This window comes from Prionailurus bengalensis, chromosome A2 (genome assembly GCF_016509475.1).
Source record: "Prionailurus bengalensis isolate Pbe53 chromosome A2, Fcat_Pben_1.1_paternal_pri, whole genome shotgun sequence".
In the NCBI taxonomy this organism is placed as follows: domain Eukaryota; kingdom Metazoa; phylum Chordata; class Mammalia; order Carnivora; family Felidae; genus Prionailurus; species Prionailurus bengalensis.
In genome coordinates this window covers 165,864,670-165,935,665 of record NC_057348.1, presented here as the reverse complement: position 1 = coordinate 165,935,665, position 70,996 = coordinate 165,864,670, and positions in this window count along the sequence as shown.

The window sequence follows — 70,996 nt, the reverse complement described above, 5'->3', positions numbered from 1 at the left end:
AAGTGTATAGCAAGCGTTTGAATTCCTCACACCACCACCGCATTACTTTTGTACCCAGAAAAAAACAGCGTGAAGAAAAGCTTAGGATGACATGCTCGCGCCGTCACGGTGGATGTTTTCCAGCGCGAACTGTCCGAATTCTGCCATCGGCCGGGTCTACCGCCGAGGGCGGGCCGGTCTGACCCAGCGACCTGAAGGAGCCCGAGGAGCCCACTTACGTTGAAACCGATTCAGCAGGTGAAGGGATCACGGGCGCCCTCGTGACGCGTGGCAGCGTGGAGTCGCTGTGCTGCGCCTCTGAAGCCGCTATAACACCGCGTGGGAACTACGCGGAGTTAGAATAATGCAAATACACAGAGTAAGTTTCCACCAGCAGAGCCGTTAGGTGCCCGTGACTCGCCGCGTCGAGGGCCATCTTTTGGATTAAGGCACCGTGTCTGTAAGAGATCCCTACTGTCTACCGGGAAGGATGGCTCCCCAGGAGGCCCACGGCGGGGGTGGGGACTGGACCCCGGTGGGGGTGATGATGATGTCAGAGCAGGGGTGCCTGCCGGTGAAGAGGGGCGCGTGGAGGGCGCGAGGACCGGCCTGGGGACAGCAGAGAAGCGCACGATGGTCACAGTCCTTGGGCAGGGAGAGGACACTTTTCCCACAGCACCCAGAGGAAGGTGGTGAGGGCATCGGCCGGGCTCCCCGCCACCCACACCCAGATGGCCCGGCCCGCGGCCACAGAGGGAGCGCTGGAGCGGGACCCGGTGAGCCCGCCGAGCCCGGCCGTGCCGGGAACGCGTGGGGAAGGCGGCCTTGCTCTCCCGGGACGGCTGGCGTCCCTGTGACCCCGCGGTGGCCCCACACGGTCCTGTGCCAGACGACGGCCTCTTGGCTGGTCCCCTGCTCGCTTCACATCCACCTGCTGTTCGGGTCCTCGTCATGGTCTGCTGAGTCCCCAGGGGACCTGTTGCACAATTCCAGATATTCTTCCTCCTCTGAACTTCCGGCGTGTGTGCTGTGCTCAGATCGGCCGACGCCTGCTTCCTCGGCAGTGTGGCTTAGGGCCTCGCGTCTGGTCGGGGCTTTGAGGGCGAGCCTGGGTGTGCCAGATTTCACTCTGCCGTGGTTCCCTGGGGCGCGGGTTCACACTCTCCGTCCCCCGTGCCAACAAAAACACACGACTCTATACCGGATATCCCGGATCGCGCTCGCCGTAATCCCCGGGTCCTGGGTTTTCACACAAGAACTTTTCCTGGTGCCTTGACCTTGCCAGGCATTTCTAATTATTCTGGTTAATCATCTTCTCATATTTTTATGCATCTAGAAGCACAGGGCTCCCTTGGTGTGAGTCAGCCTGGCCTGTGAGAGCCACCGGTGTGACGGCCGTTGATGATAATTCGGAGCACGTGTTTTCTAAATTCTCCAGGTTTCCTTGTCATACTTTTAAAATCCTGACCTTGAGGAAGTGTGGGACTTTTCTGTCACGTAGGCCAAAACAGCAATTAATTTTCTTGATGGTTCCAGGACCTTTGCATCTTTATTTTTTTTTTCTTTCATTACTTTATGTTTCATTAGTGGGGAAACATAGCATCTGAAGAATTAGTACGTGGCCCGGGGTGCGTGGCCCGAAACAGCGGTACAGGTAGAGACCCATTAGACGCACCCGCAGACGCGGGAATGCGCTCGTGTGCCCGGGACACAAGCCTCGTTTGGGCTGGTAAATCCTCCCAAAGACAACAACCAACCTCCTGGGCTGCCAGCAGCAGGGAAGAGACACGGTGGAGTCCTCCTGCCTCGTCCCTAAATAATTCCGCTTCCGTCTGGACTCCCTGGACCCGTTCCCATCTCTGTCACTCACGCCTCCCTCGCGGATCTCTGGTCACTTCTCACCCAACTGTCGCGGGTCGCACAGTAAACCAGGCCGTGACGGAGAGTTATCAGACTATCTCCCCACTGAACCGTGAGCCTCCAGCATTCAGACCCCGGAAGTGTCATTCTCTGCCCGAGACACCCCCGTGCAGGGGCTCCCCTGGAGCGTCCCGAGGCCCCAGGATGAGCCGCACAGACCTCCAGGGTCTGCAGCCTCCCGCTCCGTGTGCTGGCCGCTCTTGCCCCAGCCCCCCGAGGCAGAGCTCCGTGTCGCCCTCCATCTGGGGACCTTCGTCCTGCAGAACGCGTGCCTCGGTCAGCTGGGGCTGGCCCGACAGGACGGTGCAGCTTCTCTCAGTCGTGGAGGCTGCCAGCGTGCTGGGGTTCTGGCTCCGGCTCTCTCCTGGCTTCCAGAAGGCCCTTCTCGCTGTGTCCTCACACGGCAGGGGGAGAGAGAGAGAGAGAGAGAGGGAGATCGACGCTGAGTGCTCTCCGGGGTCTCGCTGTAAGAGCACTGACACCGTCATGGGGGCCCCACCCTCAGGACCTCACCTAAACGTACCTGCCTCCCAACGCCGACACAACAGGGTTAGGGCTTCCACACAGGAACTTTGGGTGAGGGCACAGAGGACGCAACTTTCAGTCCATTAACAGCCAGTCAGGCGGACTATTGGAGCCTGGGGCCGGGAGACGGCGTCGGGGACCACACGTGTCCCCCGGCAGCCAGTATCAGTGCCCCCAGAATTGGAGCACGCACGGGCTATTCCAGGACCCCTCCCTCCACATGCATCTTGTCTTCTCTCTCCTCCTCCCCCTCCTGCTCCCGTCCCCTCCCCATATCTCTTGCCCCTCCGCCTCTTCCTCCTCTCCCCTCCCCATTCCTCTTGCCCCCTCCCCTGCTCCTCCCCTCCCCCTTCTCCCCTCCCCCTTCTCCCCTTCCCCTCTCTCCCCCTCTGGCCCCTCCCCTCTTCCTCGTCCTCCCCCCCTGCTCCTCGCCATCCTCCCCCTGCTCCTCCCCTCCCCCTTCTCCCCTCCCCCTTCTCCCCTTCCCCTCTTTCCCCCTCTGGCTCCTCCCCTGTTCCTCGTCCTCCCCCCTGCTCCTCTCCATCCTTCCTCTGCTCCTCCCCTCCCCCTTCTCCCTTTCCCTTCTCTCCCCCTCTGGCTCCTCCCCTCTTCCCTGTCCTCCCCCTGCTCCTCCCCTCCCCTTCACCCCTTCCCCTCTCTCCCCCTCTGGTTCCTCCTCTCTTCCCTATCCTCCCCCTGCTCCTCCCCTCCCCCTTCTCTCCTCCCCCTTCTCCCCTTCCCCTCTCTTCCCCTCTGGCTCCTCCCCTTCTCCCCCTCTTCCTCCTCCCCTCCCCTCCCCCTCCTCTCCGTCCTCCCCCTGCTCCTCCCCTCCCCCTTCTCCCCTCCCCCTTCTCCCCTTCCCCTCTCTCCCCCTCTGGCTCCTCCCCTCCTCCCCCTCTTCCTCCTCCCCTCCCCTCCCCCTCCTCCCCCTTCTCTCCGCCCTCCTCCCCTTCCTCCCCCTCCTCCTCCTTGTCCTCTTTCTTCGATGAGAAGGATGACAAAAGCAAAGAGAGGTGATTAGGCACAGATAATCCAGAGAAGAGATAGTGGGGAAAGCATCCTTACAATTTTATTCCGCCACAAGCACGGTTCCAGTTCACTAAATGAGCCCAAGACGAAAACCATCTGCGATACCGCTTCTTGCGGGTTACCCGCCCCCGGAATCGGCAACAGTTTCCCATCATCCGCTGTGAGCTGCTGGAGGGCGGAGGAACGGACGCCGTCTGGGGGTGAAACGGAGGCCCCCACGGGCTGAGGACCTGCTGAGCCCTGGCCCCCGCTGGGCGCTCCCACCCGGCTTGGATTCGGCTCCCATCCAGCCCGAGGGGGGCGCGGGGCATTGCTCGTCTGGACCGGCGGGACCCAGACTTGGAGAAGCCTGGCAGCTTCCCTGGGGCCGTGCCTCTGCCGGGGGGCGGGGGGAGGATGGGGCCCCACACCTCACCTGCCCCTGCTGCCTGGGGTCACGCACGCACAGGAGCTCTAGCGTGTCATTTGCTGCCACCACGATGTGGCAACATCGATGCACGGAAACAGCACCGGCGATCAACAAGCCAGGGCTACGGACGGGCCACCGCCAGCGGCTGAGCGGGGCTCACTCTGGGTCAGAGGAGGCCGCGGGGCTCGGAGTCAAGGCGGGTCTCCCGCCAGGACTGGGTGGGGTGACAACACGAGGGGGCCCCTGGGGAGGAGGGTTTGGGAAGCAGCGGAGACCCCTCGAAGGCTTTGGGTGATGCTAAAATGTGAACAGAGCAGCGTGTTCAGGTATTTGAGGGAGGAAGCAGGCAGACCCCAGGGATCAGCTTGTCCAATCCCTCGCCCGGCAGACGAACAAGTCCGGGGGTTGGGGGCGGAATGTGTCTCTCAGGGCCACAGCCAGGAAAGGGCTGTGGGGCCCCTGCCGCCCTCGTGGCCAGTGCAGGAACAGCCTTCCAGACCCTGCTGGGTACAGAGCAACCAGCCACGTGTGGCTGTTCAGATCTGCGTTAATGGAAATGGAATGTACCGGGCAGCCCAGTCCAGGATTGTCGAGGATCCTGACTCGCCCCGGACACTTCTCGGGTGCTCGGTCCGCATGAGGCTGCCACCCTGGACGTTGTAGATCTAGAACATTCCCATCGTTGCGGGAAGTTCTGTTGCACAGGCTGCCCGCCACTATGGCTGCTCTGCCTTCCAGGATTTCAGGCCATCGTCTGCACACCCAGGACCCACGTGTGAACACCGCCCCACCCCCCCGGCTCCTGGCTCTGTGTCCGGCACTGGGCCGGTGTCCACGAAGGGTCTTGCCAATGCATCTGGGGCCACTTCGGGTCTTGTCAGTTTCCCCTTCCCTTCTGTTCCCTGCAGCCACTCGAGCCCTTGGCAACAGCCCTGTTCCCTAGTTCCGGGCCCAAATCACCGAGGCGTGCGGCTGGTCGGAGACGTGGCACCACTGTGGCCTGGAATGTTCTGCCCTGTGGCCTGGGCCTGGCACAGGAAGCAGGGCGAGGTGAGGAAGGAGCCCAGCGAGCTGGCGCGAGCCAGCCTTGTCCTGTGGAGAACCTGTCAGAGCCGTGAATGCCCTGGAGCTCGTCCTTCCACGGAAACGTCTGGAATGATTGTCTCTGTGTTCCTCAACCAGTTCTCCCAATAATGGTGACACTTCAGGCGTTTCGAACATTGTTTTTTGGGGAAACACAGTGTCTCCTGCTCACTTGGCTGTGTTAAGTCATTTACTTATGCTTTTTGCTCAGCAGGTGGCATTTTTGTTCAGTGATTTCATTCGTCGCTGCCTGTGTTTATCGAGCATGACATATTAATCATGCAAATTAGGACATTATTAATGAAGGAAAAATTAATTCCGCCGCTGCTCCTGGGTTTGCTGTGACAGCTTTGTTAATGCCCGTTCACCGCTAACTCCGGCAGCGACTTCTCCGCGGCTGCCGCGAGTTGACACGTTACGTTCAGGGTGGAGGTTGGGGACCGAAGCACAGAGGCGACTTTCCTCTGCGGGGTTGGTGTTAAAAGCACGGATGTATCTGAGAGCGCACGTTTTGGGGACACTTTTGCGAAATCCCCCTTTGCTCCCGCTGCGGGGATCTGCTCCGTCTCCCGGGGTCTCCTGGTGAGGCCCGCCGCGCACAAATGCGAGCCCGCCGGACCCCTGCGCGCGGGCCTCGGTGATTTCTAAGTCCCAGGCTTCTTGTTTTCCAGATGCTCCTTGCAGAACCGACCCCGTGAATCATTCTTTCTCAAAGGGCCCCTTCGCCTGGCGACGCTCGGGAGCCAGGCGGTGGGTGTAGCGGGCTCCAGGGCTGTGGGTTTGTCCTGCTGCGAGCAGACCCCTGCAGGGAGCTCAGAACGCGCCCGCTGCCCCTTTCCCCGCGCCGCCCCCGCGTTCGCCCCGATTTGCACACAGCGGCCCCTGTGCTCGGAGAGGCCGCCTTGTTCTTATCTGCTCTCGGTTGTGCAACGCTTCCCCACTCTGGCGAGCCAAGTGTGGGAACGGTGTTTTGGGAAATGTGGCGGTCACCCGGTGCAAAGCGGGAACACCCCCCTCCGGAAGGTGGTGCCACTCTGGAAAGCCAGCTTTTGTCATGAGACTTGGCTGACCCTGAGGGAAGGAACCGTCAGCCCGGCCCTCCCCACCCCTGCAATTCAACAGTGAGTGCAGAACTCCGAGTGCGGGGGGCGGGGGGAGGGCAGGGAGGGCGTCAGGCTGCTGCGGGGGACCTTCTCGCAACTGTTGGCTGTGAACTCGAAGGATTCGCCTTGGCTGTGCCTCGGGGCCACGGGAGGGAGGGGAGTGAGACAGGTGCAGCGGTGGTGAGCCACCTGGACCCCCTCACTTTGGCCTCTCTGCTATTTTCCCCACTTCTCCTGTCCTTCCCCTAAGGTGTCCGAAGCCCGGCCCTCGGTTTGTGACATACTCGTGGCCCTTCCTTTCCTGTGAGCATCCCACCTAGTCCTTCCTCAAAACTACCTGTCCTCGCGACTGCCCTCCAGGTGCCCAGTGCGGTGGTGGGGAGAGATTTTCCCCAGCCTCTTAGATGATGCCTTGAGCCAGACCCCGGACCCCGGACGCCGGACCCCAGACCCGGAGGCAGGTGTGGGGGTTGCACGTCTGCTACCTCAACAAACTGCCGCTCACGGAGAGGTGTGGCACCGTGAACTGTTGTCTCCCGGTTCTGGGGGCTAGAGTTCCGCGAGTGCGGGTTGACGCGCCCCCTTCCCCCCCGCACCGGCTCCTGGCGTCCCTCCGCTCCTAGGTGGCATTTTCCTGTGTCGTCCCGGGCCTTCCCTCTGTGTGTCTTCACATGACGTTCTTTTCGTAAGCAGCCAGTCAGAGCGGGTTAGGCAGGACCCCATCGTAACTGACCACGTCTTCCATGGCCCCGTTCCCAAACAAGCTCACACTCTGAGGTTCTGGGAGTTCGGACTCTGATGTATGAATTTCTGGGGGGTGGGGAGGGGACACAATCTAACCATAACAGGAGCGAAGACCATACTCAGGGAGAGAACCTGGTACCGGGAGCCCCAGAGTCTTTAACCGTGACCGCCTGCAACCCAGCCCAGCGGGTAGCCTGCAACGTGGGCTGTGCACCCAGGTCCTGTGTCCCTGAAGGCAACAGTCCCCTTGCTGGGGGGACTATGAGTTTGTGGAAAAGCAACCCCAGGAAAGGTAGGGGACAGGTGCCCTCAGGGACCCTGGGGATAAGGTTTTAGAGCTGCAGGCTGTCTCCCCACCTGGGTCGTTGCCTTTGTTAAGCCTCTCCCTAAGCGTGGCCTGGCTCTCGCAGACGCCTTTCCTACGAGGCCGGAAACGAGGCCGCTGGCTGGCCGCCCCCACTGTCCCTCCCCTCTCCCTGCCTTGCCACGAGGGAGGGGTCTCACCTCTCTCCCCCTGGGGGAGGGCTCTGATTGGTCCAACCGTGGGCTGGTGACCTACTCCCAGGGGACCAGGAGCTACAGCTGGCAGCTGGGACAGACTCCAGCTCTGGCCAGCCAGCTGTGACCAGAGGTGGAGTGCAAGGTCCTTGAGCCAAGCAGTCTTGAATCGCTTCCCCGACGAAGAGGCGTGTGCTTCAGGAGAGAAGCGAGAATGGATGGCATCTCTGTTTTTCCCAGAGTGTGAGACCAGCACCCCAGTGACACGGTGACCGTCCAGAAGGGAAGGGGCAAGGTTCCCGGGTTTCCTTGTCATTTTCCTCTGCACCTTGCGAGGTGCGGAGCACTCGGGACTCACAGAGCATTTTGTGAAGCAGATTTGGGATTCGGCCAGAACGTGGGCCTTGGCTGCTCTGGGGTCGGAGGGAAGAGGTGTCTCTGGGAGTCCTGGCTTGCCCACTACCGGCCGCGGAAATCTGGGCAAGACGCGTCCCCGTAGAGCACCGGGGAGTCAGGCTCTGCAGGGCTTCTGGGCAGCCCAGAAAATGCCCATTAAATTGAAATGCCCATTAAAATGATGTAATACTTGCTATGGGCCAAAATGTGTCCCTCTAAAATGAACATAGTGAAGTCCTAATTGCCAGGACCCCAGGACGTGACTGTGTTTGGGAGGGACCTTTAAAGAGCTGATTCAGGTAACATGAGGTCAGGAGGGCGGCCCTGCTCCAGCGTGACCGGTGTCCTTATGAGGAGAGGTCAGGACACAGACACACAGAGGGACGATCGTGTGAGGACACGGGGAGAAGACGGCATCCACACGCCAAGGAGAGAGGCCCCGGGGGACCCAGCCCTGCCCAGGCCGTGATCTCGGACTCCCGGCCCCCAGGGCTGGGAGAAGATACGTTTCTGTAGTCTAGCCCCCTGGGGTGGCACTTTGTGATGGCGCCCCGGCAAGCCGAAGGGGTCATGGAAGGCGTCAGCCTGGTGTCCACCACCCTACAGGCATTGATGGGTGTTCATTGATGCGTCAGGCACCGTCTCAGAGAGCTTGTGTCCTGCCCTGGTCCCCGTGCATGAACATCTCGCAGCGTCTGGGCCGAACTCTGCGGAGATTCAAAGAAAGACAAAACTTCGTAAGGCCCCTCAGAGTGGGAGCTCAGCTGGCTTAAACGGTCAGGAACTGGGGGTCTACAGAACTGGGGGTTCAGACAGAGTGGGTCCAGGGTTGGTTCGTCCAGCAGCTAAGCCACGTCTTATCACCGAGGACCCAGCCTGTCCGCTCTTCGCTGGCTGCTGGCTGACCTTGTCAGTGTCTCCTGAAGGCTGGGTCCCTCTCGTTGGAGGACAGATGTCAGGGCCGCCCAGTGACCGTCCGTCCTTAGGGACCTTGTCGAGCGTCTCGTGCGCTCAGCCTGGATCTCTGCTGGACGGTGCAGTGCCCCACCAATCAGGAGTGGAAAAGAAGGGACTCAGCCCTAGACATAGGTCAGTCCCCGGAACGTCATTGCTGGTGACAGAGGGGAGGGAAGTCGGATGGGCAGTGAGGTTCCCATCACGGTGTCCCCTTGCGTCATGGCTGGGCCACCGGGACTGCCCCGCTCAGCCTCTCCGAGGGCCTGACGGTACTTGCCATTCAGACCATGAAACCCCAGATACAACATTTGGAGGGGACGCTTTGCAGATGGGGAGACGGGCCGGATGGCAGGAGTGGCCTTTGATGCACAGGGACAGAAGCCAGGCCTTCCTCCTCACCACCTGCCTGGGCTTGTCCCTCCGGTTGCTACACAGGGTGGGGGTGGGCTTTGTTGGGGGGGAGGTGCTCCAAGGGTGGGGGGGGGTGAGGGGAGACCTGCCCAGGGGAGCTGCTCTCAGGCCGCCCACCCCGGGACAGACGCAGAGTCCCTGGAACACATTCGCCATTTTCCGTCTTGAGTGGCAAGAGGGAGAGAGGCCGAGAGAGGCCGGAGCTCGGAAGCCAGTGGGCCGCGCGGGACTCTGTGGAACCTTCTGCTTCCCTTAGCCGTGTCCGGGGCGATTAAATCCCTGGTTGGGGGGGTGGCAGGGGCTGTGTGTGCAAAAGGGTGAGCACCGGACTTCGCGGAGCCCCTGCGGCCCCGGAGACTCCCCACCTGCCTCCCGTTACAACTGCTGATAGAAGTTGAATTGGCACATCACGACGCTTTCACGCCAGCAGTGGCCTGTTCCTTGCACACCCTCCCGGGCCGGGAGCCGCGCTGTCTGGCGGCGGCACCGGAGTGAGTCGGGCGGGTGGGCGATCGAAACACCGCGGACCGAGAGCCAGCCGCCCGCGACTGGGGGGAGTGTTAATTCTCTCTTGAGCCAGCTGCTCTTGTTCTGCCGGGACCAGGGCAGCTCTCGGGGATCCAAGTCCAAGGAGGGGAAGGCAAGGGTTTGCCAGTCTTGGGGGCGTGTGCGTGCGAGGCCCCAGCTGGAAGCTGACGGGACCGGGGCTCTGCTCACGAGGGGGGCCCTGGACTCGCGTGGGGGGCGGGGGGCACGCACGGGGACGCGGCCTGTCTTCCGGAAGGGGGCAGACCCTTGGCTCCACTTTCTTTCAGGATCTTAACGTCACACCCATCAAAGGGGACAAAAGGCAGAATATAGATCACGGGTTAGCAAACGGTGATCCCACAGCTCGTAATAATCGCTAAGACAAGTTCAATGCTGCGTTCCAGGCACCGTGTGGCATACTTTTCGTGGACTCTTTCATTTAATCTTGGGTCTGGGCGTAGGTCTCCGTGACCCTTTCTGCAGAAGGGACTCTGAAGCACAGTGTGGGTGACAAACAGGGCCAATGTCCTGTGGCAGCTCCAGGACCAGAACCGGGGGCCTCGGAGCCCAGAGCCCGGGCGTGGCGGGCACCCCTGTGGGAACAGCAGGAGCGAACCTCTTCAGGGGGCAGGTCATGAGTTTACACGTGCAGGAGCTTGTGGGGTGTGCGTGTCCACGTGTGTGTGTGTGTGTGTGCGCACGCGTGTGCATGTCCCTGAGTGTGCCCGTGTGCACACGTGGCTGTCTCAAATTCTTCAAGAATCAAACACAGGACTAGAGATCTTTTTCTTTTTAATGTTCATGTATTTTTCAGAGACAGAGACAGAGCGCAAACAGGGAAGGGGCAGAGAGAGAGGGAGACACGGAATCCGAAGCGGGCTCCAGGCTCCAAGCTGTCCGCACACAGCCCGACGCGGGCCTCGAACCCATGAACCGTGAGATATGACCTGAGCTGAAGTCGGACGCTTAGCTGACAGGGCCACCCAGGGGCCTCCTACGGCAGCTCTATTTTAACCACACCTCTGGAGGGAGACGGGCAGAATGGGTGTTAGAGACTGTTGCCAACAGGGGAGATGGGAAGCGTCACACCTTGCAGTGAGGAAAGATGACCAAAGTCTGTGGTGGCTTCGAATTCTTCTCGGAAACAGTGATAATGGAGAAAGGACGGTGACAGATCCTGATGCTTCAAAGCATAAGCCCATCAGGGGCGCCTGGGTGGCTCAGTCGGTTGAGTGTCCAACTTCGGCTTGGGTCACGATCTCGCAATCTGTGAGTTCCAGCCCCGCGTCGGGCCCTGTGCTGACGGCTCAGAGCCTGGAGCCCGCTTCGGATTCTGGGTCTCCCTCTCTCTCTGCCCCTCCCCTGCTCATGCTCTGTCTCTCTCTGTCTCAAAAATAAATAAAAGTTAAAAAAAAAATCAAAATAATAAGCCCATCAGAAGAGCCAGCTCATGCCCTGGACGATAATTCCCACGCACGGGAAAGAGGACAGTGCTCTGATGTCTCGTCTTTGAGTTTTAACCCTCTGCCGGCCATAAACCTTCTCGTGACGCTGACGACGGGTGTGAGTCAGAATGCTGGGGGTCAGCCCACGCGGTTCCTCCCATGATGCTCTCGGGTGTTCCTGCTGGTGTGGGGTCTGCTGCTTTCAGCCTGTGCATCTCGGTCCCCGCCGTAAGCTGGTTTCCAGCTTAATCATTAGTCATGTCCCTTTGCTCCCCCAATTGTCCTGGCGTGCGTGGTGACCCCTGCATCAGAGGTGACTGGGAGTCTCGCTGAAAACGTAGGTTTCTGGGCTCCATGTCAGATGGCCATCAGAACCTCGGGCGTCGAGTCCGGGATGTTGCATTTTTTTTTTAAGTTTATTTTATTTATTTTGAGAGAGAGAGAACCCCAAGCAGGCTCCTCATTGTCAGCGCAGAGCCTCACGCGGGGCTCCGACTCACCGACCGTGAGATCATGACCTGAGCCAAAACCAAGAGTCAGACACTTAACTCACTGAGCCCCCCCCCCCCTTCCCGGGCGCCCAGAATTGCATTGCACGGCCACGTCTCTGCGGGCGGACGCATCACAAGAGATCGTACATGTATTTTATGGCAGGAAGTGTGGCTAAAGGACAGAACTGCCGTTTCCTGTCCCTTAGTCCAGTGTTTTCTCCTTACAGCGATGTTGCCAGAAAGATCTAGGCCCGAGTCCAGGTTCATTGCCACCCAGGGCCCTCAGACGGAGCTGAAGCCCCTCCACTGAGACCTCGTGGGGTCGTTGTAGGAATCCCAGGGGGATGCGCTTGATAAATTAGAGTCCAGCCAGGGGAGGCTCGTCTTCCACGATTATCGCGTGTCGGTGTGTGGGCGCCGGCCGCGTGTGCACACAAGCGCAGGTTTCTCTCTGAGGCGTTCTGGTGGGTGGGTCGTGGCTGCTTTTCAGTTTTATATGCAGTGCTCTGATGAGTAAGAGTTTGAGCAGCTGGTGCAGGTGCAGGCCTATGACTCCAGGCTAAATGACAAGCCAAAAGGTCGTGGAGGCTGGGAGACCAGGCCGCGATGGCAGGCCTCCCTGGCCTCGTGACGGGTTGGCCGTTTCCTCTAATTACCCCGACCGCACACGACCCTGATCCTTCTCCGACCGTGAGAGCCCATCTGGACGCACAAGCCCACATCCCAGAGGCCCAGGCAGGGTTTGCGTTCCGTGGACGTGGCCTGGGGCTCTGTCTGCGGGCCAGAAACCTGCCTGCTGGCCCGCCGCCTGGAGCCCCTGCTGACCCCTCCTAGTCCCTTGGTCACGGAAAGAGCACGGAAAGAGTACTATTGGTGAGTCAGTCACCGACTATAAATAGCAGTGACATTCTTGAGACAGTTTGAGCAGCAGAAGCCAAGGAACGTGGGTCTCTCCGGTGTCAAATTAGAGCTACTTAGAGAAAACTTTCTTTTGTCTCCGTTCGGTAACATGTCAGGAAAACATTTGGTGGACTGGCTAAAGAGTTCCAGTAGGGAAGAATGTGTCAGAGAGCAACAAAGCGCTTCTTACCAGAACATCCTAGGGGCGCCTGGGGGGCTCAGTCGGTCGAGCGTCCGACTTCAGCTCAGGTCATGATCTCACAGCTCGTGGGTTCGAGCCCCACGTCGGGCTCTGTGCCGACAGCTCGGAGCCTGGAGCTGCTTCGGATTCTGTGTCTCCCTCTCTCTCTGCCCCTCCCCTGCTCTCTCCCTCTCTCTCTCTCTCTCTCTCAAAAATAAATGGCCATAAAAAAACAAATCCTAGACATGCCTTCTGGGTTACACGTCTGGAATTATTCTTACGAGGCCAGTGATTTCACACTGGGCTAATTTCAGAGCTTGCGATAATCCAGACACCAATGGATCTGACGTTGACTTTATCACTTTTGAAGACGTAAAATTTGCCAAGCAACTCTCTAACTTACCTGGCAGGTGGTGTGTGTTCGCGTCCTTCTGAAGGCGATTTTTAAGTGTCAGAAACGAGATGCTAATTGTTAAAGGTGAGGAAGCCGGGGTTTGCGCCCAGGACCTGCTTCTCACAGCTTCCCTGGGGCTGTTGACTCACCTGACGGTTGGAAGGGCAGTTACTACAAAGGCTTCTCAGGACCAGACTGCATAAAGGCCGCAGTAAATGTTCAGGGACACCGCCTCTGGGCCAGCTCCGCCTCCCAGATTTCTGCTTGTCTGCTCCGGGCAAGCATGGAGGGGACAACATTAATTCCTGCCACCGGCGATATTAATGGTATGATTGCGCTGAGTTGATATAAAACTGGCAAGAAATGAGTCGTCTCTGAGGACGCTTGTCCCTGCTCGAGCTCGCCGGGGTGCCAACCGCGTCGTGAATGCCCTCTTCCCGTGTCGCCTAAGGCAGCCACAGGTTCTGGGATCAGGACCAGGATGCCCTTGGGGGCTCTTACTGTGCTGACCCCGCAGAGCAACCTTTGGGGATGCCGTTTGGGTTTCTGCTGATGGGACAGAAGCATCACGTGGCTTTGCCGAAGCAGCCCCCGTGGCCAGCCAGAAAGGACGCTCGGGGTGTGCGTGCTAGGCCGCTAGCGTCCGAATCCCGGGGGGGCGGGGGGCGTGGTCAGTAGGCAGAATCGTCGCGTCCAGTTGCTGGGGCTGGGGAACTTGGGTTGTTTTTATAACCATCTTCCCGTGTGACTTCTGTGCACAAATGGAGCTTCAGAGCCCCAGCTCACGGGCAGCGGCCTTGTTGCGGGGAGCGGATGAGTCTCGGAAGCCGTGTTGGGCCATCTCCCTCAACGGCCGCTCCGGACACCCACCCCATCGTCTCCTCTCCTCCCGGCACAACACGGTCCCAGGATGAAGGTGGAAGGTGGCGCCTCCCAGGTTTCCTCAAGCCCGGACCGCAGCCCATACGGACCCAATCTGGGAAACGATGCTGTGTCGTTGAACGACGCGCCCTCGCTGCGGTTTTTGCAACGAGCTTGTCGGCTGGAATTAGCTGTTGTTGGAGCCGGTAGGGGGTCGACCACCTTCAGGGAGTCCCTCCTCCCACCCGCGTACCCTTGCCGCGTCCACGTGTCTCCTTTCTGACTCGTAACGCCTGCGCGGCATACCATCGTCGGACCGGGCCACACTGGACCCGAGCACCTCCCTTGTGCGGGGTCTTCAGGCTGAACCGCCCCTTCTTCCCGAGCGAGCCTTTGTGGCGACCGGCCGTGGAGGTGACCGTGCGTAGTGGCCGTGCCGAGTCATCCAACGTGCGCCGTATTTCGTCGCGCCCACGAGGGAACACTCTAGACTGACGTCGTTTCGGATGTGTGTCACGGAGGTTCTGGCGCCGGGACCACCAGAATGTGACTGTTTTTATGAAGATCCATGATGCTGACCTTGACAAAGCCTTCCTCCGCGAGTCGGCGATAAGACGGTGAGTGGGTGGACCGCAATGCCGTGTCCAAGCACCGGGAGACTTACTCAGGGGAGGAGGTGGATGAAAGAGCCCTCTGGACAGACTGACTCCTAGGGAGGCGATGCTGTGGACCGAGAGCCGTGGTTCAGCTGGTTTGGGGTGGGGGATGGGCACACTCTGGCCACGGGCCAGGCGAGGCTTTTCTTCCTTCCTTCCTTCCTCTTTCCTTCTTTCTTCCTCTTCTTTCCTTCTTTCTTTCTTTTATTTTCAAAAATGTTTATTTTTGAGAGAGACAGAGAGAGAGTGAGAGTGGGGAAGGGACAGAGAAAGAGAGCGGGACACAGAATCCGAAGCAGGCTCCAGGCTCCGAGCTGTCAGCACAGAGCCCGATGCGGGGCTCGAACCCACAAACCGCGAGATCATGACCTGAGCCAAAATTGGACGCTTAACCGACTGAGCCCCCCCAGGCCCCCCAAGGCTTTTCTTAATTTCTTGTCCATAGGGGATGAGAGCCTCGGGGCCTCCGGGTGCCTGGTGTGGTTTGGCCCAGCCTCGCCCCCCTCCCCTGGGAGAAATCAGCAGTCCACACCAGGGGGCGAGCCTCACTGCTCTCGCTCAGTAGTAGTCGTAGCGCTTTACGTTTAATTGTTTAAATTGAGATACAGTCGACATCTCGCGCTGTATTGGCTTTACACGTACAGCATAACGATCTGGTACACGTAGATTTTGGAAAATGATCACCAGGATATCAGTTTAGTTGGCATCCATCACCGCACATAGTTACAAATTTTCTTGTACTTTTCTGATGACAACTTTTAGGATCTCTTCTCCGAGCAGCTTTCAGGTGTGCAGGACAGTGTCATCGGCTAGAGTCCCCGTGCTGTGCCGACATACCCGGAACCTATTTATCCCGTAACTGGGGGGTCGCTGCCTTTTGACCCCTGCACTCATCCCCCTCCCGCCACCCTCGGTGTTCCCTCTGTGCTCGGTCGCTGGCTGGGAGCCGCGTGGGACGCTTGGCCGGCTGAGGGGGCGGTGCGTGGCTGCAGAAAGCTCGGGGCCCTGTGATTATGCGGCTGGAGGTGTGTCACGGCCGGTTTTACGGCCACCGCAGTGGATCTTTGGAGCTAACCCCACACCCCTATCCCGAGTGCCCAGACTTCCCAGCACACGGGGGTGCCCCGGTGGCCCCCACCCCGACTCTGCATCACTGCTCAGTCTCCTTGGTTATAACTTCAGGTTTAAGCTAGGTGCCTTTGGTTAAAAAGAACTGTCACTCTCCCAGGAGCCTCAGCAGACAGAATCTAGCAGAAGGAGGGGGTTCCCTAGGAACCCAGGGCAGGAAGCAGGCCCTTGTGCTGGGCTGGGCCCGGGGCCTGGGGCTGGGGGGTGGCAGCCCCTCCTTTCCCCAATCCGCCCCCCCCGACCCTCTCTGACTTTCTCCCTGTGTCACTGTCTCCATCTGTCTGCCTCTCTCTGCCGTTTTCTGTCCGAATCTCTCTGACTCTCTCTGTCTCTCTGGGTCTCTTTCTCCGTCTGCCTCTCTCTGTGTCTGTCTCTGCTCTCCTCCGTGTCTCTGTGACCCCCTTCGAGCTCTGCAGACCGGCTCCCCCTGCTTGGCTGTGACCTGCGCCCATGGTGGCTTCCCAGGCGGGGGCCTCAGAGCCAACACCCCACCCTCTCCCACGATCTCCCCAGCACTGCCCGGCATGTGGTGGGTGTCTCCACTGAGCCGGGCAGGCGGTCTGCCCGGAACAGATGTGACTCCGTCGCCACCCTCAAGGGCAGTCTGAGCCTCTCCCCACAAAACGTTCCATGAGAAAGAACCTGCTTCTGGACCCCCAGCCCCTTCTTCCTCCCGCTCTGCCTTAGCCACACGCAGGGCACTTGTGTGCTAGCAAGCGTGGAGCCTCCGTCCCGGCCACCATCCAGGCAGTGACGCCCCAGGCAGAACGTGCCCTCTCTGCCCTCCTGGAAGTACCCTGCCGCGGGAAGCAGCAGTCACCTCTGGAACCCCATACGCACGACGCCCCGGGTTAAGTTAGTCTGGTTTCTGTTGTAGCCAGGAGTATTAGCTGGTCCTTCTGTTTCAGAAGCTCTTAAAAAAAAAAAAGGAAACACATAACACTTTTTTATTAAAAAAACCAAAAGGGCCACAACAACATGCAAAGTAGGCCCTGGGCGCCCCTCTGCCCGCACCTTCAGCGTGTTGTCACAGAAAAGCAGAATAAGCATCTCGCACGGAATCAAGGCAGGAGCACAAGGTGTTTCACTAGACATTAAGGAACGTGTCTCCCCGTGGTGGTACGTGCACGGGGACGTTATGGGAAGGAGCACAGAGAACGGGGAGAAATGAAGCCCCCTTCCCTCCTCCTAGCCAGCCGGTCCCCTCCCTGCGGCCGCTTCTGTCCCTGATTTCCGGAACATTCTTCCAGAGGTGGAGTGAGGTCTTCCCACCGTTCTCAGGTGATGTTTATTCATGGCCACGCTTGATTCCTTCTAGGCTCATTTCTGTAAACCCTTCCAGGGTTGTTAAAGAGTGTCTGAGAGGCGACGTGGCCCTGGGCTTCCATCTGACTGCCTAACTGCCTTCACTAATCACGCTGAGATCAAGCGGATAAAAAGACCCTCCAAGGTCGGAAGGTGAGTGAGTCCCCCCATGCCAGTTGGAGGGCTGCAGGGCTGAGGTCTCACGGACTCCGGCTGGCAGGCTGAAATCATCGCTCTAATTAAATAAACCAGCCTTGGGGCGCCTGGGTGGCGCAGTCGGTTAAGCGTCCGACTTCAGACAGGTCACGATCTCGCGGTCCGTGAGTTCGAGCCCCGCGGCGGGCTCTGGGCTGATGGCTCAGAGCCTGGAGCCTGTTCCCGATTCTGTGTCTCCCTCTCTCTCTGCCCCTCCCCCGTTCATGCTCTGTCTCTCTCTGTCCCCAAAATAAATAAACGTTGAAAAAAAATTAAAAAAATAAAAAAATAAAAAATAAACCAGCCTTAAATGCTACACAAACATCGTGACAGAGGTCTTGGGCTATTTACTTAGGGAGAAGTGGAAAGAAAGGAAGAAGACATTTCCTGGAAAAAATCCCACATTGTTTCCTGAGTGCTCTGTTCCCAAGCAAAATGAGAAGGCTCTCTCTGTCTCTGTCTCTGTCTCTCTGTCTCTGTCTCCTTCCCTCCCCTTCTCCCTCCTCTCCCCTCTCTCAGTGTTTCCTCTGAAAACTGAATAAAAGTCTTCTGTTTTTCAGTGTTGGCTAGTACTTCTCATTTTGGAATATTCTGGTCAGCAATCCATAAAACCTGGCTTGAGACTCTCCTCCTGCAGGAAGGCCTCCTGGATTCCTGCCCTAACCTTCAGGTGAGTTCATCTTTTCTGTCAGCGCTTATGCAGTCAGCCTGGTTGTCGTTTTGCGCTCATAGAGAACTCCCTTTGTAACTCGTTTTGGAGGCTTCATTGGTGTATATTTCAGCTTTGCAAACAGACTGTGTTGTATCAGGTCTGAACTGATGCCTTTTGTTTCTTTCCCATTTCCCCAAGCTGAGCTCATGTCGCCCGTCAAGTAGGCGCCTTCTCCAGTAACCTCAGGATCCAGGCGAGTGGTGTCACCATCTCCCAGCCTCCCAGGCTAGACGCCCCCCAGTCCTGGAAAGCATCCTAGCCCCTGGGCGTGCTGACATTTACTGCTGTAACAGGATTTCACACTCTCGAAATCTGCACGGCAGCATCTGTGCCTGGAAGTTTCAGAGAAATTAAGGGAGGCTGTGAGCTCAGGGTCTGACCTTTGGGCAGAGGATGGGGCAGGGAGCACTGGTCTTCAAAGCTGGCTTTGATCTCCCGGGACTAGGTGTCCTGGGATGCAAGCCAGCTGTGCCACTGGTGGCCTGGGAACCCCTGGACAGGGCACCTGACTCAGCCACTGTGACCCCTCCATCCCCGCCCCCGCCCAGGTTCCGCTAAAAGCACCAGCCCCCTTACCTTAGGTCATGAGCAGGTAATGGTGGGGGACAGGCTTGGCAAAATACACAAGCCCTATAGACTCTTAGGGTCCCCTCCAGGTTCAAGGTTGGTAGCTCTGAGTGAAATACATGCAAATTAGGAAAGGAAACCAGACTGAATTCAGTCATTCTGCTTCACCCCTGCGGGGGCTGTCCTGAGACCCGTCCAGCCACCCACACCCTCACATGGGAGAATGGGCTCTGGGCCCAGGCGTGTGCTGACAGGCCTGTGAGCCCGGGGTGGGCGGCCCCCGGTTCTCCACGGCCCCTGCAGACGGACAGCAGCCGGCCAACTGGACGCCAAGGAGCAGAGCAGTGGGCGTGAGGGCGGTGAGGGCGGCGGGCATCCTCTGGGCCCTCGGGCCTTTTGCCCCCGAACCGAGGCTCTGAGACTTTCAACCGAGTGGCGGAGCCACGCTGTCCCCCAGGATAAGAACGGGGCATCTGTGCGGGGCCTCTGGACACCGGGTCCCGCCCTCCTGGGAGAGAGCGCGAGCAGCGTGCTTGGTGACGGGGGTCTTTGTCGGGTCAGTGAGGACCTCGCCAGGTTCGTTCCCATTTTCAAGTAAGGTCACATTCGCAGGTAGGGGGGACTCGGACATAGCTTTCGGGCGCCAGGACCCCATCCGCCGGCCTGGTCCTCGGGCTCTCAGTCTTGAACATCAGTCCCTTGGTGGATATAGATGGGGCTGAAGCGACTCTTGGATTCGCGCTGCCTGGGGGGGACTCAGAGATGAAAAGACCCCGTCCCGCCCTCAGGTGGCCTGTGGTCTTCCTGCCCGGTCTCCTCTCGTGAACCCGAGCGTCGCGGGAGGGGATGTCCTGCGTGCACCGAGAGAGGAGGGAAAGCGTCCAGGTGCCCACATCCGTGCCGGGTCCTCACAATCAGAAACAAATGCCAAGCGGACTTTGGGTTGATGGACCCCTGTCGTCACGGACCTACCATGTGCATGGATTTAGGGGCTTGGCGGACCCTGGTGACCCACGTCTGGTCAAGGAAGGTGCGTGTGAACAAAATTCACTTGGAGAAGTGCCACGAGACGCCCGCGTGCCGTGTCCGGTGGGGGCCGGCTTCTGGGAGCGCCTTGCGCCCCGCACGGCTGGACTGAGGTTGCCTCGGGAACGGAATAGCTAGAGCAGGTGGTCGGAGGTTAAAATTTTGCAGATTAAAGCTCATTTTGCCAGTTCAACAACAGGAGGAATCCTCGCACCAGAGAGTTTCTGACTGGCTGCTCAGTTGGGAGAGTCCTCAAGCAAGGAATGGTGTTTTTTTAAAGGTCTAGAAATGTCTGCATGTCACACAGAAACGTGTACGCTTTTCACCTTTATCTTTGTTAGCGCAGGGTCATGACCTTTGCTTGGAGAACCGGTCTGCTGCTGGGAACGGTCTGCCCTTCCCGGCACAAACCACACAGGCGGTTATGGTGTGGGATTTCCCAAAAGCAGGATGTGTGTGTAGCATTGGTAACTAAATCCCGGGGAGGGATGGGACACACTCACGGATAAAGGCACTGGGGAGCTGTCTGGGGTTCCGGAACGTTCTCCCTCCTAAACACATGGTAGTTATACAAGCTGTACGATTAAGATTAGTTTTATCAGGGCACCTGGGTGGCTGAATCAGTTAAGCGTCTGACTCTTGATTTTGGCTCCCGTCACGATCTCAGGGTCGTGGGATAGAGCCCCCACGTCGGGCTGCATCCTGGGCCTGGGGCCTGCTTGAGATTCTCTCTCTCTCTCACTCCCCCTCTCCCTCTTCCTCTGCAGCCCCCTCAGAAGAAAGATTAGCTTTATGGATTTTATATCTCAGTAAGAAAATTTTAAAAATAAGGGGGAGTGAGAACTAAAGACATAATATACTCCTAGTGTGGAGCTCTACATTAAAAAAAAAAATTTACGTTTATTTATTTTTGAGAGAGAGAGAGAGAGAGAGAGCACGTGCAAACAGGGGAGGGGCAGAGAGAGGGGGAGACACAGGATCAGAAGCAGGCTCCAGGCTCCAAGTTGTCAGCACAGAGCCCGACATGGGGCTCGAACCCACGGACCGTGAGATCATGAGCTGAGCCGAGGTCGACGCTCAACTCATCGCTTCTGTAAATCTGCACGTTGTTCCGTCTTGATTTTGTGGAAGACGGAGCGTCCCCGCGCCAACACCCTGTGTGTGGACCGAGAGCACACAGGCTGCCCCCCCAGTCGGCCGTCCCCACGCGGCTGTGATCTGGCCTCTGCCCGGGTGGGTGCTCCATTTTGCCTCAGTTTACCCCCTGGTGAGTGGGAATACGAGCGTGGCCTTACCACAAACACCCGCAGGGACTACTTGGTGAAACCCAGACGTCACCCAGGGCTGCTCTGGGGAAACCATGTGGGCGTCAGGGAGGTGACCCCCCTCCGTGGGCGTGGGCAGAGCCCGGGGTCAATGCGGAAACAGTTCTCACGTCACTCCACCGCTGCCACGCCGGCCTCGGTACTGTGGCCTCTTCCAGGACCGAGCTTCAAGTCCCCGCTGTGGCAGGCAGGGGGGAGAAGAGCGGGAAGGGGGAGGGAAGCAGGGAGCAAACCCAGGGGCGAACTGGGCCCGGGGCGTCCTCCCCACCCGGGCCCTGAGCGGGGCTCGCTCCCCTTCGAAGGCTTGTCCACCAGCAGGAACGACGTTCAGAAGCATGGCTGCGGTGTGAGGTATTGTTAGGGACCGCGCTACGCCCCCCACCCCCGGGACCTCGAAGGTGACCTTCTGTGGAAAGAGGGGCCTCGTGGGCCATTTGTTCGGATGCGGCAGACTGGGGTGGCCGCAAGCAGTATCTGGGCTTGGACGCGGGCGCCAGCGCGGGGAGGTCCCCCATGGGAAGACAAAGACAGACGGACGTCCCCACGACAAGGACGGAGCCTCGGGAGGAAGCTGCGGGCTGGTCTCGGACCTGCGGACTCCGGGCCGTGTATTTGCCCGAGCAAACCAGTGCCCACGCACCACACGCTTGTCAGCCACGGGCAGTGGCACCCCCCGTGACTGCAAACCACAGAGCTGGCCGTCAGAGATGGCTCTTAAAGTGTTAAAAGTGTCGTCTGAGAGGACGCGGGCCAGTGAGCGTCAGTGACGAACACGCCGCCGTCTGACGCAGCACGGCCTGCCCTCCGGGGCCGATCCAGGCTCTGCCCCTTCCCAGCTGTGGGACCCAGGGCTGGTGCCTTCACGTCTCTGTGCTCCATGGATAAACGGGAGGCGAAACACAAAGCTTACCTCGTGGCACAGCCTGGGGATCAAGTTCATTAATATTTGCCAAGGGCTTAGTGCAGCGCCTGGGAAATGGAGGGCACGCGGTGTTTGCTGTTCTCTCCCTCACCCGAGAGGCCCGGTGACAGGTGACAAGGGTCGCTTGTTGTGGGCGGGCAGAGCCGTGGTCCCGAGTATGGGGCTCACCCACTCAGCGCCAGGAACTCTTCACACGGTTGGGACTTAGGGGGACCCAAGGAGGGTCGGTTCGTGTGGCTTATACCTAAGGAGGTCGGCCTCGTTAGAGGTTACCAATGACAAGTTTTCTGGATTAGAAAATAAAGCCAAGGGGCGCCTGGGTGGCGCAGTTGGTTAAGCGTCCGACTTCAGCCAGGTCACGATCTCGCGGTCCGTGAGTTCGAGCCCCGCGTCAGGCTCTGGGCTGATGGCTCAGAGCCTGGAGCCTGTTTCCGATTCTGTGTCTCCCTCTCTCTCTGCCCCTCCCCTGTTCATGCTCTGTCTCTCTCTGTCCCAAAAATAAATAAAACGTTGAAAAAAAAATTAGAAAATAAAGCCAAGAACACTTAACAATGTTTATTAATTCATTTAAAAATCACAGCCATTAACCCTTTGTATGTTTTTTAAAAATTTACTTTTGAGACAGAGAGAACGCGTGCAGGGGAGGGGCAGAGAGAGGGGAGACGCAGAATCCGAAGCGGGCTCCAGGCTCCGAGCTGGACAGAGTCCGACGCGGGGCTCGAACCCACGGACCGCGAGATGGTGACCTGAGCTGAAGCCGGACGCTCGACCGACGGAGCCACCTGGGCGCCCCAAGCCTTTACATTTTAATGTAAATGTTTCATGGCAAACAGCTGTGTTTACCTCCCTGTAAATGTCTTTACTGCCTGGCATGATGGAAGACGCCAGGAGTTCCCGCCTGCCTCTGCGATCCGTCTGTCGTGATGCCCCGTGTTGGTGGAATGTGGAGACGCTCCTGCACACTCGCCTGTGTCTGGGCAGGAGGGGCCTCGCGGGTCCCCTGGAGGTCTCGGGGCCGCATGGAGGTGGAGAGTCTGAGGCGCTCGGCGCCCAGCAACTCAGCCTGCCGCCTTTCGCCCCCGCTCCCACCTGACTGCGAACCTGCACGCCCAGCCAGGTCCCTCCAGTGCCCGGGCGGTGACAGTGACGGCCTCCTGTGCTTGACTCACCGGTGCCGACGGCCCCTGGGCCCATCTGCTTCCTGCAGCTTTGAGTCCTACGCGTCACGGACGGTGCTCATGGCCAAGGCCAAACGCTATGAGGGTTGGTCAGACCCCTGCGTGCAGTCCAGCGACCCGAGAACCCCGGGGCTCACCCCGATCAGACCTTTGGTGGCCAGGAGGTGTCACCGTGGCACCTCTGCCGATGCAGGGGCAGAGGCCGTGGGAGCCACGAGGGCAGCACCGCTCGCCCGGGGCCGGCCGTGCTGCCTGGGCATCGGCCGGGCTGCTCCAAGAAACAGAACCCATTGGGGGTGTAAGCACACACGCGTGTGCATGGGGAAGAGTGGGCTCATGTGACTGCAGGCTGGCAAGTCCCACGAGCTGCCACGTGCAAGCTGGGGACCCGGGAGAGCCAGTGCTGTAAGATCCCTTGAACGCAGATGAAGACCGATGTCCCAGCTGGAAAACGGGCAGGGGGAAAGTCCCCCTCCCCGACCCCGTCCTGTCCAGGCCTCCCCACACCAGGAAGGGCAATCGCTTTGCCCAGGGTACAGATTCTTGTTGTTTTTTTTTTTTTTTAATTTTTTTTAACATTTATTTATTTTTGAGAGACAGAGCATGAGCAGGGGAGGGGCAGAGAGAGGGGGAGACGCAGAATCCGAAGCAGGCTCCAGGCTCCGAGCTGTCAGCACAGAGCCCGACATGGGGCTCAAACCCACGAGCTGTGAGATCATGACCTGAGCTGAAGTCGGAGGCTCAACCGACTGAGCCACCCAGGGGCCCCCTCCTTTTTTTCTTTGAATTTTAATTTAATTTAATTTAATTTTATTTTATTTTATTTTTAAATGTTTAAACATTTAACATAATTAATTAAACATAAAACCCACAGGGACCGCAGGGCCCTCCCGTGGGGACCGGTTCCCTCCGCAGGGCCCCACCCATGGGGACCAGAGGCCTCATCTGCCTGGTCCCAGTGTTAAGGCCATCTGATTGTTTTCGCAGCTTTCCCTGGAAATTTGCTTCCAAGCGGGGCCAGCGGAAGCGAGTGCAAATACTTCTCGTCCGGCCAAAGGGAAAAGCCATGTTTCATCAGGTTTCGCCAGTCACCAACCTGAGGCAACTGGCCTCCACTCCCCTTCTCACTACGCGCGGATGGAAGCATCCGACGTGGGGTGAGGGGGTCTGGACACCTCGCAGGGCACCCCGGCCCGAGGAGGGGACGGGCCCACGAAACTGTCCTCTCCTCCGGACTGCAGGACTGCAGGCCGGGAGTGTGAATCAACTCTAGGCAGATACCAGCGTCACTGGAGATAAACGTTAAGCCTTATTGACTTAGGAGGTAAATATTGACGGAACTTAAATACCAAATCGATATTCACCTCAAGGGACAGCGCAGCCTGAGACTAAAGTTGGGACACGTGCGCTGGAAGTTATCTGCGGAGCCCCATGTCCCTGTCAGGCGCGTCCGGCCGGTGCAGGGATGTACTCAGCCCGGGAGGCGCGGTGACACCAGGCAACAAGTTCCAGATCACCAAGGGAGACCATTAGCACAGAGCGTCAAGGGCCAGAGTTTGGACACCGCGTGGCAGCACGGAACAAACCAGGAAACCAGTGGCTTAGCCTCTCTGCGGAGCACCCACCCGAGAGAAGGTGGGACCCCAGTTAGAAACGCGCCACGAACGGACCCGCCAGCCCCGTCCTGTGAACTGCGCCGGGCGGTGTGCAAAGCGTTGCCCCAGACCCCGGTGCGCGCGGCTCTCACTGGGGCTCGCTGGGGGGAGTCCCAGGCTCTGTCTGCCGCACGTCGCCGAGGCCCCAGGGAAGCAGCCTCGGCTGGGGCAAAAGCAGCGTTGACTTGTCCCTGCTCGGTTCCATACGGCAGATGCCCTGGGAGCTGCCGAATGCGGATGCGGGGGCCCCCACAACTCAAGCAGTGTCTCCAGCAGGCAGTCCGGCTTCGGTGCCACTCACCACCTCCTGTGTCAGGTCCAGACAGGAGGACCCAAAGCTCCAGGCAGCTGGCCTCCTGGCCTCGGGCTCCTGCCTCGGGCTCCCCGGGGCGTCCCCCGCCAATCAGCCCAGCCTCCTCAGGCTTTTACTTCCCCTCCATTATTTAAAAAAAGAGGGGGCGCCGGGGTGGCTTAGTCGGTTAAGCATCCGACTTCAGCTTGATCACGATCTCTCAGTTCGTGGGTTCAAGCCCTGCGTCGGGCTTTGTGCTGACAGCTCGGAGCCTGGAGCTTGCTTTGGATTCTGTGTCTCCCTCTCGCTCTGCCCCTCCCCGCTCATGCTCTCTCTCTCTCTCTCTCTCATAGAAATAAACATTAAAACAATTTTTTTAGGGGCGCCTGGGTGGCGCAGTCGGTTAAGCGTCCGACTTCAGCCAGGTCACGATCTCGCGGTCCGTGAGTTCGAGCCCCGCGTCAGGCTCTGGGCTGATGGCTCAGAGCCTGGAGCCTGTTTCCGATTCTGTGTCTCCCTCTCTCTCTGCCCCTCCCCCGTTCATGCTCTGTCTCTCTCTGTCCCAAAAATAAATAAACGTTGAAAAAAAAATTAAAAAAAAATTTTTTTAAAAGAGTCTATGTAGTAAAGGAATACATCCCATTGTACAAAAATGCACACAGCACAGACACACATAGGAAAAAGTAAAAGTCCTTCCTCCCCTCCTTCTGTCTGCTTTCCTCCCCAAATTAGCCTCCATAAACCATGGCCAACTTTCCTACCAGACATTTAAAAAATATATTTATTTATTTATTTATTTATTTATTTATTTATTTATTTTGAGAGAGAGGGAGAGAGCGTGAGCAGGGGAGGGGCAGAGAGAGAGAATCCCAAGCAGGCTCAGTGCTGCCAGTGTGGAGCCCACCTCAGGGCTCGTTCTCACGAACCGAAATATCATGACCTGAGCAGAAGCGAAGAGTCTGACGCTTACCTGGCCGAGTCACTCAGGTGCCCCTGGACGTTTTGCTATGATGACACATGCATGCATCAATGCCACTAAACAAATTATTTTTATAGTTTGTTTGGTGGCTTTGTACAAACGGGCTCATGCTATGCACGCTGGTCTATAACTTGTCTTTTTAATGTAACAAACTGACATGCACAAAACAGACTGTCATCTCGTCGATGGCATCAGTGCTCAAGCTGGGGGACCCCGGGACCCCTGTACACTCTTATAAACCTGTGAGGCTCCCAAGAGGTTTTGTCGATGTGGATTACATCTGCTGACATTTACCGTAAGAGAAATCAAAACAGAGAAATTAAAATACAGTAACTCACTTAAAAATAAACCCCATTACATGTTAACATATATAATACGTCTGTATGAAACACACTGCATTGCAAAACAAAAAACATTATCGAGAAGAGTGGATTGTTTTACGTGGTTGCAAATGTCTGGATTCTCGCGTCTTTCGGCGGCCACATCCTGTGGCCGCTGCAAAACTTCACTGTGTGCTCACGGGAAAATGAGGCTGGAAAGGGCAGATAACGTCTTCCTGTTATGAAAATAGCTTTGAGCCCACGGCCCCCTGAGAAGGCCTTGCAGCCAGCCCCCAGGGGCCCTGGACCTCACTGCGACAGCTACTTTCTATTTAAGGATGTCACACGTGTTGAATAAAAGCTTCTGTTCATAAGTATTTGCCTCCCTCGATGCACACACCCGACTCCGGAGTGCCAACTGTGTCCCTGGGAAAGCGGCGCGGTGGGGGGACGGGTAGCGGAGGGGGGGCCGTTGCGATTGAGGCCAAGACCTCCTCCCAATGGTGGGGGCTTTCCAGGGGTGAAACAGGCCAACGAAGGGAACGAATGTATAGCTAATTTTCGGTGTTGATAAATCCCATGGGGGAAAATCCAAGCAGATAAGTAGAAATCAAGGGCTGCTTGCCTGGGTACGTGCGTGGAGGGCGAGAACTCTCCGGTGTGTCTTCACACGAGATCCTATCAGATCAGCTATCAGACCAGCTACACACGTATTCCATCCACGACAGAAGTCGAAGAAGGGTCTCGGCCTGGGACTGATGTAATCTGATTTGCATTAAGAGACAAATCATGTGGCTGTGGGAACCTTTGGGAAGCAGGAGGCCCACGAGGAAGCTTTGGCTGCAGACCATGCCAGACCACGGCCCACGGCCTCGGGGGTGACGGTGGAGGGAGGGAAGTTAGTTGGCTTTGAAATTAGTGCCGAGAGGGCTGCTGATGCATGAGGACGTGGATGGAGCTCAAAAGAAAGAGGAGAAACTAGCGGCTCCTGGGTTTGGGTCTCAGCACTGGTTAAGCAGTGGAACTCTTACAAGCAGGGCTGTGGCGTGTCTGTTCCTATATTTTGGGCACGTAGCCTTGTGTGTCTGAAGGACACGTACGTATTTATGGGAAGATTGCAGGATAAGAGCAGGCACATGTAAAATAGAGATTTGCTCTACTGTGTTGAACAGCGTCCCCTCAAAATTCAAGTCCACCTGAGGCCTGTCAACGTGACCTTATTTGGAAATAGGCCCTAAATCCTGCGACCGGTGTCCTTATAAGGAGAGAGAGACACACACGGAGACACAGAGACACACAGGGAGAATACCACTGAGGATGAGGCAGGGAACGCAGGGGTGTATTTGCAAGCCAGGGAGCACCAAGGACTTCCAGCTGCCAGAAGCTGGTGGAGACGATGACGTGTGACTCCTAATCTGGTTTATAAAAGTCACTGCAGGGCTGCCTTGGGGTCTGGATTGCTCGCTCTGGGAAAAGTGAGATGCCGTGTCGGCGAGGAAACGCGAATAAAGGTGTGGAGAGGCTCACGTAGAGACAACCCGCCTGGCCAGCCATATGAGGGAGCCATCTCGGAAGTGGATTCTCCAGGCCCAGTCGAGCCTTCAGATGAGCCCGCGGCCCCAGCCCGTACCCTGAGCAGACAAGCATCCAACCGTCCTCCCCTGAAGCTGTGAGACACAATACAGAGTCACTGTTGTTCTCAACCACTAAATTTGGGCGTTACTTGTTACACAGCGATCGATATTTAATGCAATAATCCCGTCTGAAAATCTTTTACTTTAATAGATGAGTTAACTCCGTTAGCCCTTATTGGTTTGATGAATGCGTTTGATCTGAATCTGTTATTTCGTGCTGTGATATCTAGACCTATCTACCTACATATAGAGATACAGATGATATATGACTGTGTCTACATCTACCTACCTCTCCCTCTCGAGATTCCTAAAATACCTCTATGTACACACAGATACAGCAGTTTCCTCAGACGCACACACATGCTTAATCTTCTACTATGCGGTCTGTTCTAGAAACTTTTAAAATGTTAATCATTCTGAAATTTAAGAACGCCGGACTCATGTTCCAGTCGTGTCCTCTATACCCATGCCCTAATAGAATGCCTGTGCCTCCCTGGGTCCTTCAGCAGGGTCTGGGGGTCCCCTGCTGCGAGCAATGGCAAAGCGGCTTCTCTCTTCCTCCTCCTTCTGTGCCTCCTTTCCTTCCTGCCCCAGCACGCCCCAGCACTCATCAAAAGGTACCTTTCTTGGTACCTACTACTTGTGAGGTACTAGAGCGCCTTGCGTGCCTCTTTAACTGATCTGTCAGCCCAAACCTAATCTCTTCTCTCCCAGCGATTCTGATGAAGGTTGAGACATGTTAGCGTAGGTTCCTTTCTCCCCTGGACTCTCGTTGGCTCTATGGCTCCTGTAGCATCGAAGCACGGACGGTTTGCAAATTCCGTTCTTTCTCAAACACCCTCTGTGCTTCTGGCCAACTCGCGCCAACATCTCTGTTGCTGATCGTCTTCCCAAGTTTTCCCGGTAAATCTCGTGCTTGATTCTAGCTCATCCGCTAGCAGAATCCCCAAGAAAGAGTCGCGTGAAAAATATTCCCTGGAGCTCTTCATCTTCAAGGGATCTGTCTGTTCCCTTTATACATGAAGACGGGTGGGCTTGGGGGGCGCCTGGGTGGCTCAGTCGGTGAAGCGTCCGACTTTGGCTCAGGTCATGACCTTGCGGTTCACAAGTTCGAGCCCCGCGTCGGGCTCTGTGCTGACAGCTCAGAGCCTGGAGCCTGCTTTGGATTCTGTGTGTGTGTCTCTCTCCGTCTCTGCCCCTCCCCTGCTCAAGCTCTGTCTTTCTCTCTCTCTCTCTCTCTCTCTCAAAAAGAAAAAAACATTAAAAAAAGAAGAAGAGGAATGGGCTGGATAGAAAACCCTCCCCTCCATCGTAGTCTGCTACTGAAGTGACAAAGTCTGATTCCCTTTCTCTACCTTGTCCACATGCCGAAAGGATCTTCCCCCACATTTGATCTCCACTGGGCCCCGCGGGAGTCCCCTCAACCGTCCTCGAGGCACAAGCCGCCCAGGGCTCTGGCAGAGAGAAAAGAGTGTGGGATTTGGAATAAAGCACCCGGTTTCCACACCCAGCTCTGTGATTCCTTTGTAATCCTAGACGTCTCGTGGCTTGTCTGAGGCCCAGCTATGAAATGGGTTTAATAGGAGCGCTGGCACCCCTCTTGTGCAGGTTAGAGGCCTGGCGAGAGAAGCTGGCACGTGTGAAAACGGGCCACAGAGCGCCACGCCAGAGTTGGGCGGTATCGCTCTGTGCACTCGGCCCCGTCTGAGATTCTCACCTTCTTCCCAGTAACTGGAGCGTTTTATGGGCGAGAAGGAGGCAGGAAGTCTGCCCCGCAAGCTTTGTCGAGGCGGGCCAAAGGCGCTCTGCCCCCAAATACAGACCTTCACACTCGTCCCTATCAATTCTCACCTTGTTGGTCTCAGTCTTTTTTGTAATGTTTACTTATTTTGTGAGAGAGAGGCAGAGCACGAGCGGGAGAGGGGCAGAGACAGAAGGAGACACAGAATCCGAAGCAGGCTCCAGGCTCCGAGCCATCAGCACAGAGCCCCACGCGGGGCTCGAACCCACGAACTGTGAGATCATGACCTGAGCCGAAGTCTGACGCTTCACCGACTGAGCCACCCAGATGCGCCTCGCTGGTCTCAGTCTTATTGTAGGATCTCTTCAAGATTTTTCAACTTGACCATATCATTAGCTTTGCTAACAAGTCTTTGTTCAGGTTATTGGTAAAATTCTGGCCCCTTGGGAGCCTTACCTCTGGGTTGATGGCTGTCACTTACCTACGTGGGTGATTCCCACTTGGGCTGTGTTGATTCAACCCATTACAAGCCAGCCCAGTGGGTCCTACTCGCCCGCCTACCAGCCTCCTTTGCCAGTTCACTCTTGGAAGCGTGACCCTCAGTAATTGTGTCCTGGAGGTCATGTGAGGTTTGATGATTGTGTCAACGCTTGCGAATGTGTGTAACACAATGTGTTAATAACGGGTAAGGCATACACGCTGGCCTCAGCCTCAGCCTCGGCCCTACACGCTCGTGGGGCCGGGTGGTTCTCTGTGCTGGGGCTGGCCTGTGTGCTGGCACATTCAGTGGCCCCCTGGTCCCCTCCCACCAGGGACCAGCAGGCTCCTCCCTCCCCCAGCTGTGAGCTCTAACTCCAGCTCCCGCGGCCCGCACCCCAAGACCCGGGCTCCTGCAGCCTGCACCCCACGGCCTGGGCTCCCGTGTGGCGTTCTGGCTCGGAACCTGGCCTTCGTTAGTCTGTGTCCTTGCTCAGCTGGGGGCTTTTCTTTGGACACCGTATCATTACAGCATCACCCTTCATTTCCTTTTCCAGAAATTAATACAATGTGTATATTAAAAGAAAAGATTCCCCGAAAGCACGCGATCTTACGTCCTCGTTGGTCTGTTCTCTAGGCTTCCAGCTTGTTCCCCGCTTCTGTGTTCTCAAGGGTCCTGGGCACTCAGAACACGGCCTGTGGCCTAGAGCTGACAGTGGGGTCTGCCGGCTGGACGGCCACGGAGAGCGTGGTGTCATAGCTCTGTCGCTGGCCCTCCAGCGGGAGAGCGGCCACACAGAACACTTCTGGGGCCTTCTTTGTCCTCTTCCCATGGAGGGCAAGAGCTGCCCCCCCCCTGCCCCCCGTGCATCTGGATGGCCCCGTAACCCGAGCTGGGGTGGCAGGGACCGGCACCCCCCTCGGAGGTCAGCTCCTGGGTCAAGTCTGCCCACCCCTCAGATGCCACGCTGGGAGGGAGCCCAAGCGGGCTACGGGGGGAGGGGGTGTCCCGCCAGCCCCCGGGGCTCCGGGCCGCCTGCTGAGGCTCCAGGCACGTGAGCGAGCACGTTAGTGTCCCGTGGCCGCCAGAACAAACTCCAGAGTGACGGGAAGGATGTGAGGTCCTCATTTGCCTACCGCGAAGCCAAGGCCCTAAGTCTTGCTTGATTACCCAAGGGAAAGGGCTGGAATCTGACTTGCTATCTGCCATCGATTAGGGCCCTGGCTTTGTGAAACCGTATGTGAATTTGCGCATTTTTTCCAGGTAGAGACGCAAACGACTTCTGTCTGGTGGAGAAGCCGGCCCCAACGGCTGCGGCTGCGGGTCGGTTTCCCTGCAGGGCACAATCCCTTGGCTCTGACTTCGAGGACACGGTGGGGTGCCCGCCTAGCCTCACGACAGAGCGCCCTCCCCTCCACTGCCCCCGGAACCAGCCTTGCCATTTTGCTGGTTCCCAGGCTAATACACACACCGGGGCCCCAGCTCAGCGCGCTCCCACAGAAATGCAGCCTGAGCTCGTGCGTAATTGAAACATGCCGCAGCCGAAAGAGAGGAGTGGCCAGGAGCACGGGCAACCTAGAATGTCTTATTTCATGCAATGTCACCAGATGCCGTTTCAACGTCTACTCCATATAAAAAGGTATTAATGACTAGTTTACATTTCCCTGGTACATTTTTTTTTTTTTTTTGGTGCGTACCTTACGTTAACGGCACATCTCAGTCGGGATGTCCCATTTTCACCCGTTACAGGGCAACATGGCGACACCAGAACAACGAAGGTGCGTTTCAAGCAGGAGGGACTTGCGCCGCCCCCATCGTTCAAGCTGTGATCACAACGAACTGGGTGCCGCCTTGCTGGCCACGGTCCAGGCGCTGGTTCCCGGCCAGTCCAGGGGCTGAACCGCGTGGAGGTGCGCCACCCAGTGGCCATTCCTGGTAGTGCAGGGCCCTTCGGGATCTGGGGCCTTCCAGAAGCCAGGGCGTGATGTTGGGCTCATATTCCGGGAACATTCCTGGGGTGGGGGTGAGGGTGGGGGATGGAGAGGAGGCCAGGGGAAGTAGGGCTGTCGTGCCCCGGATCTCCAGGTCACTGGGTGGCGAGCAGGCTCCACAAGGGTGTTTTGTACCCTTGGCCACCCGCCCGTACACGCTGACCTGCCCAACTCCCAGAAGGCCAGGCAGGGGCCTTTCCAAGCCGTCCCCGAGCCTGACGGCAGGATTGCAGCGGTGGTGGCTGTCTTCGTCTACTTGGATGGCTCCCCTGGGATTCCACACCCTGGGCTTACACAGCAGGAACGCTGTCGGTTCTGGCGGCCGGGAGAGCGGGGCGCCCTCTGGGTGGGTCCCCGTGACATCTCTCCCAGGCCCGCAGACGACACCTGGGGTAGTTACCCCATTTCGCAGCTAAGCGACTGAGGTTACGACTTGTTCAAGATCACACAGAGCCAGGAACTGGGCCAGGCCGGGCTCGGCTATCTGGGGTGGGGAGCCCTCAGCCTCTCTCCCCTGGCCCCCACCACCATCACCTTCGACGGCCTCCATCCGGGTGTTTGCAAACCGCTTCCTGGAGATCAAACCCATGTCCCCAACCTATGTGCCTCTGGGGTCTCTACCTTCGGCGGGGGGCCTCTCTGGGCCGTGTCTGGACCCTGGAGACAGGTGAGGAACGCCCCGTAGCAGTGTGTGTGGCCACAGTGCTACAGCATGGGGCCAGCAGAGCCCTGGACCCCCCGGGAGACCATTCCTGTCAGGTGGGACCAGTGGTCTTGCCAGCCCAGGAGCGCGGTCAGTCAGCACTGGCGAGGGGCTGTCTCTCAGACACACGTGAGCCACGCGCGCAAGACAGACATGCGAGGCCCAATGCCCGTGAACGCATTCCTCACAAATGAGGAAGACGAAATCTTCCAGGTCCCTGTGAAAGGCAGCCCGCCCTGAGGCGGGCCCAGACCATGGCTCCAAAGTTGTTGAACGCAGATGGCGTCAGAACGTGACGACCGTGGGATCTGAACGTCTCGTGACCTCGGGTTCATGCGCTCGGGGTGGGGGAGAAGCCCGAGGAGGGGAAGGTGGAGGGTTTGAGGAAGAAGGTGGAGGTTATGCACGTTTGAGCAGTTTGTCCTTTTCAGAGACTCGAACTGTAAAGAGGAAGTCGTCTTTCTCTTTGGTCTAGAAAATAACACGAGGAACCGATTTTCCGTTAAGAAAGTACAGGGATACTTCATCTGACTTTGTCATCTGTGGCACCTGCTCCATAAATGTCCTTCACAGATTGACATCAAGACCCCAGGCCGCAGCGCAGACAGTTCCTGAAATAAGTCCTGTGCCCCAGAGTCCAGAGCAAAGCCAGGGCTGGGACACAACAGAGCAGGACCACGTGCTCCAGTGGGCAAGAGAGAGAGAGAGAGAGCGAGCAGGGAGCTCAAGAGGAGCACAGACACCCAGTGTGGGGAGCACAGACGAGCAGGGGCCCCACAGACTTTCTGGACACTGAATGAAGGCTTCCGAGCCCGGCCTGCTTCACAGCTGAGCGCTCTTTGGAGGCTGGTCCGGGAAGGGGTGCTGGGCACCCCTCCTCCAGGCCTCACGCTGCCTCAGCCCTGGACCGCGGAGCACCCGAGAGAGAAGCAGCGGGCGCGGGTGGCTGGGGACGCAGTCCAGGGTGCCGCAGTAGGGCTCCCTGAGACGCCGCGGCACCTGAGGCCCCCTCAGTGCTCCAGCCCAGCCAGCCCTCCCCAGCCAGAGGCCCCAGCAGACAGGGTTGGCCCAATGGGGCTCAAATTCTTTGGGTCCAGTTTAGCCCAGGCCCCAGACCCCTTGGACAGCACTTGGACGGCTGCCCCTTCCTTTCTGAGCACTGCCCCCCTGCCTGAGGCACCAACGTGGCCAGAGCAGGGGCCTATGCTGGGGCGGCAGTGGGCAGGAGGGCCGGGGGGGGCCCGGATGCAGCTACAGGCTCCCTCCTGATAGCAGAGGGGCAGGGGGAGGTCAGGGGCGCCTGTGGAAGGCCGTGAGCATCTGTGGGGGTTCTCAGAGCATTTGGGAAGGGCATGCGAGGAAGGCTGCGGCCTGAAGCTGTTAAAGTGTATGAGGGCTTGGACCCTTTTAATCAGCATCGAAAGGAACGAGGTTCCGTCTCCTGATTCCAGGTGGGCCTGTGGGCCACACGCCGGGTGAGCGGGTGGCGGTCACAGGGGCCAAGCATCCGGGCCTGGACAGGGGGCTCCAGAGTCCCAGCTGTCAACTATCTCAACAAGAATTATACCAGTGAAAACAGTCGCTATAGAAAATGTAGAAACGTGGAAAGAAATTAAAAGTCCTACGTCTTTATGATTCTCCTACGGGGAAATGGGGGCCGTGAGCTGAAGGATTCACCTCACCTGGAGAGACGTCTGGCTTGTGCCCCGGATGATCGGGAGGTGGCCTCCAGGCCCCGGAGTGTCCTCCTTGATAGGAGTGTCCTTGTCGGCCTCGGGTTTGGCCAGGGGACAGTCACGCGTGTCACTTTCGGTGGGTGTGGACAGCGATGACCCTGAAACTTTTGGGCTTGAGCCTTGCCGCCCTTTTCACCCACACGCACGTCTGCGTTCCCGAACGGCCGTCCTCTTGATCGCCCCCAGACCCCCGGATGTCCAGGAAGCAGGTGCTGACACCTGGCGCGCCGACCGAGTGGGTGTGGGCGTGGCGTAGACGTCAGCACTTGAACATCCGTGCCCCGCCCCCGGCGGGTGATTCGGATGCTCGCAAAGTTTGAGAAGCCGAGTGTCGAGCGTCGTGGCCCCACAGCGACGTGCATTATGCCTTCGTATGAGGCAGCAGAGCAAGGTGGTGTCCCTTAGTCTCACCGCGGATCCTCGGTCGGCACGGTACCCACATCACAGATGGAAAGGCTGAAACTCAGAGGCTGAGAGGCGGTCTGACCTCGCTGTGTGACCCAGAACTTGAGTGTCAACCACCGTGCAGCGCTGTCCCCCCGCCACACCCCGGGTTCCGGTCCTACTGGACTGTTTGTGCACACCTCGGTGTTTTCATTCTGCTTCCTGGGTGTGTGTTTGCACGTCCGTTCCCCTGCCCTGGTGGCCGCCAGGGCTCAAGTTCGCCTCCTGGTGACTCCTTCCTGCCTCTGAGCCCCTCCTCCCTGCGGCCCCATAGACACGGCCACCCTGTGGCTGTTCTGCCTTGTCCTTCCCGCGTGGAGCTCCCCGGACGGGGGGCCCTTCCTCACCTGGTACCAAGGTGCCCTGGGCAAAGGAGGGAAAAAGTCATCCCAAACTTGGGAGAAATCATCTGCCGGATTGTTCAATTGCTTCATTCCTGGCATCACCACGGGGTGTTTTCTCCTAAGCCTGTGCGAATACGTAGGGGACCTTGCTGTTCATCGGTCCGTGCTTATCCCACAACGCTGGACAGGGTAACTTTGTGACCGAAGCGTATCTCATTAAGAGCTACAATCCACAGAAGCGTCCCGAGCTTACAGCCCTGCGAGGCTGGGTTGGCCTGCACACGTCGAGAAGCTGTATAATTTGACGGTCCAGCGGAGAAGGTTAGCTGGTCGTATCCCACTGACCAGTCTCTGCAGAAGATCTTTGATGATGAATCGCTTTTCCTTTATTTATTTATTATGGGCGAGGTGGGGGGAGGAGCAGAGAGAGGGAGAGAGAATCCCAAGCAGGCTCCACGCATCAGCGCAGAGCCCAACACGGGGCTTGACCCCCTGAACCGTGAGATCATGACTTGAGCCTAGATCAAGAGTTGGATGCTCAACCGACTGAGCGACCCAGCTGGCTCACTTGTCTTGCTTTTTAAAAAAATCTTCCTGCCACTTCTCTCTTCCCAGAGTTAGACTTGTTTTTGACCCATGCTATTAAATCTATTTGAGAATTTTAGGGGCGCCTGGGTGGCGCAGTCGGTTGAGCGTTCGACTTCAGCCAGGTCACGATCTCGCGGTCCGGGAGTTCGAGCCCCGCGTCAGGCTCTGGGCTGATGGCTCGGAGCCTGGAGCCTGTTTCCGATTCCATGTCTCCCTCTCTCTCTGCCCCTCCCCCGTTCATGCTCTGTCTCTCTCTGTCCCACAAATAAATTAAAAACGTTGAAAAAAAAATTAAAAAAAAATCTATTTGAGAATTTTGAATTAAGAGCAATCCTTACTCCATATTTGTCAAATGCAGGGTGACACCATGAATGGATGTATCGTTTCTGGCTGGCTTGGCTATCGTCAGCCTCCAGGGTTGAGGAAATCCTAAACTAGTGACAAGACCTTCTGCGCCGGGACAAAGCCGGGAGGAGTCACCCTCAGGGTCAGAGGACAGCTGTCTGCTGCTTCAGAAAACCGTGCGGGCAGGATCTTTTCTAGATCACTTGATCATTTTTTCTTTTTTTTTCTAGATCACTTTCTAGATCACTTGAGAAGATGCGGACATAGACTGCCCAGGTCCCGCTCCAGGGGGGCTCTCCCGGGGGTCTTGACACGTCTTGGCCACATCAGCGGTCTGCTGGGACTCTCCTGCAAGCCCCCATACGCCCACCTCTCCCTGCCGTGCTTAGCGTTTGGGATGGTCTACGGGTATCATGGGACGGAGACCCAGGGCCAGAGGCAGTCATGGCTGTCACAAGATGCCGTGAGCCCACCTCCTCCAAGGAGCTTTCCTGGACACCACCCTCTCTAGACCACGTTGTGGGGGGTTGGTCAACATGAAAGGTGGCTGCTCGGAGCATGTGTTCCCTACCTGGGTGCAGGCACCGACTCATACCATTTTCAGATGGTCCCTTTGCCAGATGTTTGACAGTCAGGCCCTCCCTTCCCCGGGGAGGTTAGTCTTGCACTCGGGCCCAGCACCTGTGACCTCTAATCCACTTCTGTAACCCCGCTCCACATTGATCTTTTGTTTTTTACTTCTACACCTTCCTGCCAGGCACCCCCACTCCAGGCTCCTGGGAGGGGCGTCACCGATCGAATGAACACACACATCTCCCAAGAATGAGTAAGTTTCAAGGACAATGCGCTATAAACCCATTTTTTTTTAAATAAAGAAACATTTTTCTGAAGAAAATGAGCGTCTCTCCTAAAGGGAAGAGTCTCACAAAGGTGCAAAGAGCCCACAGCACAAACTTGAGTAATTATGCAGAGCTGTTTACCAATTCTTTCATAGATCTTTGTTTCTGGAGAGAGAGAGAGAGAGGAGAAAAAAAAATAAAAGCCCATTAAAGTGATTTTCCCAAAGGAGAAGTCTGGACTCAAAGATAAATGAGAGACCCCACGTCTCGATGGAAAAGGCTCCTTGCAGCTGGAACACAGCCTCGCTCCAGCCTGGCTTCCCCTCCCCTTGTTACCAGTCGGGGTGTTAGAAGCCTCTAGCTGTCGCCGGCCCACATCTGCTCGTAAACTTTAATAAACACAAGCACATTCCCAGCTCTGTTCTCAGATCTGGGTACAGGACAGCGAGCGGTAGAGACACGGCCCTTTCCTTGACACAGCATGGACAAAACACCGTAATTAAAATCGGGCTGACCCCGCCTCGCACCGGGAGACCTGCCCGTGCGGAAGCTGGGCCCCCCAACAGCAGGTGAAGCCATGACCCCGAGGCGGGAGTTGGCCTGTGCCGTGGACCGGGTGCGGGGCTGTGGGCTGGGGCCAGAGCTGCTCCACACCACTCTTCATTCACCTTGGGCCCACGTCAACACAGGGCATGTTCCTCTTCTGACGGGTGGTTGGCGTGCAAGAGGTAAAGACAAAAACACACAAGCACATTTGTGGTCTCTGTTTTTCCTCCTCCAGCCTTCATGCCCCACAGGCTGAGGCAGGTCCCCGGAACGAGCCCCGTACAGATGGGATGGGGACGCGTAGCAAGCTGACGTGCAGCGGGCTGTGGATGTGCGATTCCGTCACAGGGAAGGGTAGATGGGGACCAGCCTCCGGCCCACCAGGGGGCACACTCGGCTGTGTCACGGCCAGATTGTGGGGGGTGCGCAGACCCAGCTGGGCGGTGCCCGCTGAGGCTCCCGGTGAGCTCCACCCAGCCACCCTGCCTCTGGCCCGCCTGCACCTGGCATTTCCAAACGTCTAGCCTTTGCCAATCGAATGAGCACAGGGTGATATCACAATGCTTTGGTTTGTGTTTCTGTGATTACTCGTGGCTTCAACATCGCTGTATTTGGTTGCTGCCTCTTTGGATCTCCTTTCTGTAAATCGCCTGTTCGGACCCTTCGCCCAGTTCTCTGTTATGGTTGCCGTCTTCTTGTTGGTGCAAGAATTCTTTCTAATTGTTAGCTTTGGACATCGCAATACCTTCCCCTCTTCCTCCTATCTTCTGTGTCCGTGGTGTGCGTCAAAAAGAAACCCTTATTTTTATGTCATCAAGTGCACGTGCTGTGTGTGTGTGCGCCTTGTGGTTTCTGATTTAGATGTTTTGATGAAGAAGTCCTTCCCTACCTTTGCGGTCACAGGGATATTCTCCTGAATCGTCTACGGTGAACTTTCGAGTTCTGCCTTTCACACGCACACCTTTCATTCCCCTTCGCATCTGGGGTCCACAGGGACCTGGTTTTCGTGTTTCTCCGGGAGAGTCCATTTTAATTCATAATGGTACTCGCACTTTAATTTCTCAATTTATTCCTAGGGACAGAATTTTTTCCTTCTAATGATGCAGTTATGTTTCTCTGGGAAAAGACTGGTACTGTCTGTACAGAAAGCCTAGCTCTCACTGCTGGCAGCTGCAATTTCTAGAATACAGTGTCTATTTAGGTGATGGAGCGGTGGCACACGAAATGAGGTAAAAAATTGATTTCTAGCTTCGTGGTTGGGGGGATCATTAAACGTGACATTTTGTTCTGTTTGAAGTTACAGCCTCTAGAAGAAGTAGAAATAATTCCAATTTACCTTCTATTTGGAGTCCTGGAAGGGAGGCTCCATGCCCTATGTACGAAACACCATGAGAACAATACATTTCCAACTCTAAGTGCAAAAGCTTAATTTTATCACGGTAACAACTGGGGGTGTAGAATTGCTTCCTTCATGTGTGTGTCTTAGGAGGATGGTGGGCATGGCCCTGCCAGTTTGGGGCCAGCCCTACAAGACCTGTTAGCCTCTACTCTCGCGCTGGGGGAACCAGGCGCTGTGTCAGAGGTCAGAACACGAAGTCCTGAAGCAGAGCTGGTTCATTGCCATGTGACGATTTTCCATCTGCCTGGCTCGGGATGCAGACAGAGCACAGTCTTTTGTTACAAGTGGAGCCCACCCCACGGGCAGGATCCACCGGGACGCCACACCCGCGAGGATCGCAGCACTTACTGGGCGCTTGCTGTGTGCACTGGCCACTGCACTAAGTGTGCCCCTTGCGTTTGCTCATGTACCCTCTCAACCTTCTGACGAAAGAACTGCCCTGGCTGATACTTTACAGATGAAGAGTCGAGTCTCAGAGGGGATAAATAACTTGTTCAAGGTCGCCCAGAGCGTGAGGGGAAGTCTGGGGTTGGGACCAGGCTGTCTCCTACCTGCTGACGAGCAGTTTGAAGGCCCCGGGCCCCAGGGGGGTCACACCGTCCCTGGAATCCCTGGAGTCTTGTTCTATTTTTTATTTTTCCATCTGTCGGCTCCAGCAGCTTTGGCCATATGGTGACGTCAACTCCTGGGCAGGTTCATTTTCTTCTCAGGAAGGGGTGCCAAAATGCCGGTTGTTGCAAATCACGGAGGCAAAGGGGAGGGGGACCCCTGAGGCGCTGGGGCTGGGGCACGGGAGCTCCGTGGCACGTGGGGGGGCTCCGTAGATCTGTGGTGTGCTAAAAAGAAGGCAGGTGTCGTCCCTGTCGGCTCGGAGACATCTAGGGCCATGTGGTTAAGTAGGGATGTGACCATGTCAGGATGAAGGACCCAGCCTCTCGAACCTTTAGTCCAAGGCTCTTCGCAGCACACGCGGATGCCGTCTGTGCGCACAAGATGCCAAGACACAGAGAGCCCCGAATGCCGGTCCAGAACGAGCTTGGCTGGTGTGGAACAAGCCACACTCTTTTTTCTTTTTTTTTTTTATATATATATGAAATTTATTGTCAAATTGGTTTCCATACAACACCCAGTGCTCATCCCAAAAGGTGCCCTCCTCAATACCCATCCCCCACCCTCTCCTCCCTCCCACCCCCCATCAACCCTCAGTTTGTTCTCAGTTTTTAACAGTCTCTTATGCTTTGGCTCTCTCCCACTCTAACCTCTTTTTTTTTTTTTTCCTTCCCCTCCCCCATGGGTTCCTGTTAAGTTTCTCAGGATCCACATAAGAGTGAAACCATATGGTATCTGTCTTTCTCTGTATGGCTTATTTCACTTAGCATCACACTCTCCAGTTCCATCCACGTTGCTACAAAAGGCCATATTTCATTTTTTCTCATTGCCACGTAGTACTCCATTGTGTATATAAACCACAATTTCTTTATCCATTCATCAGTTGATGGACATTAGGCTCTTTCCATAATTTGGCTATTGTTGAGAGTGCTGCTATGAACATTGGGGTACAAGTGGCCCTATGCATCAGTACTCCTGTATCCCTTGGATAAATTCCTAGCAGTGCTATTGCTGGGTCATAGGGTAGGTCTATTTTTAATTTTCTGAGGCACCTCCACACTGCTTTCCAGAGCGGCTGCACCAGTTTGCATTCCCACCAACAGTGCAAGAGGGTTCCCGTTTCTCCACATCCTCTCCAGCATCTATAGTCTCCTGATTTGTTCATTTTGGCCACTCTGACTGGCGTGAGGTGATACCTGAGTGTGGTTTTGATTTGTATTTCCCTGATAAGGAGCGACGCTGAACATCTTTTCATGTGCCTGTTGGCCATCCGGATGTCTTCTTTAGAGAAGTGTCTATTCATGTTTTCTGCCCATTTCTTCCCTGGGTTATTTGTTTTTCGGGTGTGGAGTTTGGTGAGCTCTTTATAGATTTTGGATACTAGCCCTTTGTCCGATATGTCATTTGCAAATATCTTTTCCCATTCCGTTGGTTGCCTTTTAGTTTTGTTGGTTGTTTCCTTTGCTGTGCAGAAGCTTTTTATCTTCATAAGGTCCCAGTAATTCACTTTTGCTTTTAATTCCCTTGCCTTTGGGGATGTGTCGAGTAAGAGATTGCTACGGCTGAGGTCAGAGAGGTCTTTTCCTGCTTTCTCCTCTAAGGTTTTGATGGTTTCCTGTCTCACATTCAGGTCCTTTATCCATTTTGAGTTTATTTTTGTGAATGGTGTGAGAAAGTGGTCTAGTTTCAACCTTCTGCATGTTGCTGTCCAGTTCTCCCAGCACCATTTGTTAAAGAGACTGTCTTTTTTCCATTGGATGTTCTTTCCTGCTTTGTCAAAGATGAGTTGGCCATACGTTTGTGGGTCTAGTTCTGGGGTTTCTATTCTATTCCATTGGTCTATGTGTCTGTTTTTGTGCCATCTTTTTTCTTTTTTTTTAAGATTTCCTTATTTTTGAAGGGGGGAGGGGCAGAGAGATTGGGGGACAGAGGATCTGAAGCAGGAATCTATGCTGACAGCAGACAGCCTGATGCGGGGCTTGAACCCATGAACCACCAGATCATGATGTGGGCCGAAGTTGGATGCTCAACCCACTGAGCCCCTGCCAGGCACACTCCTGATAAGGAAACCAGTCCAGCCCAGACCCTTCTAGCTGAGCCACAGGGGCTGAAATAGTGGATTAGGGTGCGTGCACATTTCATGCCTTTGAAATCTGTCTTCCAGGACTCCTGACCTGGGAATCCAATGGTCTGGGATGTACGTACTTGGAAAACTGCCATATTTTCATTATTTGTGTGACTCTTATAAAATTGCCACTTTGTAGGTTAAATGGTTGAATGTCAGAAATTTCACTGGGTCCGGATGAATAAGAAGGACAATCCCGGCAGTAAGGGTAACCGTGAGATACAAGATGGCGGGCAGAAAGTGGGCAAGCAGGCAGGCGGCTGGAAAAGTGTTCCTGCTGGAGTTGGGTGCTCACGCAGGGGGGCAGGAAGGCAGGATAAAGACAGTGGTCAGAGCCTGCGAAGCTGGGTGCGAAACTTGGCTTTGATGGGGCGCTGGGGGGGTGGGGGAGGGGCTCAGTTGGTTAATCGTCTGACTCTTGATTTCGGCTCAGGTGGTGATCTCACCGTCTTGAGTTTGAGCCCCGGGTCGGGCTCTGCGCTGACAGTGTGGAGCCTGCTTGGGATTCTCTCTCTGCCCCTCCTTCGCTCATTCTCGCTCTCAAAACAGATAAATACATTTGTAAGAAACAAACTTGGGTTTGCTAATTTTTAACATATTTTACAGAATAATGGATTTGGATCTCATTCTGCCTTTCTATTATATAAAGTATCACATGCTATGCTTCGAAGATATATGTTATATTTATAACATTTAATAATATGTGATGTTATTAATATAAATTAACATCAACATATTTAGTAAATATGTTATATTTATTCAGTAGTGACTTAGAGTTAGTTTAAAGATGTGGGGCGCCTAGGTGGCTCAGTTGGTTAAACGTCCGACTTCAGCTCAAGTCATGATCTCACGGTTCGTGGGTTCGAGCCCCACGTCGGGCTCTGTGCTGATGGCTCGGAGCCTGGAGCCTGCTTCAGATTCTGTGTCTCCCTCTGCCCTTCCCCTACTCGCAGTCTCTGTCTCTGTCTCTGTCTCTGTCTCTCTCTCTCTCTCTCAAAAATAAACATTTAAAAAAAGTTTTTTAAAAAAGATGTAGACACATACACTAAATATCAGTGAAAGCCACTTCCAGATTTTAAATATCAGACGGATTAAGTTACTCATCAGTTACCCATTATATTTTGTAAACAGAACATTCTTAGAATCTTTAATAGTACTTTGTTACTTTTCATTCTTAAAATATCCATTCACTTTTCACAATTTTGAAACTAAAAGTGTACCAGGACATACAGAAATGTTACAATGTCAGGTACTCTGGCAGAATTAGTTTCCCCTTTGGGGTTTCCTCTCGACATTCCTTGGTGGGGACAACTTCCTCTGGTTTTGTTAATAAAGATTTATCGGCATTCAGGCTGTCCATTTCTTCACTGTCCTGAGTCCCTGGTACACCAACCTGACCCACCAGCCAGCTGGCTGACTTCTCGCCTGTATTCGTTTTACTGGTTACGTCTTAGATCTTTTTAAGACTTTTTCTTCTACATTTGTTTTATTTTATTTACTTAAGTTTTGAGACCTGTTGTTTTTTAAAGGATGTATTTTTATTTTTTATTTTTCTCAATTTTTAAATGTTTATTTATTTTTGAGAGAGAGAGAGTATGAGGAGGGGAGGGGAAGAGAAAGGGAGACACAGAATCCGAAGCAGGCTCCAGGCTCTGAGCTGTCAGCACAGAGCCCGACGTGGGGCTCGAACCCATGAACCACCAGATCATGACCTGAGCTGAAGTCAGACGCTTAAGCGACTGGGCCACCCAGGTGCCCCTCAAGAATGTATTTTTAAGTTCTTTCTTTCTTTCTTTCTTTCTTTCTTTCTTTCTTTCTTTCCTTCTTTCTTCTTCAGTGGTTGGAGTTACTTGACCATTGATCTGTGTTCTGCTGTATTAGCATTTAGAGAAAAACTTCCTTATCTTCTTATTATGGTCAGTCCTGCTCTTTGGCTAATTGACATTTGGAGCAACCAATGGAACTTTCTGTCACCTGGTTAATTTGTGTGGCTCCCCATGCTGATCTGTTCTCCCCTTGGCTGGTGTTTGCCTTTTCCGGGAGTGACTCAGTTTCCTGCATGTATTCCTGCTTAAGCAGGTGGAAACAAGTAGACGTGTATGCTTCATGAACTGATGTGAGAACGAAGAAACAAAACACTGACCTACATAAGCATGTTGGGGGACTGAGCTTCAGGTCGGGGAGGTGACAGCCTTGCCCATGTGGAAATTCTGCACGCCTGAAAAATCCGGGAAATAGGCCTGGGGTCCCCTGCCCAGCACAGGGCATGCAGGTTAAGGTGTGTAGGGGCCCTGGGAAGCCAGTCTGACTCTTCCCTGACCCTTGCCCTCACTGCTCTTGGGTCGGAGCAGCCCAAACCCTGGTAGACCCCCCTCCCCAGTGCCCCCGGGCTGCCCTGTCCTTCCTCTGTGTTGTCTATTACACCTGGCCCTGCCCGGGACCTTGGGGTTAATGCCTAGGAACTAGACCTCTCCTGTCTTCTCGGTGACATGCCTCTAGGGGAGCTGAATGGGCACCTCTGGTTATAATCATCCACCTTAATTACCGAGGGCCTCTCCCTGTGCCAGTGGCTGTGGCCTGCGTGATGTACTGGGTTGAAAGAGCCAGGGAATAAGAGGTCTTCCTGGCAGGAGGTCCACTCCAGACAGGGTTGGAAGCACCCATAACCTCTTCTTCCTCCCTCCTGCACAGCCCCCTGGAAGTTGGTGCAATTATTGTGCATTAGATTATAACCTGCAGGGATCTGTGGGCAGTTCAGAGAGGTGCACTCCAAATGACACCCGGTCTAATCAATTCTTTTAGTTTATGTTACTTCAAATTGGGTTCTGGTTCCAAATTTTGATATGACCCACGGGCAGGAATTACAACTCCCCACCCCGTCACAGCGGCACAGCCCGCTGTCGACACATAATTGCCTGCCTTTTGCCTATTATTTCCAACAATGAGTTGAGGGCCTGTGGCTCTCCAGCCAGGACATTTTTGATGATGTCAGGGGTGCCTGGGAGCTGATGACTTAATTTTCTCAGAAACTGCAGCATCATCTGTCACTGCCCAGGACAATGGAAACCACAGCCGCGGGGCCGTCACTTCTGATTTGGGGAAGGTGAGGCGAGGGCAGACGTGTCCGGGTCAGTCTGGATCAGCGTGAGGGAGGGAGAGACAAGACAGGTCCCGAGACCTACGAGCCGCTTAACATCCTGGTTAAAATTCTTCTGGTCGGGACGCGTGCCAAGCCCGGCAGGCCCATCTCAGGGGAAAGAGCACTGTTGGGTCATTTTGTTGCTTTAGGAAGAAGATGTTGATCGTTCAATGTCTATTTTCCACGCCGGACCAAATACTCCAAGATGGCAGGGGCCACGGAGGCTTGGACCCAGGAAAGCAGCAGAGGAAGCTTGCAGCCCCTACAACAAGGAAGAGAAGTCCCAGCGGGGGGCTGTGAGCCGCGACAGGCCGGCCGGATCCGGGGGGCCTGAGGCCTGGGTGTCGGGGGCTGCCACTGGTCAGCCTCCAGGGTGCTGAGGGAAGTCGTCCTCGCCTCAGTGGGCCAGGAAGTAGAACTGAGGATGCCCACGAGATGTCACGGGTACTTGTCAATTCCTGGCCCCCTCGTGTCCCCTTTGCTCATAGGCAGATCTGCTCCACACGTGGGAAGCTGGCCACGGGAGGTCTGGAGGTCCTCCAAGAGAGAAAAAAAACTTTTTGTGATAGTATCATGTAGTTTTAGAGCTGCAGGGACTTTATTAGATTTTTATAAAATATACAATAAACAGGGAACTAGATTATTTCAGCGAGAAAAAAAACAGCAGACTCGGACTCAGGGTGCCTGAGTGGCTCCGTCGGTGAAGCATCCGACTTCTGCTCAGGTCACGATCTCACAGTTCGTGGGTTTAAGCCCCGCGTCGGGCTTTGTGCTCACAGCTCGGAGCTTGCTTGGGATTTTTTCTCTCTCCCTCTCTCTCTGCCCCTCCCCTGCTCATGCTCTGTCTCTCTCACCTTCTCTCTCAAAAATAAATAAATAAACGACGCAGACTAGTGGTTCTGTGAGGGAAGAACTCAAAGGCAGGCCCGTCTGACAGCATAGTATAAAAACACAGAGACAGCCGTTAGCAGATGAACCCCTAGGTCATACTGCCTCCTGGACGCTGGTAGGACTTTGGTCAACATCTGTCACCTTCTGCAGAAGTAATCATGGGAGGAAAACGAATATGGAATCCTAGGTCCTCACTTCGGAAAATGCAATCAGTTTCTACGATCAATTCACCAATAAAAATCACGTTTGGGGATTCAACTCTGTTGTAAAAGCCACAGTAATCTATATAAACTATAATGAGATATTTTGTTCTGTTACTGTTCCCTTAAAGCCGTGTGACTGTATGGAAACCAATGTGACAATAAATTTCATATATTGAAAAATAAAAAAGCCATGTGACTAAAGATGATTGTTACCTTTGTAAACTCATCATCTTAGCCTCAGTAAGTCCTCAAATCATTCAAAGTCTGCGAGCCAGTGCTGTTCATTCGCATAGTCGGGAAGGATGGGGTCAGATGGGAACGAACTTAGCGTTCATCGGCAGAGAATAACTGAATATTTAGACTAGATGTTCCATTCCTACCCCAGGTGACTGCCCCTCTACCACACGGAGGCTTGGCTACAGGGATTGTCTGACTATTTCTGAGTTCTTCGTTTTAGTCATCAGTACCGTAAGCAAAGTAGAGAAATCTTAAATCTATCAAGTTTGATTTTCCGAGCCAAAGTGTGTGTGTGTGTGTGGATGGGTGTGGATGGGTGTATGTGTGTGTGTGTGTGTGTGTGTGTGTGTCTAAAGTTGCAAGAAGTCCATACAGGTAAAGATACTGAGAATGCTCTTCTCCTAGAAAAATCTCTGAATTCTTTCTGACCCTTCCGCTCTGAAGCTAGAAGTCTCTCTGTGGAGCTGGTGCGTTTGGGGTAAAAACATTACAAGCCCCCCGTGCTGATCAAGACAGCTTCCATGTGGGATACTCCTCTGGTTGAGAGGAGGTATAAGCCTCCATGGAGGTGCCTTCCTTCCGTGGCTGCCTCACCATGTGCTGAAAAGCCGGCCTCACCTGGCAGGGCAGCGTCCCAGGCCGCTGTCATCAGAGGTCACAGAACTGACTTGTGCAGGGCGTGTGGGAAACCTGCAGCCTGCAGGAGCTGTCTTGACCAAGTCTGCTTTCCTACATCCCTGGCTCTCTGGACACCTGTGATGTGTTCTGACCCCAGGACCCCGTGCACACTCCCTGTTTTCAGCATCGGCCTGGACAGCCAGTGGTGAGCCGCGCAATCGTCCATCTGGCGTTTAGTTTTCTAGAAACGCAGCGGTCTGTTTCAGCAGCTTACAGACGAGTAATGATTCTCCTGTGTAAAAGAGGTCTTTTTGAAAATCTAGATCAATGGGTTCTAGAACACGTGAATCGGCTTGAGGGACCCCGATCGGTCACTCGACACCAGAGTCGGGTCTCCAGGGCAAGGGGTTTCCTGCATCAACACTTCGGCCTGGCCTTGGAAACTGTCCCTGTCCAACTACCATTTTTTCCTTTATTCAGCTTTCCTGACGTGTAACTGACAAATGAAATCGTCATACACTTAACGTGTACAACGTGATGATTTGGTATGCAGGTGCCTGGTGAGAGGATTGTCACGATCAAGTTAATTAGCACACCCGTCACCTCACACGTTTTCCTTTCCTCTGTTTTGGCCTGAGCACTTACGTTGTATCCTCTCAGCAAATTTTAGTTATGCAATATGATCGGCTATGGTCCCCATGTTATATATTAGCTCCTCAGACCTTATTCCTCGGGTAACTGACAGTTTGTACCTTTTTAAAAAAAATTTTTTTTTTTTATAATTTTTTTTTTCAACGTTTATTTATTTTTTTAAGACAGAGAGAGACAGCATGAACTGGGGAGGGGCAGAGAGAGAGGGAGACACAGAATTGGAAACAGGCTCCAGGCTCTGAGCCATCAGCGCAGAGCCCGACGCGGGGCTCGAACTCACGGACTGCGAGATCGTGACCTGGCTGAAATCGGATGCTTAACCGACTGCGCCACCCAGGCGCCCCTTAAAAAAAATTTTTTTTAATGTTTATTTATTTTTGAGAGCGAGAGAGACAGAGTTCGAACAGGGGAGGGGCAGAGAGAGAGAGGGAGAGACAGAATCCGAAGTAGGCTCCGGGCTCCGAGCTGTTAGCACAGAGCCCGATGCAGGGTTCGAACCCATAAGCTGTGAGATCCTGACCTGAGCTGAAGTCGGACGCTTAACCGACTGAGCCCCCCAGGCGCCCTAACACTTTATACCTTTTACCAACCTCTCCCCATGCCCCTTATGCCAGCTCTTGGCCACCTCTCCACTCTCTGTCTCTGCGAGTTTGACGTTTTTAGATTCCACGTAGAAATGATACATCTAGTATTTGCATCCATGCTACCTGAAGCAACCTACTAATTCGAAGCGATCCCTATCAAAATTCCAATGGCATTTTTCACAAAAATAGGGAAAACAATCTGAAAATTTGTATGGAACCACAAAAGACTCTGACTAGCCAAAGCGATCTGGAAAAAGAACTAGGCTGGAGGAGAAAACGCTTCTTGATTTCAAGCTATATTACAAAGCCATGTGACCAAAATAGTATGGTGTTGACAGAAAAACAGACAGAAAAACAGACATAGATCAACGGAACAGAATAGAAAGCCCAGAAATAAGTTCACGCATATATGATCAATTAATTTATGACAAAAGAGCCAAGAACATGTAATGGGGAAAGAACATTCTCTTCAATAAATGGTGCTGGGAAAATTAGACAGCCACGTGCACAAGAATGAAACTGGACCATTATTTTATACCACACACAAAATTCAACTCCAAATGGATTCAATGGTCTTAATAATTACTAAGCTGGAGGGTTTTCGCTTATGAAAGTTGTTTGAAGTTTTAACCCCCTGGGAAAAGTCACAAGAGTCTATCTGATGAAAGTGCTCCCATGTCCATGGACGGAGGCAGAGAGAAGCCGGGGAAGCACATTCAGGAGATTGATGTGACCCCCCCCCCCCCAGGAAGACACTGGAAACCCCTTAGCCAGACAGTATTGGATGGGAACAGATGTGTTTCTGGTGTAATCAGTCTTAGACTCCCTCTTCCCTACAGGAGCCCGAGCAGGGAGGAGGGACAAGTCCCCGTTGACTATTGTTCGAATCCCCTAAGGCTTATGGCCCTGGAGCAAATAGCAGTGCTTCTTAGAGAACAGCTGTGGAAATAGTAGGTGCTCAACAAACACCTTGCCCTTGGGCGTTGCGCTGGGCGTTGGGGGTAGGGTCTCAAACACACAAAAATACCTAGTTGAAAGAAACACATTACCAACACAAAACTAAAAATAATTAGAAATAAACTTAACAAGACATTTACAATATGTATACAAGGGATGTTTCAAATGCTCCCGAGTGGCACAAAAGACACTTCAAGAAATAATAAGCCATGTGCACACTGCCCAGACCTCCCCTCACTCACCCCCCAGGGTGCGTTTCTCTCCACGGATGGTCGTCTCTGCAGCTCACTTTCCCCTCTGCGGGTCCTGCCATGTGCCACTGGTCTCATCCACGTCCCTCGCCCTCTTAAAGGCGTTGATCCCGGGGCGCCTGGGTGGCTCAGTCGGTTAGGCGTCTGACTTGGGCTCAGGTCATGATCTCACAGTCCGTGAGTTCGAGCCCCATGTCAGGTTCTGTGCTGACAGCTCAGAGCCTGGAGCCTGTATCGGATTCTGTGTCTCCCTCTCTCTCTGCCCCTTCCTGGCTCGTGCTCTGTCTCTCTCTGTCTAAAAAATAAATAAACGTTAAAAAAACAAACAAAAAAAAAAGGCGTTGATCCCAAGAGCACACCCTGACACATTTTCTGCATGCACATCTTCCTCTCCAAATGTCTCCCTGGGAACCGCTTTACCACAACATCATAAGGCATCATTTCTCCCTGAATCTATAAAGTTTAGGTCATCCCGATAATCATGATGATATAATTTTGAGACTGGATTGATGAGGGAAGGAAGGCAGGATTTGCCCTCCTGGACATTCAGACTTAAAATAAAGCTTTTTTGATTAGATCCAAAGAACAAAACAGAAATCCGGAACTAGACGCACAGCCCCACAGGCCTGCAGTATAGAAAGAGTGACATCTCAAGGTCGTGGGGCAAATAAATTGCTCCGTGAATGGTTTGTTACCTGTGTTTAACGGGTTAGTTCCCGCTTGCCGTCTAAGAACTCACCCCAAAAGCCAGTGTCTTAAAACCACAACGGTCGGTTATCGTCTCTCGCCGTTTCTGTGGGTCAGGAACCCACCAGTGAGTGAGCTGAGTGGTTCTGGGGCCTCTCCTGCGGGTTCCGTCCAGCTTCGGGGATGTGGCTGGAGGAGCTGACCCCGTGTTGCCCATTGGCACGTGTTCTGGGCGTGGGACTTGTGCGCGAGGCCACTTGTGTGTCCTCGCAACAAGGTGCCAGCTTCCGCCAGGGCCCCCACGCGAGCGGGAGAGCCAGCGTCCTGTGGTCTGGGCTCCGCTGAGCGCACCCTCGCTTCTGTACCATCACAGAAGTGAGTCACCGAGTCCCGCCCACCGTCGGGGAGGGGAATCGGCCCCCTTCGGAGGCACGTGTGCCGGAGGGTTTGTGGAGAGAGTGACAAAGTGGGTAGGACACCTGTAAAACAGCGAAGCTGGGGTCGCGTCTCACACCCGACTCCAGGGTAAATTCCAGATGGATTAAAACTTAAATGCAAAAATAAAATTCGGTGGATGGGGCGCCTGGGTGGCGCAGTCGGTTAAGCGTCCGACTTCAGCTCAGGTCACGATCTCGCGGTCCGTGAGTTCGAGCCCCGCGTCAGGCTCTGGGCTGACAGCTCGGAGCCTGGAGCCTGCTTCAGATTCTGTGTCTCCCTCTCTCTCTGCTCCTCCCCCACTCATGCTTTATCTGTCTCTCTCTCAAAGATAAATAAACATTAAAAAAAATTAAAAGATGGGGCGCCTGGGTGGCGCAGTCGGTTAAGCGTCCGACTTCAGCCAGGTCACAATCTCGCGGTCCGTGGGTTCGAGCCCCGCGTCAGGCTCTGGGCTGTTGGCTCGGAGCCTGGAGCCTGTTTCCAATTCTGTGTCTCCCTCTCTCTCTGCCCCTCCCCCGTTCATGCTCTGTCTCTCTCTGTCCCAAAAATAAATAAAAAACGTTGAAAAAAAATTTTTTAAAAATAAAATAAAATTTCTTCTAGCCTGGAGCCGAAAAGGCCCAAGCACCTGAAACCCAGATGCCGTAAAATTAAAGATGAATAAATCTGACTGCGGATGGTGTTTTGCCATGCAGAAATTTCTTTCTTTATATGGAGTCCAAAGAGAAGTGCGCTGGGAAAAAAATGCTTTCTGGTAACATCGCCGACATAGGGTTAATTTTCCTAATAGAGCGTCTGCAGGCGGATACGAACAAAGACCCGACTCAGTAGCAAAAGGAGGAAAAGAGAAGGAAAATTCACAGCAAAGGAAATAAAAAGGCACTCCAAGGAAGCAAAGATGCTCCCCATTACTCACAACCGGAAGTGTGAGGAGAACTATTTCGAGATTCCATTTTTTACCTCTTGCGTTGGCTCCCCTGGCAAAAGCAGAGAGGGAGGCGTCCCACCGCCTGTGTTCGGTGGAATCGTAGATCGGGACCGCACTCTAGCCAGCGACACTCATTAAAGTTCTAAACAAATGGCAAGATTCCATTCTCTTTCATCCCCGAGTAGTATTGCATTGTACGTATACATAAACCACATCTTATCCATTTCATCAGTCGATGGACGTTGGGGCTCTAAAGTGGCTGCAGTGAGAGGGTGTCGCGCTAAGCGAATGAAGTCAGTCAGAGAAAGACAGATATGGGATTTCACTTATACGTGGAGTTTGAGACTCAACAGATGAACATAGGGGAAGGGAAGGAAAAATTAAGATGCAAACAGAGAGGGAGGCAACCCAAAAGAGACCCTTAAATACAGAGGACAAACTGAGGGCTGCTGGAAGGGAGGGGGGTGGGGGACGGGCTGGATGGGTGACGGGCACCGAGGAGGGCACGTGTTGGGATGAGCACTGGGTGTTGTACATAAGCAATAAGTCACTAAATTCTGCTCCTGAAACCAAGACTATGCGTAATGTTTAACTAAATTGAATTTATTTATTTATTTTTTTTTTTAATTATTTTTTTTATTTTTGGGACAGAGAGAGACAGAACATGAACGGGCGAGGGGCAGCGAGAGAGGGAGACACAGAATCGAAAACAGGCTCCAGGCTCTGAGCCATCAGCCCAGAGCCCGACGCGGGGCTCGAACTCACGGACCGCGAGATCGTGACCTGGCTGAAGTCGGACGCTTAACCGACTGCGCCACCCAGGCGCCCCCTAAATTGAATTTAAATACATTTTAAAAACCACAAAGCGTTCTAAACAAGAATGCTACTTGTAGGAATCACAAATTATTTATTGTAATATAAATATAAATACCCACCAATAGAATGAATAGTATACTATAGCATAGAACACCTTACACCACACACACGTGCACGCTCACACACACACGTGCGCGTGCACGCACACGCGGGTGGAATTTTGTATGTGCTCATGTGGAGAAAGCACCGTAATTTATCAAGAGAAAGAAAACAGAGTTAAGGTGTGCATCAATATAAAGGGATGATGTTTTGTGTGGGGTCAGAAAAGGATATAGCTGGCTGCGACATTTATGTGAGTGTGACCCTCGGGTGGGTATTCGTTTTCAAAATTAGCTTGATTTTATCAAGAATGGGAAGGGTCCCTGTGCACTTGAATGTCTACAAAGCAGCACTTTGGTCCCATGTCACTTTTACTTCTAGACAAGCAGACTTGCGGAAGTTATTTCTCTGTAAGAGGCGTTACATCCTCTCCCGCGTCCGTCCAGCTCACTCCCGAGTGAAGGGTTGGTTAAGAAGCGTGTTTAAATCTGCCTCTCTGGCGTTCAGACGTTGCTGCAATGTCAAATGTCCCGGGCTCACTAGGAACCAGTTAGATTATATTTTGCAGAGTGAGTGTTCCTAAGGAAAGACAAGGGCAGGAAATGAAGGAACCGTGACCCAGAGAAACAGGAGGTTCCTGAATTGTGCCTGCTGGCCGCCCAGGCCTGGGCTCCTTGTCCTTGGCGGATGTGGCCACACTGTGTGTGGGCGCTGGGCCCCGGGCTGCGGGGGCAGGAGCCATATCTCTGGACCTCGCTTCCCTGGCTTGCGACGGTCAGCCTCACACCGTCACTGGCCCCACATGAAACGCGTGCCCACCGAGCCCCGCGAATGTGGGCTCAAAGTCAGACTGTCCTTCGAGGTGGGAAAGGCATGTCTTTCCGGGTCTGCAATTGGGGAGTGACGTTGGTTATGTTCTGAGAGGTCGGCTTGAGGACGCTCTTTGCTTCCAGCGCTGTGCTGGGACACGAGTCCGCACAAAGACCCATGACTCAGTAGAAAATGGGCGAAGAGAAGAAAAATCCAGAGCAAGCACCTAAAAATGGCCCTGATCCCAGCACCAGGCTTTAAGTGACACCTCGAGCTTGCCGTCTGCCTCTTAGCTGGGCCTGCGCCCCCCGGTCTAAGCCCCATGGTAGAGGGTGGGGTCCTCGAAGTAATTTTCTTTAAAAGTGATCCTGGTGTTCATCTTTTAGTAGAGGGTGTGGGAGGCTCACCGTCGGGGGAAGAAGCTTTCCGGAGATCCTGGCGTGGTGGGGGGTAAGGTGTGAGGATCTCCAGGGAGCTGCCCCCGCCATGGCCTAGACCCTGGTTCTCCTGCCATCTGGCAGCCTCGGCCTGGTGACACCCTCTCTGCAGCCCTCTCCGCATGGAACCAGAGCCCCGTGTGATACCCCAGCCTCCCGCACACCCACACCTCAGTCGCTGCTGCTGTTTCCCACAGGCACCCTGGAGCGGTGGCCTTCTGGTGCCCAGCAGCTGAGACCAGGCTGGAGGCAGTGAGTCCTCAGGTCCCAGGACAGCTCCCAAGGGGCTGTGTGGGGGGTGCACAGGGAGCCGGGCCCCAGGCACAGCGCTCAGCAAAGAACCCTGCAGCCCCAGAGGCATGCAGGAGCACAGAGGTAGCCAATCTAAAGACGTGACCCTCGGGGCGCCTGGGGGCTCAGTCGGTTGAGCGTATGACTTTGGCTCAGGTCATGATCTTGCGGTTCACGAGTTCGAGCCCTGCATCGGGCTCGGCACCTGCTTCGGATTCTGTGTCTCACTGAGCCTGTTTGGGGCCGCTGGGCCAGATCCCAGGGCTCGTGCTTCCTCCCGCGCCCTCACCCTGATGGAGGACAGACCTCCTCCTGAGCAAATGGGGGCCGGTCTGGTTTAGTTTCTCCGGCACCAGGGAGACGCCTGTCCAGAATTTTAATTCTCCCTCAGGATTGAGCAGCAGCTCCCAGAAATGTCACGGAGTCCTGAACAGCCAAAGGGGTAACTGATATTGTCAATTTACCTTCCCGCGTTGAGAGAAGCCCTTTATCCTTTTGCAAACATAGACCGATTTCCGAGGGTGAGTGAGCCCAAGGAGAAGGCAGGCGGAGGACGGGACAATTATCAACGCAGCCCCTCACTAAACATGGCTCTGGGTTAAGAATTTGGGACAGGAGGGCAGAACTCTCTAGGTACCGTGTTAGCACGCAGGCCGAGGCCGACCGGCCGGGGCAGGTCACCTGTTTTGTTGTCCGAGCAGCGGGTGATGCGTGATTAGAGGTCAAGGCGGTGGTGGAACCTCATCGCCGCAAAACAAGTCGAGCTTTCTGGGCTGGAGTCTCTAGCTGCACGTGGGAATAAAGTCATTGCTCCTTAAACACAGGTTACAGTCAGGGGTGAGCTGTGGTGCCGGGTGCCACTCCCCTGCTTGCTCAGTCATGCTACTCTGCAGGGCGGGCCCTCCTTCGCATGGAGACGTGTCCCTCCTTTTCCGGCCTGGGCCGCACGTCCAGCCCGCTTGCCCTGGTCCAAACCCTGCAACCCTCGGATTAATGGATCCTTTAGGTCGAAAGCTTGCTCAGGGCTCAGGGCTCAGCACAAAGTTCCCAGATCTAGAACTCGCTGTCAGATTCCCATTTCTTTCCTGCAAAATGGAACCCAAGCCTGCCCATACCTACCTCACAGATTCTGCTGAAATGAGATCGCGGCGAGGAGCGATAAAACCCACGTTGACACTGACGATCTCTTTGTAGGTCAATTCTTAGCTCCAATCAGCTAAGGGAAACTCATTTGTAGGTAATTGGAGGGCGCCCATCTGGATGGGGAAACCCATATACTGGGCCCAGATAACATAGCCACTGATGCCAGAAGGTGGTTCAGGTAAGGAGCCATGGCTTAGGGGTCCAGCAAAGAAGGGGTCCCGCAAAGGACAGCCTCACCGGCAGCAGGAGCCTGAGCCAAAGCCGTGCTCAGGAAAAGGGGAAAAGGTATTCAGGCTCAAAGCAGAGGGAGCCCAAAGCTTCCAAAAGCCTTCATTCCGCAGGAATGGAGTCAGAACAGGTTGGCGGGAAAGATTGCAGGAAGTGGGGTCAGCATGGGCGGAGGGCACCTGTCAGGCTCCCGGGGCGGGCAGGCAGCAGGCTGGGCGTATCAGGACCACCCGGGCAGAGCCACGCAAAAACCGATGTCCTAGCTGCAGGGACAATGCGATGTCCACATGCAAAAATGAGCTGGACCTGTATCTCACATCATATACAAAAGTTAACTAGAAGTGAGTCAATAACCTAAGTGTAAGACGTAAAACTATGGAACCCTCAGAAGGAAACACAGGGGTGAATCTTCGTGGCCTCAGACGTGATGCAAAAAGCACAAATGACAAGAAATAGGTCAATCCAGCTTGATCAAAACCGAAAACGTTTGTGCCTCGAAGGACGTTTATCAAGAAAGTGAAAAGAACCCCCAGAAAGGGACACACTGTTTGCAAATATGCAGAACATCTGAAGAGCTCCTACGAGCCAACGACAAAATGACAAACAACCCAGTTCACAAACGGGCAGAGGACAGACAAGAAGGCGTACAGATGGCTCGCCCTACATTCCGAGTCCGGAGGGAGAGGCAAATCAAACCACAAGATGCTGCTGGTCACCCACTAGGTACCAGGATGACTGGAGTAAAAAAAAACAAAACAAAACCAGAAACTTCCGTCTGTACAAAATGCGCACAAGAGGTGAATCCATACGGTTGGAAGGTTGGCTGCCAGGGGCTGGGGGAGGGGAAGCGGGGATTAACCAGCTTAAGGGGAGCGAGGTGTTATTTGGGAGGAGAGAAAATGTTTTGGGGCCAGATGAGGGTGAGGCTTGCAGTAGGTGTTGCTGAGTCGCTCCCTTTCCATGGTTATTCTATGTATTGTGAGTCTCACCTTAAATAAAAGGAAATCAGCACCCAAGGGCAGTTGAACTCGGACAGAGGAAAGGAGGCCTCAGTATGTTTTCACAAGTCCTCCAGGGACCAAGAGCTCGGAGCTACGGCTGAGACCTGCACGTATAGGTGGGAAGGGAGGCGGCTTTCCACGCCCCCAGCATGTCACAGGAGGGGTCACGGTGTCCGGATATGGTGTCCCACTGGCCATGTGGACCCTGGGCGGGCTCATTCCCCACCCTATGGCCCTGGGTAAAATTCTAGAACCGTAGACGTAGCGTGGCAGTTGAAATGCAATCAAAGTGACACTTTGAGTACATCTGAGCTTACGGCCCGAGCTTCAAGGCTGTGTGTGTCCTCATACGTTTTAGTTCTGCACATGCTTAGTCATACCATAGAATTCCCTTGGGCTGCTGCAGGGTGGAGAGGCGTCTGGCTATCATTTATTCATTCAACAAACGTTAACTGAGCACGTACCAGGTGCCTGGCACCATTCCAAGCACTGGAGTTATGACAACGAACCCACAGTTTGCAGCTCTGTTGGCATCTGGTGGGGAGCACTCCTCGGGCCTTTGTCCTGAGAGCCCGCAGCCCACGTGACCATAGCATCTCATGCGGCTTAAGGAGTCTTCGGTAGATGGTCGCTCGGGCAGGCGAGACGACCCCAGGCTTACGGCGTCTTTGCCCCAGAGGCCACGAACCAGTTTTGGGGGACCCCACGTCCCCACTCCCGTTCTCACCTGCAATCATACTTCCTCAAACCCTTTCGGACCAGCTTCCCTGGAGCTCTGCTGGTCCACCCACTAAAGAGTCAAATAAAGGGGCGCCCGGGGGGCTCAGTCAGCTGAGCCTCCAACTCCTGGTTTCGGCTCAGGTCATGATCTCACGGTTCATGGGACTGAGCCCCGTACTGGGCTCTGTGCTAATAGTGCAGAGCCTGCTTGAGATCCTCTCTCTCTCTCTCTCTCTCTCTCTCTCTCTCTCTTTGCCCACCCTTGCCTCTGTCTCTCAAAAATGAATAAATAAACTTAAAAAAACAAAACAGAATTAGTTCTTATTGCCAAAGGTCAAAGCCACGGTGAACACCAGCTTTATGAAGCCCTGTCCCCCAGCAGCCTTTCTGTCCCGTTCGGTGACCATTTGAAGCCCCCTGAGGAACAAGGGAGCTGAGTTCACAGCAGGTGCAGTCAGTGGCCCACCCCGGCCAGGCCCTGCTTCCTCTTCCCAGCAGCTCCCTTGGTCAGTTTCCAGCTTCTGCCTCAGTTTCTACCCGGGGGCAGTGGATTAGCCTAAGAGTGAGCCCTCCCCCAGGCTAACGGCTGTCAGGAATGTTGCAGTGCTTAGATAAATCTTGGGCAAACGCAGTTTGTCATCAGCTGGGGCTAAATAATTGCTCTCTGATGGCTTCTCCGCATTTATCCCCTAAGCCTCTTCCAGAAAGTGCACCAGGGGCTGGCTCTTGTGCTGGGTGGACGCCCTCCTCCACTTTCCCCCCATCATCCTCCCGAGTCCTCACTCGGGGGCTTGGCCCCAACTCACTTCTTTGTCTCTAGCGCCCCCAGCTGACCAAAGTCCCCCTACTCGATCGATAGCAGTCACTTCCCTCCAGGGGGGTTTGGGCTCATCTGAGGGTGTGGGGGTGTGGACTCAGAAGCTCTGTGCTCCACAACCAAGAAAACCATGTGAACGTTGGTTAGGTTTAAGTGGTAAGCGGTGCTAGGTCTTTTCCAGACCCTTCAAGACTCCTATCCTCATTCAAATATTTGAACATGAGCCGTCACCGGATAGAGTGAAATTCAGGGAGCAGAGGCAGCCTCCTTTAGACAGCTCAGGGTCCTGGCGTGCCTGGGGGGGGGGGGGGTCAGTCAGTCAGGCGACCGACTTCGGCTCACGTCATGATCTCACGGTTCGTGGGTTCGAGCCCCGCGTCGGGCTCTGTGCTAACAGCTTGGAGCCTGGAGCTGCTTTGGATTCTGTGCCTCCCCCTCTCTCTGCCCCTCCCCTGCTTGTGTGCTCTCTCTCTCTCTCTCAAAAAAAAATAAACTTTCAAAAAAAAGAAAGAAAGAAAGAAAGAAAGAAAGCTAGGGGTCTGGTGCTATTCCTACACGGAGAGAAGCTGACAGCCTGGGGGCGCGGGGGCCGATCCAGGGGGCGGGGCCGTGCCTCCGGGGGCAGGTGACTTCCCTCTGGTCTGGTGGCTTTAGAATAGAACGTGCCTGGGGGGCTGCCTGGGTGGCTCAGTCGGCTTCAGCTCAGGTCATGATCTCACAGTTTGTGAGTTCGAGCCCCACATCAGGCTCTGTGCTGACAGCGTGGAGCCCGCTTCGGAGCCTCTGTCTCCCTCTCTCTCTGCCCCACCTCCACTCTAGGTCGTTTTGCTCTCTATCTCCTGAACTGATTTGGCCACAGAGGAGCCCTTATGTTCTCACAGAATCTATTCACATTCACTGGGATCAGGGCTTGATGGAGCACAGCCTGGAAAAGGCCGGGTGAGGAAATACTGAGTGGGTGACGGTCCTGGGGGAGGACCAGGCGCGGATGACCATCACCGCTCAGTGTCACACGGAGAGGTCTCAGCTGACGCTAAGGTGACCAGGGACACGCCTGCTTTCTGGCACACTCGTTTCTTCTGACCACCCTCTGCTTGTGCAGGTGCACGTTAAACCAGACACGTGCCCTGGAGCCCGGAGATAATTCTGTTATCTTTCTGGGGTGGAAAACTGGGAGAAAATAGCCTTGTGGAAGCCAGAATGGGACCCCCAAGCCCCCAACACACACTCCCGGATGCTCCCTAACTGCAAATTCCCTTCCTTCTCCTCTCTCCTCTCTGGAGGCTCCAACTGGTGTCTTAAAGGCTGCATTCCAGCTGAATACAAGTGTCTCGGGGAGATTTCTGTCCCCACCCCGACTCGCGAACAGCCTCTGATCCACTAAGGGAGCACGGTGGGAACCGTTGGCTAACCTGCGCTTATCCAGGCAGAACCCTGCACATGTCCTCACACACTCGTGTGTCTCAGCGGGACTCTTTATGTTAAGTGTCAGAAGATTCTTTTTCTCCTTGTGGAGCTTGGGCCCAGGCGAGCAGAGATTTGGGGTTGACAAGGTGTCCTATTCAGTAAAAACGTACTTTTTCTGCCCTACATTGGGCATCAGGGAAACCAGATGTATCCCCTTGAATATTTATGGTCTAGCACCTTCTGCCATTAATAATTCATCACACGCAGTAACGTCTACCCATCAACAGGGCTGTGCAGGGAAGGAGAGTAAACAGGAATAAGCCCCCTCCTCCTACGAACTCTGGAAGTCCCTGAGCCCGAAGCGGACAGATGGGGAGAGCCGCATGCCTTGTGCGGACCACCCCGTGAAAGGTAATAAAACACACTTTGTTGGAAGTTTCCACAACAAGCCTTTATTACTTTAATAAATCATGGGGGATGGCGAATCATCGGGAGAAAAAAAGCATTGCTTTTCCAGCCAAACTTCTAGGAGGAATATTTGCCTTCTTTAGGCATTAGGGGGGGGTCAAATATTGCTGTTAAATTTGTCTATTTTCAATACATAGGGAAACTTCCTGCCTCATGCACGTTAGCTTGTCTCCAGCTCAGAACTCTCGAATTTACAAGCACCTTTGTTTCTGGTTATACGTTATATTCATTGCAAGCGTGTCCAAAAATATTTCAAAAGTTAAAAGGAAAAGTCACCTGGAATCTGGACACACGGAGGTGAGGACCATTTATGTCTTGCCTTACAGCCTTCTAAGGTCTACGAACCCACATGTGTAAATACGTCCTTAAAAATAGGATTATGCTCAAATTGGTGCAGCCACTCTGGAAAACAGTTTGGAGGTTCCTCAAAAAATTAAAAATAGATCTCCCCTATGACCCAGCAATAGCACTGCTAGGAATTTACCCAAGGGATACAGGAGTACTGATGCATAGGGGCACTTGCACCCCAATGTTTATAGCAGCACTCTCAACAATAGCCAAATTATGGAAAGAGCCTAAGTGTCCTTCAACTGACGAATGGATAAAGAAGATGTGGTTTATATACACAATGGAATACTACGTGGCAATGAGAAAGAATGAAATATGGCCTTTTGTAGCAACGTGGATGGAACTGGAGAGTGTGATGCTAAGTGAAATAAGCCATACAGAGAAAGACAGATACCATATGGTTTCACTCTTATGTGGATCCTGAGAAACTTAACAGAAGACCATGGGGGAGGGGAAGGACAAAAAAAAAAAGGTTAGAGTGGGAGAGAGAGCCAAAGCATAAGAGACTCTTAAAAACTGAGAACAAACTGAGGGTTGATGGGGGGTGGGAGGGAGAGGAGGGTGGGTGATGGGTATTGAGGAGGGCACCTTTTGGGATGAGCACCGGGTGTTGTATGGAAACCAATTTGACAATAAATTTCATATACTGAAAAAAAATAGGATTATGCTATAAGTTCTTATAGATGTCATTCTCTGGAAATATATTACAGTCCTCATTTCCTATAATTTGCACACACACACAATTATAATGACTTCAAGGCCTTTCATTGTGCATATTATCCTGGGACGTTTTCTCCAATTCCTGACTGGTTAATGTCAATGTCACGTCTACTTACTCTTATTACAAAAATGCTGTGTAAGGGTAGAACTAACCTGTAGCCTTAAGAAATACCAGCTTTGTTGGGGCGCCTGGGTGGCTCAGTCGGTTGAGTGTTTGACTTCAGCTCAGGTCACGATCTTGCGGTCCGTGAGTTCGAGCCCCGCGTCAGGCTCTGGGCTGATGGCTCAGAGCCTGGAGCCTGCTTCCGATTCTGTGTCTCCCTCTCTCTCTGCCCCTCCCCTGTTCATGCTCTGTCTCTCTCAGTCTCAAAAATAAATTAAAAAAACCTTAAAAAAAAAAGAGAAATACCAGCTTCGTTAAGAGATAACAGCCTTATCCTATCAATCAAGGGCTGGATTAGTGCTTGATTGGATTGGCTCAAGGGCCTGCTTGAACTGTTTCCACCTGGGAACTATTGTTCTGTTCCCAGGTGATAATAAGACGATGTGGTCGGCTATAAAAACTCTGTACCCCCCGACTGTTCGAGACCCACTCTGGTCAAGAGTGTCGGTCCCGATCGGTCAGTTTCCCTTGCCTCTCATTGCGATAAACTTTGTTGTGACTGTCACTGGTGCCCGTAGCATTCTGTTTCAGGAGTCGTGTGGATGCAACATTTGGTGCGTTGGCCGGGAAAGTTAAAGGTCTGAAACAGGGCCCTTTCCTCGGATTGCTCCTCCCTGGGAAGGAGGCTCAGGATTGGGAGAGGTAAGGATTGGGGCACGCCATTTGAATGAGTCAAGAAGGGTCTGCCGGACGCGGCTATAGACCCAGAGTCAGGGTTCCTACCGGGACGCCGGTGGATCCCATGTGGTTTGGCTTTTTTTAGAAAGGATCCTATTTTCATGTGACTGCTGCGGCCTACTGGCCTCGAGATCTCGAACTTGTGTTCTCTTCGTGTCTTAATTATTTTCTTTCCGTTGATTGTCTGTGCGTCCTTCTCGGTTTTGTCTTAGTTGTTTTCTTTCTGTTGATTGTCTGTGCGTCCTTCTCAGTTTTGCCTATTTTTGTCATGGGTCAAAATCAGAGTACCCCCACCCCTCTGAGTCTCATACTAACCCATTTCCAGGACTATGGGAAAGCTGCCTCAATTCTCAGCTTCCATGTCAAGAAGCCAGTCCTTCGAACTCTCTGCGAGGTAGAATGGACCAGCTTTCAGGTTGAATGGCCTCCGCAGGGGTCCTCTGACCTTACTCTGGTACATAAGGCTCATGCTATGGTCTATTCTAGGCACGAAGATCAAATCCCATACATTGAGGCATGGAGAACCTTCATCGAAAACCCTCTGGATCGGCTAAAACCTTTCCTTCCCCCTCACCTCCCTAAAGCACAGGTTTTGCTGCTTAAAGGCTGTCCACTCGATAAGAATATTGACGGGACTATAGCGGCCGCCCCCTTTACCATCTGCACCGGAGGAAGAAGAAACTTGTCGAGGCCCAGACATTGGTGATGGGGCCAAACAGCCATCCCACCGAGGATCCCGCCTTACTCAAGGAAGTTTTTCCTTCCTCGCACCCTGAAGATTGGGATCCAAACACTCCTCACGGTAGGCAATCATTGACCCTATTTCACCAGACTCTGCTGGGAGGTCTCAGAGCGGCCACCCGCCGGCCCACAAACATATCTAAGGTAACTGAAGTAGTTCAGGGGACCGAGGAGAGCCCCTCAGCCTTCTTAGAAAGGCTCATGGAAGCGTACCGTACCTTTACCCCTATTGACCCCGAGGCACCTGAAAATAGGAGGGCATTAAACCTGGCCTTTGTCCCACAGGCAGCCCCAGACGTTCGGAAGACCTTGCAAAGATTAGATGGTTTCGAAGGGAAAAATTTGTCTGAGTTAGTGGAAATAGCCCAAAAAGTTTTTAACAACAGGGATTCTCGGGAAGAGAGACAGACAAAAAAATTGACTAGGGTGGTAGGGGCCGTCCTGGATGCCCGTGAGGGAAGGGGACCCCAAACGCCCAAAGAATTCTGGTCTGGGAAAAAGAAAAAAGACAAAGGGTTAGAGCGCCACTAGGAAAAAAACCAATGTGCATATTGCAGGCAAGAGGGACACTGGAAAAAGGGTTGCCCCAACTTAGTCCAGCGTAAAACTCGGCCACCCCAGGTGTCTGTAATGGAGGTTGATTCCGACTGACGGGGCCGCCACTCGGTGGCCCCTTCCGAGCCGTTGGTTACTGTTAATAGGGGGGGCCAGCCTAAGACCTTCTTGGTGGACACTGGGACAACTTTTTCAGCTCTAAGACAAGATCCTGGCCCCACCAGGCGAGGAGCAACCCTGGTGCAAGGAGCGACTGGGTCCCAAACGTGTAAATGGACCACTGGATGACAAGTAAATCTAGGCCGTACAGTTCTGGACTTAAAAGATGCCTTGTGGCCCCACATCCCGCTGGCCCCACAGAGCCAGCCACTGTTTGCATTTGAATGGACCAATCCTGAAGAGGGAAAAGCCGGACAGCTCACCTGGACGCGACTTCCCCAGGGATTCAAAAACTCCCCTACTCTTAATGAAGTCCTGCACCAGGATTTAGAACCATTTCGAATCTCCAAACCGCAGGTAACTCCGTTGCAGTACGTTGATGATATCTTGCTGGCGGCCCCCTCTCGTTCAGAATGCCTGAGTGCCACCAAGGAACTCTTGGGATACTGAGTATCAGCCAAGAAAGCGCAGATCTGTCACACTGCGGTCACTTATTTAGGTTACAACCTTAATAAAGGTAAGTGCTATCTCGGTGAACAAAGAATCTGGGCTATGCTCGATATTCCTCAGCCTAAAACTTGCAAACAAGTTCGCGAGTTCCTGGGGGCAGCAGGCTACGGATACCTGGCTTTGCTGAACAGGCAGCCCCTTTGTGTGCCACTCTCAAGGGGTCTCTGGAGCCCTTTACGTGGGGGGAGACTCAAACTAAAGCCTTCCAAGCCTTACAAGATGCTCTCATAACCCCACCAGCCTTGGCTTTGCCAGATCCCACCAAGCCATTCCATTTGTTTGTAGCCGAGAAAGGGGGGGTAGCCAAGGGAGTTCTGACTCAGCGCCTGGGACCCTGGTCCCGACCGGTGGCCTACTTATCCAAAAGTCTAGACCCAGTTGCTCCCGGGTGGCCCACATGCGTTCGACAGATTGCTGCCACCACACTACTAGTCAAAGACGCAGATAAACTAACCCTGGGACAGACGTTGTCTGTCACGGGGCCCCATGAAGCGGAGGCCTTACTGGGGGCTCCCCCAGAACGGTGGCTACCAAATGCTCAGATTGCCCAGTATCGGGCATTGCTGCGCGACCAGCCCCGGATACGTTTTTGTGCCCCCGCAGCCTTAAACCCAGCTACTTTGCTGCCCGAAGGACTAGGTCCCCCTCTACATTCTTGCCCAGAGACCTTAGCGACAGTTTCGTCCCTCTGCTCCAATCTCACGGACATTCCCCTACAGGATCCTGATCTCAACATGTTTTCAGACGGCTGTAGTTTTGTGTTTCAAGGGCAAAGGCATGCCGGTGCCGCGGTTACGACAGACCGCGAGGTTCTATGGCAAAAGACCCTTCCCCCGGGAACCGCAGCCCAGCGCGCAGAGCTCATCGTGCTAACTAAAGCCCTGAAACTCGGTAAAAACAAGTCAGTTAATATTTATACGGACAGCCGCTATGCCTTTGCAACTGCACGTGTGCACAGGTCCATCTATCGAGAGTGCAGCCTCCTCACGGCAGAGGGCAAGGACATCAAAAAGCCAAAATTCTAGACCTTCTAACAGCCGTCTGGGAACCTGCGAGACTTGCGATCATTCACTGCCCAGGACCTCAAAAAGGCAACTCCCTAGAGGCAGTTGGAAACCGCCTGGCTGACTCGGCAGCCCGGGAAGCTGCCCTAACAAAGTAAAAGTGCTTTGGCCTTACCGATCTTGATAGACCCCCTGCTTCTGCCAGAGCCCAATTACACTCCTAAAGATTTGGAGTGGATTTCAAGAAAAGGAGGAAGTAGGATACCGGGACGAAAGCGGTTTCGGGATCCCGAAGGTGAGATACTCTTACCCGCGGCACTTGGGCGACGCATGGTGCGTCTGCTCCACCAAGGGTCTCATCTGGGAAAAACAAAGATGGCGGAATTGGTGCGGAAAAAGTTCAGGGCGCAAGGGCTGGGGAAAGAGATGGAGGAGACGGTTGAAAGATGTGTAAGTTGCGCCCAAGTAAATCAGGGTGCAAATAAGGTTTCAGAAGCTAAAAAAGATAGAGGAACTGAGCCAGGCCAGTTTTGGGAAGTAGATTTTACTGAAATTAAACCAGGGAGACTATTCCTGGCCCGGAATGGCCCGGCCTTCACGGCACAGGTATGGCAGGGTCTAGCCAGAGCATTGGGAATAGATTGGAAATTACATTGTGCATATAAACCCTGGAGCTCGGGTCAAGTAGAAAGGATGAATCAGACTGTAAAGGAGACCTTAACCAAATTGTCCCTTAACTGGCAAAAATTGGGTTGACGGTCTGCCTTTTGACCTCTTGCGAGCGCGTTGTACTCCATTTATCAAGGGATTGTCCCCTTATGAAATTCTATTTGGCAGACCTCCACCTATCTTGCCGAGGCTAGGGAACGACATAAAGGAACAGCTAGAACAGGACCACTTGTTGGCTTCACTCATGGCCCTGCATCTTGTACAAAAGGAAATAACTAAGGCCTTGAAAGAAGCCTTCGCCCATCCTCCTGTTCTTCCCCACCCCTTTCAACCAGGAGACTTAGTCTGGGTCAAAAGGCACGAGCCTAAAACCCTGGAGCCGCGCTGGAAAGGACCACACACCGTGATTCTGACTACGCACACGGCCGTCAAGGTAGATGGTGTCCGAACCTGGATGCATCACTCTCAGGTTAAGAAAAACTGCGTGGAGGCGGAAACACCCAGGACTGATACGGGACCAGAGAATGAACAGCGATGGAAGGTCAAAAGGCACCCAGAGGACCCTTTAAAGATAAGACTGATGCGGGCATAATAATTGTCTGGGTTTGTATAATCTTGGGAGACTGTGCAGAACCGCACCCCTTGTCTTTTTGGCCATACCAATGGGAACTCAGACGCTGTCACAGGGAAGGTGGTAACGTCTAATGCCTCTCGTGCTATGCCTTGTTTCTTGTTCGACCTGTGTGACCTGGTAGGAGAAGGATGGGGGTTGCAAACCTGGGCAAGAGCTCTTGGGAACATTGAGGAGAATAATTATGGATGTGGAAATAGGGCACTAGAGTGAAATTTGGCTAGATGCAGATAGAAAAAAATGAATGTGAAGGAGAGGGTCAATACCACTGTGCCAAATGGGCTTGTGAGACACTAGCCCCCTGATTAACAGGATGGGAACTTAACCCCCTAATTACTCTCCTTAGAACCCCAAACCCCCAATGTGAGGCCCAAGGAAAATGTAACCCAACACCAGCTCATCTATTTCCTTCTCATTCCGAGATACTAGGCACACTTGGGGCCTCCGAATGTATGATGTCATTGTGCCCTGGGGGTTCGTGGCCAATTTTAACCCTAGGGGACCTCCAAGGGCAGGGTTGGTGCATGGTGTTTCATGCCAACAATTCCGGAGCAATTTGAGACACTCCCAGCTTAGTAAGGAACAATCTTAGAGCCAGGGAACGTGCCAGGGAGGCCAGCAATAATTGGCCTCACTCTTGGTCCCCCTGGCTCACATAGTTGCTCACCACCACAGCTGGGCCACTACTATTGTTACTTCTCGGGTTAACTATCGGCCCATGCATTATCAATTGGTTAGTACCTAATCAATTGATTAGGTCCAACGATGTCCCCTTCGTTCCTAATGATGAATCAAGGGATTGATTCAGGGACAAGCAAAGGGGGAAGTGTAAGGGTAGAGCTAACCTGTAGCCTTAAGAAATACCAGCTTTGTTAAGAGATAACAGCCTTATCCTATCAATCAAGGGATGGATTAGCGCTTGATTGGATTGGGGCAGGGGCCTGCTTGAACTGTTTCCACCTGGGAACTATTCTTTGTTCTGTTCCCAGGTGATAATAAGACGATGTGGTCGGCTATGAAAACTCTGTACCCCGGCTGTTCGAGACCGCACTCTGGTCAAGAGTGTCGGTCCCGATCGATCGGTTTACCTTGCGTCTCATTGCGATAAACTTTGTTGTGACTGTCACTGGTGCCCGTAGCATTCCGTTTCAGGAGTCGTGTGGATGCAACAGCTGTCAGGAGTGCCGGGCTGCTGCGTCCCCTGACTGGTGTTTCTCTCCCTGTGTCCGTCCTGGTAGGACGGTGTGTCCAGCCACTTCTTCTCCTTGCGCTGCCCCATGGATGTGGGATCACAGGCGACGACGTCTGTGATCACCTCCCTAAAGTTTGTTTTCTCTCTGCTGTTAAGACACAGGGACAGAAGCAGTAACGGTGGACCGCAGGACAGACCTGCCCAGGCCAGCCCATGTGGCCTTGGTGTGCTCTCAAGGGCACACGGGGAAATCCATCCCAGAATCACCCTACAGGGAACACAGAGCCTCTGCAGTGAAATGTTTTTAATGGCAAGCTGAGAGCTTTGGAGCCTAGCTCATGAAGTTCGAGAAACTTGGTTTTGAGGTCCTGGTAAAAGAAGCATGGAGTTTTCCTAAAGTTGACGGACATCCAGATTGTTTTCTCAAGGACTTACAGCAAAGAGTCGGAGTGCCCAGTGACAAGGTCACGTACGCCCAAGCAAAGCCTCTGAACATGGGTGTTGCTGGCTTCCCCACCATCCTGCTCCCCTTCGTCCACCAGCAGCCTGTCCGTCTGTCTGTCCATCCACTGGCCTCCCGTGCCTCCCCCAGCCCCACCAACTCCAGGCTGGGCTCACCAATGTTTTCTTGAAGGTCTTACTTTCCTCCAGAGTAATTCCCTTAAGAATTGGATCATAACATTGCTTCACAGCCCACTGGTCCTGACCTTCAGACTCAGGACTTCTGAAGAGACAGACCCTGGCTCGTTTTCATCTTTCGGGGGTTTGATCTTATCTTCATAACACAGGAGTCTCCCACAGCGCTCCTCCTGCGGCCGTTCCCCCCTCTCCCAGCCCTCAGCCTGAAGCAAACATAACACGGTGAGAATCAAGGAACTCCAAAAGTAACTTCTTAAACACTTCAGTAATTCCGGGCCCGTGAAGATCAAAGGACGTAACAACTGTCAGCTTCTCAAAAATGTCTTCCCTGAATGGAAAGCTGCTTTCCTGAGCTTCTGGGGGCCCATCCCTAATGGGGGAAAGGGAAGAGCAAGCAGAACTTCTGTTACGCACAGGGTCAAGGTTTCTGTTAAATAGAGAAGAATGAACTTCGAAAACACTGGGGCCATTTTCACTCCCACCAGCTGGGAATGAGGGAACTCATAACCATTCCAGCACTGGGTATCGTTTGTTTTTGGCCATCGTGTTATTTTTTAAACCAGCAGATTCTTCTTAATGAAAAGATGGAATATTGTTTTAATAGTATGGTTATTATTGGTGATATATATAACTCTTTTGAGCTGCCTACTTGTGTAGTGGGCTCAGTTTTCTATTCAGATAATTCTCTCAGGTAAGATGGTTAATGAAGGCAGATGAAAACCATGACAATCCAATGTAAACCATATATAATTAGATGAGAAAATAAGATTGCCATGAATCAAGGCGCCTGGGTGGCTCAGTCAGTTAAGCGTCCGACTTCCGCTCAGGTCATGATCTTGTGGTCCAAGAGTTCAAGCCCCGTGTTGGGCTCTGTGCTGACAGCTCGGAGCCTGGAGCCTGCTTTGGATTCTGTGCCTCCTCCCTCTCTCTGCCCCTCCCCCGCTGGCTCGCGCGCGCGCGCGCGCATGCGCGCGCTCTCTCTCTCTCTCTCCCTCTCTCAAAAATAAATAAAAACATTAAAAAAAAGGATAACCATGAATCAAAACTGAAACTCAAACTCAGGAGAGAAATAGAGAAATATTAAGGCACAAAGTGGGGACTCCTCAAACTCAGGAAAGAAAGAGGAGAAAAAGACAAAGTCAACTCAAAAACGACAATAAAATTACAAAAACTAAACAATGAAGATAGCACCAGAAGCACAAGGAGGAACATAAAGGGCCAAGGGGAAAAAGAAAATAAAAATGATCAGAGACATTCGCGAAACTAACAAAGAAGGTTCAACATGCAAGTCAATGCAGCCACTAGAAAGATAAAACAACGGAACAGACTATTTGGAATTTAATTCAAGGGCGTTTTCTGAGATGGAAACCCATAAAATGCATGGCAGAGAAGGAAAAAGCCCAGAGGCCCCCTGGCGAAGAGGTCAGGTCACTTACAGAGCGCAGGGTATTAGGTTTGTGTCAGACTTCAAGGGCAACGCACAGGAAGGGAACAGTCGAATAACACTGAAAAGAAGTTAAAGAATGTAAACCTTTATTAAAAGTTTGCCACAAAGTACAGTTCAAGACCATTCTTGGGGCGCCTGGGTGGCTCAGTCGGTTAAGTGTCCAACTTCAGCTCAGGTCATGATCTCGCGGTCCGTGAGTTCGAGCCCTGCGTCGGGCTCTGTGCTGACAGCTCGGAGCCTGGAGCCCGCTTCGGATTCTGTGTCTCCCTCTCTTTCTTCCCCTCCCCTGCTCATGCTCTGTCTCTGTCTCAAAAATAAATAAAAACATTTAAAAAAATTAAAAAAAAGACCATTCTTCAGGAAGTAAGAAGTATAAAGATTTTAAAAATTAGATCAGGGTTCAGATAATTTGCGTGCTAAATCTGCCACTTATTTTTGTGTGGCACACTAGCAAAGGGTGGAGTTTACATTTTTAAGAGAATGGAAAAAATTCAAAAGGATAATACTTCACCATGCAATACATTCACACTACCTGTGAGAATTACGTGAAATCCAAATTTCAGTGTCCATAAAGTTTTATTGGAAGAAAGCCCCGTGTGCTGATTTTTGTAACCTCTACGGCTGTGGCCATGCCATCATGGCCCAATTAATAGTGGTGACAGAAGCTGTATGATCTGCAAAGCCTAAAAATTTACTACCTGAATTTTTACAGAAGTTTGCCAACACCTGATTTTTGTAGAGGACAGTTGGTCAAAACTCACTTTTGTTCTAAGTTTTGTTCACTCAAAAGTGACCAGGGAAACTGAGATTTATAGGCAGCAAGACAGGGGACCTGGGTTAATACCATTATTTGGACATCTTGTTTAACCTTTTTTTATTTAATTTTTTAATGTTTTTTAAAATTTATTTTATTTTATTTTTAATTTTTTTTAACATTTATTTATTTTTGAGACAGAGAGAGACAGAGCATGAATGGGGGAGAGGCAGAGAGAGAGGGAGACACAGAATCCGAAACAGGCTCCAGGCTCTGAGCCATCAGCACAGAGCCCGATGTGGGGCTGGAACTCACGGACCATGAGATCATGACCTGAGCCGAAGTCGGACGCTCAACTGACTGAGCCACCCAGGCGCCCCTAAAATTTATTTTTGAGAGAGAGACACAGAGAGCATGAGTGGGGGAGGGGCAGAGAGAGAAGGAGACACAGAATCGGAAGCAGGCTCCAGGCTCTGAGCTGTCAGCGCAGAGCTGGATGCGGGGCTCGAACTCGTGTACCCTGAGATCGTGTCCTGAGCCAAAGTCAGATGTTTAACCGACTGGGCCCCTGGACATCTTGTTTAGAAAGAGAAATGGGGAAGAATGTCGGTCTCTACCATGCATACATCACGTAGCCATTTCAAAGACGAGGGCTCGTTAGATGAGTCCCCACTGCCTCCCCTTCTCCTGGAGAAGACATGCCCAGTGCAAGCCGGGCTCCTGACCCAGGAGGCATCCCCTGGATCCACATCTGTCTGCAGTAGAACGGCCAGTCTGACTTTCGTCCTGGACCACCGCCCAAACTGGGACTGGCCCCCTCTCTCCTCTCCAGACCGTGTGCCGAGGCCTGGCCCTGAGTCATTTATGTCTCGGGGTCCAGTGCCCCCCTGCGACCCCTGTTTGTCATCAGCACCTGTGTGTCACTTCAAAACACAACACTGCAGGATGTCCCCTGGACGGCCATCTAGGTCATCCTCTGTCACTCTGAGCCAGTCCGAAGGGCGGCAGAGCAAAGACGCCACGACACGGCTGCTCTCGGTCTTTTCCATGTCAGCCGAATATTTCTAGAGCATCCCACAGAGGCTGGAGGACAGGGACCACGTGCCTGACCTCATCGCTCCGCTCCTGGGTCCATTTTTCTCAGTTCTCCAGGCGGAAAAGCAGGGTTTAAGCCTTTCTATTTTCACTCAAAAGAGATTTGAGAGCTCACTGTGCTGCAGGCACTGACTGTATCGGTGAGGCCATCGTGGAAAAGAAAGCAGGTACGTGCACCTTCTCTGCCATAGGGCACCAAGTGTCACCGCTTAGCGGCCAGACACAGGAGAGTTC